Genomic DNA, 56081 nt, shown 5'->3' with positions numbered 1-56081 from the left:
AGGCAGAGTGTGCAGGGATACTTAAAAACCACAGGATAGGGCTTCCCTGGTGGCGCGGTGGTTGAGAGTCCGCCTGCCGATGCAGGGGACGCGGGTTCGTGCCCCAGGTCTGGGAAGGTCCCCCGTGCCGCGGAGCGGCTAAGCTCGTGAGCCATGGCCGCTGAGCCTGCGCGTCCGGAGCCTGGGCTCCGCAACGGGAGAGGCCACAACAGTGAGAGGCCCGCGTACCGAAAACAAACAAACAAAACAAAAACCACAGGATAAACACAGAGACACTTTTTTTCTAATAGTAACTTACAATGTCAATCATAAACCACAGAATTCACCTGAATATTTAAGGTAAAATAGGAGCCATCAAAGATAGTGTTCACTGCCTCTGCTATTAGAGGAGCGTCTGTGAGAGAATTGGAGCTTTGTCCAATACCATGTCACACCTATAGAAGTCGCACTACAACTCTTAAAATCCTAGTTTTGTCGTTCTGGGGACCATCTACTCCTAATTAGATTCTGGGAGCTTAGGGTGGCGTACGGAGGCAAAGGGAGGGAGTATCAAGAAAATATGCAAACAGCAGGTAGTGCCAGCAGATGGCCCAGCCAAGGAACCCAGAAACAAACAGACATGTGTCTTCTGTCTCATTTCAAGATAAAAAGTACAGTCACTTACGTAAACAAAAGGCTGCTTGCAAATGTCATCATACATACTAAGGCACTAACCACAGTATAACCTGGCTATGACAATAAAGTCATACAATGTTTTTTCTCCTCCCACCCTATTCCAAGTGCCCCAGCTTCCCTCCCCAGAGGCAACCAGTTTCTTGGTGTTCTTCCAGAGATCTGCTATAAAAAGCTATACTCTTGAGCACTTGATGTGACTCTTTACTCTCTCCTGCTTTCCATGTCATTGTAGTCCTATGGACAGGTCTAGACTGTTCCCAGGTTCAGACACAACTGTGCCCTAGCTCCACCCAAGTGCTCTCATCATTGGCTCACTGAGCCCGCTTCTGAAAATATTTATATTAGCCTTTGACAACATAAAAGGGGATGCTTTGTGAAATTTTAACCTGAGAGTTCGGAATTGAAACATATTTTTCATGCCTCCAGTGAAAGTTCTCTTAGTAAAACCCACACAAAGAAGATGCATGTGCCAACTAGTGAAGGCCCTGGGAAAATTGTAATAAAGGCAAAATTTGTTCTTCCCTTTCTTCTTCTCACGCTCAGCCCTTCCTTTTCCCTCCTGCAGGGTTGTCTTTGCCCTTTGCCCTCAGGGACTCAGTATTTTCAGGGGTAAAAACAATCCAGGAAATAATCTTTTATACTAGTTTGTAAAGAGAGGCTGATGAATTAATGTTACTTGGGTATTTTCAATTCGGGGAGACTCCCTAGGATAACGATCTCAAGGGGTGGGAGGGGGGTGTCTGTCCCTTAAGACAAGATGGTCAGAGTATTCAGAAAAGTGTTAGTTTTTCTTTATTAAAAACTTTTTCTTTGGAAAATTTCAAGTATATACAAAAGTAGACAAAACAGTATAATACACTCCCATGTTCCCATCCCTCGGCTTCAATGCAAGGTATGCCCACCCACTACCCCTAACTCCCGCCCCTGTATTATTTTTGAAGCAAATCCCAGACATTGTATTATTTTATCTGTAAATATTTATTTCTAAATATCTAAAAGATAAGGGTTCTTTCTTTAACATAGCTACAATGGCACTATTTCACCTAAAAAAAAAGATGATAACAATTATTTAATATCATCATGTAACCAGTCAGTATTCAGATTTCTGATTGTCTCATAAATGTCGTCTTTTTTTTTTTTTTTACACTGTCAGTTGAACATGTTCTGCTGTTCTCTGTGTCTCTCGCGAATACATTGTGGGATTTAGAACTTTGATCAGATTTCATTATAGCTGATATTTTAGACTTCCATCAGGAGGCGTATACCGTCTGGTTGTCTTTCATTTTGTGATGTTACCAGTCATTGGTAGTCAATGTCTAAATTCGTGAATTTATTAGAGGTCACATTCTAATTCTATCATGAGGTGATATTCTAATTCTATCATTTCTTCTTCACTTACTTGCTGGACTATTTCTATGAAAGCAAGCTTTTCCTTCCCCTAAATTTTGCTTACCCAGTGGTACTGTTTGTATAGGAAAAGCAGAAGAAATGCTTGATTCTCTCCCTTCATTTACTAATTTTCAACACAAGGAGTCAATTCACTGGATCTTCTCATGTTGACCAATCAAGTTTTTTTTTTTAATTTTTAGTATCATTATGAACTCATGGAATTATACAAATTGATGTGTTTTAATCCCTTGCAAGTATTATGGTGTACATGATTTGAAAGAGCATATTTGACATATAGTGATGTATTTGAAAAGACAAACTATGTCCTAATACAAACCACAGAAAGTAAACAGGAGTCTATCTGAGATTCTCAACAGAGCAGGGATGGGAAGGTGGGGAAGGAGCACAATTTGAGGATACAGATCAGATGCTGGGGAAGTTTGAGTTTTGAAATTTATGTGATAATATAAGTGGTAACAAGGGCACATGTGTTCAAGATATGTTGACAGGGAGCCATAAATAATCCAAAGGTATGACTCTCTAATTATGAAAGCTCCGACACCTCAGCTACTGATTTGGGAAGATTCTGGGGAAGGTGTGTGTGCACCCACACATCTGTCTCCTCCTAGATGCCTCAAATCAGACAGTCTCCTCCACCACATGTATGCATACATGACTGTATACACCCCAAAGCCATCCAGCCTCTTCCTGAGAGTGCTGGCAGAAATCAGTCTCTCGCTACCTGTATAATGAAATGAGCTTGTTTATTCATTAAAAAAAATGTACTAAACACCACGTGCCAGGTGCTGTGCTAGTAGCTGAGGCTGGGGGAAAGAATAAGATCCATTCCAGCCTCTTCAAGGAGCCCTCAGCCTCATCCAGGTATGGATAAGTATGCAGACTCTTACGATACACTGTGATAAATGCTAAACTGATAGATGCTGGGTGCTAAGGAAGCAGCTCAGTCAGAGTTTTGGTGCTGCTGGGGGTTGGGGGCCGGTGGGGGAGGGTCATCTGCTGCCTTTGAGCGTTTGTCAGCCTGTCACGCTCATTGAACATCGGTATTGAACTTGAGATTAATCTAGATTCTAGATTTTAGGCTGTATGAGTTGTTTCAGCTGACTTCATGAACAGCATGTGTGTGTGTTCAAGACAGGGTATGAGGGATATAGGGCAACAGGAAATTAGAGAGCTGGGTAGTCATCGGATTCCACAGCGTTTATTGTGTAAGGAGCAATGAGTTTTCTAGGTGGAGCATGTTTTAGATAACGAGATTATGTCTGAAAAGAGAAAAGCTTTGTAATGCATTTCAATGCACTCTACATAACTTGAAAATGCAAAACACTATTATATATAGTGCCTACACTTTCTATTCATCTGTACCCAGAAGAACTATCCATTGTCAAACCCAGAGCCTGGCATAGAGTGACCTGGAATAATTATGTTTCCTCAAGCTTATCAGAGGTTGTTTTATATTAGGCCTAGCCTAAAACTGAAATATTTTATCAGATTATATTCACCTGACTGAGAACAAGGCTAAAATGCTACACTAGAGGGGATAAAGTTTTACCTCCCTCTCTCTAGTGGAATGTTGGTGTAACTACATTCTGCTTTTCACATTTTTCTGGCAGAGGCTTAGCAGGCAAACCTTCATTCATTTATCAAACATTTTCTAAACAGTTACCATGTTCCTGTCATAATGTTAGGCATTAATGATTTAAAAAGCTCAGACCTCCGGCTTTCCCCTTGAAAGACCTCATAGTCTAGTTGGGGGAGACAAAGCAATTAACAAATAATTATGTTGTCATGGGCTAGATTAGAAGGGTGTCTACAAAGGGTTTTGGGAACCCAGAAGATAAAGAAGCTCCTCTTGCTGTGGAGGAGAGAGGAAAGGTCATGGGGAGTTGCAGAGAGGATGCACTGAGTCAGGGTTTCCTGGGAAAGAAGGTTCCAGGGAGAGGGAACAGCATGAGCAAGGTGGAAAGATGTGTTTGGAGAACTGTCTGTGGACCCTGTTGCTGAGGTGGGTGGGTGGGAGTAGAGAGGTTGGAGAGACGGACAGGTGAGGATTCAGCCCACTAAAGGCCTTGCATGCCTTGCTGGGGCATTGAGGCCCAATCCCATGGAAGGTGAGGAACCCTTAAAGGATTTCAAGCAAGGGGGTTATGTGAACCGATTTGGACTTCAGCGAAATCACAGTGATGTCTGTATGGGTGACAAGGACATTAAATCTTCCTTTCCGACGACTTCCTGGAGCAGCCGATTCGCTACTGATGCTGCCCACCTCCAAAAGACTTTGGAGACTTTTTCATGTTTTGTTTGTTTGTTTTCGGTACGCGGGCCTCTCACTGTTGTGGCCTCTCCCGTTGCGGAGCCCAGGCTCCGGACGCGCAGGCTCAGCGGCCATGGCTCACGGGCCCAGCCGCTTCGGAGCACGTGGGATCTTCCCGGACTGGGGCACGAACCCGCGTCCCCTGCATCGGCAGGCGGACTCTCAACCACCGCGCCACCAGGGAAGCCCTATCCTGTGGTTTTTAAGTATCCCTGCACACTCTGCCTGTCTCTAGAGTATTAAGTCCAGTTGCGCTGTTTTGACCTCTTTGTTTATTGAGATTATTATTTACTTGCATTAAAATGTACCAATTTCAAAGGTACAGTTTGATTAATTTTGGTAATTGTATACCAGGTGTAACCACCACCACGACCCAGATACAGAAAAGTTACTTACCCTTTAAAAGTTTTCCATCCCAATTTGCCCCAATTCAGTTTTGAGACACTTTATTGAGTTTGACTGCTTTCTCTAACATCGACTCTCCGGGTGATTTAGGAAAGTCACTTTACCTCTCTGGATGTGTTTTTGCTTTTATAACATGAAAAATGCCAGAACAGATGTGTTACCAAGGGCCCTTGCAATACTTTCAGAAAATGAGGGGGTAGGGTAAGGGCGGGAATCTCAGCCTTGCGTCCTCATTCTTCACATAGCACACGCATGTGGCAGATCCTAGTGGGAAAAGCCTGTGGTCGCATCAGAGAGAATTAGGTTTCCATCTCCTCTCTTGCTAGTGTGTGTGTAACCTTTTGTAAGCATCAGCTTTCTCATCTCCAATATCAGGCTTATTAACAAGGCCTATTTGTTTACTGTTGTGAGGATGAGTTGAGATGCACCGGCAGCCTTAAATGTTAGTTGGTATTTGTATTATGGCATAATAGAAAGGCACTGCATTCAACCATCTCAGTTACTACACGTTTATGCAGGCTGATTCTCACAGCCACGCCTGTCGTACAAGCGCGACGTAAAGCGGGTCTGCTTTATGGCACCCTGCTTCCGCCGTAAAGCGCCGTTGGCAATCCCGCGTGAGTGGGTTGACGAGACGACTTCCAGGTGAAAAACGCGATTCTTGGAGGTTGGCTGACTTGACGTCTTCCCCATGGTCAAACGCGGGAGCCGGAGCCGGAGCCGGAGCCAGAGCCAGCTGCTCAACTCCCTAACTAAAAAGCAGAAGAAGCATCTAAGGGATTTCGGCGAGGAGCATCCCTTCTATGACAGGTATGGAGAGGCGAGGCTGGGACCGGCGCTGCCGGCGTCCTTTCCCGGTGGGAGCCCGCGTGTCCCCGCGTTTGGTCCGCCGGTGCCCCGGGGGTAGTGACAGGGCAGCTCCCGCCGCGTGCCACGCTGCCCCGGCGCCGGCCTAGCTCGCCCGGGGATCCTGGCGGCTTCCCGCCTGAGATGGGGTTCTTCGCCGGTCTTCCTACCCTTTGTTGAGCCTGTAGTTTGATGCTAGACGGCACGCCTCCTGTGTGGCGACTGGGCAGAGATTTTATAAGCTTGTGTTCGTTTTCTATGTTTTTAAAGAATTGCTTGGGGGCTTCCCTGGTGGCGCAGTGGTTAAGAATCCGCCTGCCAACGGAGGGGACAGGGGTTCGAGCCCTGGTCCGGGAAGATCCCACATGCCGCGGTGCAAGTAAGCCCGTGCGCCACAACTATTGAGCTTGCACTCCAGAGCCCGCGAGCCACAACTACTGAGCCAGGGTGGTGCAACTACTGATGCCCGCGAGCCTAGAGCCCCTGCTCCGCAACAAGAGAAGCCACCTCTCGCCGCAACTAGAGAAAGCCCGGGCGCAGCAACGAAGACCCATAGCAGGCCAAAATAAATAAATTAAAGAAGTTAAAAAAAATAAAAAAAGAATTGCTTGGGGGCTTCCCTGGTGGCGCAGTGGTTGAGAGTCTACCTGCCAATGCAGGGGACACGGGTTCGTGCCCCGGTCTGGGAGGATCCCACATGCCGCGGAGCGGCTGGGCCCGTGGGCCATGGCCGCTGAGCCTGCGCGTCCGGAGCCTGTGCTCCGCAACGGGAGAGGCCACAACAAGAGGCCCGCGTAGCGCAAAAAAAAAAAAAAAAAAGAATTGCTTGGGACCCTCGACATCACCTATCTATTCAATGACCATGAGGAAAGTAATGTTTGGGTAGTTGTGGGTTCCTCTCTAAGTGTCCAGACTCTCAGTTATGATCTTAGTGCTCATCCCACCCCTTTGGGCTGCTTTATCAACAGTCAGAGGGATGGTCTACTTAAGAAACTTGCTAGAAAAGGTGAACCCCGAGGGCTTTTATTTGCCAAAATTTCCCATCTTTTGGATGAGAGCCTGTTACTGTGTGACTGTAGTATTTGTCATGTGGTCTTGTTAGACTTTTTCATTCGTCTCTTATTATCTATTTGGCATATCCTTCCAAAACCTGTCCAAATGCATATGGAGTTTTTACTTGACAATAGATATAATGTATTTATAACGGTATAGTCTGCCATGTTCATTTAAAGTTGTATCATTAGACTTTTCCTAATTGCTACATACTAGTAGTTAAAGTTTAACATTGCCTGTTTCTTCTCAGGGTTTCCAGAAAGGAAGCAAAACCACAGACTTGTCAACTGGTAATGCTTTATACCTTCTTTATGATAGTAGATTCTGGACTGTTACTTTTAAGATTATATATGGTACTAAAGTTTGGCTACATTTCCACTCTCTTTGATTTTAGATGTAAGCTATACTTTAGTAATATTGCTTAGTTTTAAGTGCAGATGTCTGTTAAAATGCCATTGTGATAACTAATATAGTATAGAGTATGAAACTGTCCTGAGAGATTAGCCTGTTAAGGAGGCTTACCAGAGGGCTCTTGGTGAATCCTAAGAGGGAATGTCGTGTTTGCTTAACATAAAATAGAGTGCAAAATCATCAAAGGTCTTATTTCATTACCACAGACTCAGAAATAAAGTACACTTTTTTGTTGTAAGTTTTCCTGTTGCTCCTTTAAAGGTGCCAAATGTCTGACACATAGGTTAGATCGCCTTATAACCTAAAGCTCCATGTGTTTAGTTTGCTGTCTTCCCATGTGGAACATGAGCAGTTCAAAGAAGAGGAAGCGCTTCTAGAATCATAGCTAGATTAGCTGTTTTAAACAAATTTGGTGCTAGGTTTGGTTGAATAGATAGGACTGCGTATTTGCAGAAAAGCTAGTTTTTATCTAGAGAAGTCTGAACTTGGTTCCACTGTGGACCTGATGATAGTCGTGGGGTAGCAACAAGAACAGTATAATTTTTGTTTTTAAAATCCCCATTTTCCTTTTAGTCAGAGAGTTTATAGATACTTCAAGTTCTGAAAGTGAAGCATAGAGTGAACCAGAACAAGTTTCTGGTTACAACAGACTACTTGCCACATTAAAGGATGTCTCCAAGGAAGATGAGGAGGAGGAAGAGGAAGAAGACAGTGTTCTAGATGAGACAGAAATGAATCTTGAAGATGGCGATAGTGACGTCATTGTGGAGGAAGAGATGGCAGTAGAGTCCACGGACATGCAGAAGAGTGAGTGTCTTTTTTTTTTTTTTTTTTTTTTGCTGTACGCGGGCCTCTCACTGTTGTGGCCTCTCCCGTTGCGGAGCACAGGCTCCGGACGCACAGGCCCAGCGGCCATGGCTCACGGGCCCAGCCGCTCCGCGGCACATGGGACCCTCCCAGACCGGGGCACGAACCCGCATCCCCTGCATCGGCAGGCGGACTCTCAACCACTGCGCCACCAGGGAGGCCCGAGTGAGTGTCTTTGATGTGGGTTTATCATCTTTGCAGGGACCACAGACAGATTGCCCCAGGGGCAGGGTGCCTTGTACCACAGAGCTGGGTGAAAGCACATGGATTCAAAGCAGAGATTCTTAACATTGTTGGGCTCTGTGATATCTTCCAGAATCTGATGAAAACACAGGACCCTCTGGCCATAAAAATGCAGAAATGACATTTTTGCTTATGATTTCCAGGATTTCATCAATCCTACTTCAAATTCCCCTGATTGGGAGGAAAGGGAACATAATTCTGTTTTTGTAATGGTCTCAATTTATGAAAGAGATTATTGTTCCTGCCTTAGAGGAACCAAGTTGAATGGAAGATAGACATAAAATATACAAAACTTTTCAAGCATCAAATCTGAATGGAACCGATAAATATAAGGTGTTAAAGAGATGCAAAGTGGTCACATGCTGCCAGGGTGAATGAGGGGAGGCTTCAGAGAAGAGCTGGGACTGAAAGCTTAAAGGGACTCTGTCTCGCTCAGACATCTAGGTGACTATTGTTTTTTAAATTATTATTAATTAATTTATTTTGGGCTGCATTGTGTCTTTGTTGCAGTGCGCCGGCTTCTCACTGTGGTGGCTTCTCTTGTTGTGGAGCATGGGCTCTAGGCACGTGGGCTTCGGTAGTTGTGGCACACGGGCTCAGTAGTTGTGGCTCACGGGCTCTAGAGCACAGGCTCTGTAGTTGTGGCGCACGGGCTTAGTTGCTCGGCGGCATGTGGGATCTCCCCAGACTAGGGCTTGAAACCACGTCCCCTGCATTAGCAGGCGAATTCTTAACCACTGTGCCACCAGGGAAGTCCCCATAGGTGACTTTTTTTTTTTTTTTTTAATGGTTTGCTGTTTTTTTGTTTAATTAATTTATTTTTTGTTTTATTTTATTTTTGGCTGTGTTGGGTCTTCATTGCTGCACGTGGCCTTTCTCTAGTTGCAGGGAGCGGGGGCTACTCTTCGTTGCGGTGCGCGGGCTTCTCATGGCGGTGGCTTCTCTTGTTGCAGAGCATGGGCTCTAGGCACGCAGGCTCAGTAGTTGTGGCACTCGGGCTTAGTTGCTCCGCAGCATGTGGGATCTTCCCGGACCAGGGCTCGAACCCGTGTCCCCTGCATTGGCAGGCGGATTCTTAACCACTGCGCCACCAGGGAAGCCCACCCATAGGTGACTTTTTAATTTAACATTAAAATCAACTTTATTGAAGTATGAATTACATTCAACAAGGTGTACCCGTTCTAAGCATGTAATTTGATAAGTCTTGACAAATGTGTATATCTATATTGTCATCGCCAAAGTCAAGATACAGAACACTTCCAATACCTGCAAAAAGTTCCTTCTTGTCCTTTTACAGTCAGTTTCCCAGGCCTGGCATCAGGCAACCACTGACATGCTTTCTTTCACTATGTATTAGTGTTTCCTATTCTAGAAATTCATATGAATGGAAGCATACAACAAGTACCCTTTTGCACGTGGCTTCTTTGGCTCCTCATGTTGTTGTGACTCATCCGTGTAGCTCATATTAGTAATTCATTTCTTTTTATTACTGGAATAGTAGTCCGTTGTCTGAATATATCTGGGTAACTTTTTATATTCTATTATCTTAATGCCTACTTGCCTTACTGTATTCTTTTCTATACTTTAAGGTGTCACACACCATTCTTACTTAGTATTTTCATTCATCACTTGTACTCGGATAAAAAAATCGTTGCCTCAGACTTAGGGATTGTTTTAATTTTGTTGGTTTTCCAGTTTTCTTTCATGTTTTAGGTTTTTAAAAATGAAAAGTTTGGCTTTTTAAATTATAAAAGTAATATACATTTACCGTAAAAATTTAAGAGGGTAATATAGTTAACGTATATCTCCTCCACCCTGGGATGAACACCTTTAACATTTTATAGAACCTTCCAGACTACTTTTTTATGGATATATGAGTGAATATATATTTGTGTGTATGTGCATAATGGCCTCATACATTTCTGTAAGTGACTTTTTTCTTTAATAATATAACGTGTGTAACTGTGGGTTACTGCCGCTAGAACCCTGGTGTCCAAGCTCCCAGGCCAAATCTCCTTCTACTACATTACACTACCATGGGGAGGTTTAAAAAAGAAAGGGAAAGTATGAAGGGTGATTTTTCCATAAATTAAATCCACTTGAAAAGGCGCATTTGGAGAGTCAGAGAGTACTGATATTGTTAGAAAGAAGAAAGGTTGAAAAGCTGGTTAAATCTCATTTAAAAAAATCCATATGTACCACATTGTAAAAAAGAGAAGGAAGACGGCATTCATGATTACTGGGCTGGCAGGGTCGGGGACAGTTGCATGCTGGGGGTGGCTCTCGTACTGGCTCTTCCACTCTTCACACTTGTGCTCGGCCAGGGCCAGGGACCGCTGAGGGAGATCAGAGGAGAGGGTGGTGCCTTGGGGGTTCCAGGGGGTTGTGCAGCTGGCTCCCTTGCCACCCAGACTGCCCCAGGGTTCCCAGCCCCAAGGATTATGGAGCATCCCCACACCTGTTTGCTCTGCAGTTGCTGTCCTGCACGCATTTTCTCCTCCAGCACTTTCTGCAGTGTCTCCTTGGCCTTCTGCTCATAGCTGTTTTTCTGGTCTTCCATGTGTAATAGCAACTTATTCATTCCCCAAGAAGTGTATTTCTGTAAATTTGAGGCAATTCAACAAATACACATTGACCTACTGTGTGCTAAAGCCTGAGCAGGGATACAGAAATGAAACGAAATTGGTCCTTGCCCACAGGGCAGAGATGTCAGTAATCTGGTGGACCTTCTTCCAGGCTGGAGGCAGGCAGGGAGAGTCCCTCAGGTGATGTGAGAGGTGAGTGGGGATAAAAAACTGCCCTGGGCATGCTGGGCATTCTCCCCTAGGCCTTCCACAGGCATTTGAAATCCGACATTTCCAAAGGGAAATCATCTTTCTAAACCTGCTCCTATCTCAGTGGCCAGCATCACCACCCACCCAGTCTCCCAAACCCTAAACCAGGGAATCATCCTTGATTTCTCTCTCACCTTCTTCAAGGACTCAGTTCCTCATCAAGCTCTGTCAAGTCAGCGTCTTTAACGGCTCGTTCGTTACCTGTATCCTCTATCCCTACTGCCACCTCCTTAGTTCAGGCCCTAGTGACACTATTATATGGATTATATAGAGACTATGTGTTATCTTCATGCCTTGCCTCCCTTCAAACCCTTTTCAGTCCTGCAGCTAGATGGTTCTTTCTAAAACTTAAATCTGATCCCATCACAACCTGCTTAAATCTCTCAGTGGTTCTCAGTGTTCTAAGAATCAGGTCCAAACTCCTTGGCATGGTTCCTACTTACAAGCCCAGACTTTGATCTCATGCTGCCTCCACGCAAGCTGAACTGCTTGTAGGTCCCCTAAGCACTGTGCTTTTCAGCCTCTGCCTTTGCCCATAAAGCTTCTTCTGCTTAGAGTATCGTGACCCACGCTTCTCACCTGGTTAACTTCTACCCATGTTCAAGATTCAGCCCTAGAATCATAAATTCTGATAAACTTGGCCAACCATACCTACCCCCCGACTCTTTACGGATTAGGCAGTTTTACTGGTGTTCACATAGTATCTGTATTTCTGATCTATTGACTCATCTGTCTCCTTTAAGGGATTGTAAACTCCTTTGGGGCAGGGAACATTTTTAAAAAAATAAAATTATTTTTGTAGGCTTGGGGATCTGAACAATAGTCAAGTCAAGTTTTAAAAATGAATACATTTGTATTTTTAGAATTTCTCCTGGCTTCAAGGTCCAAAAGAAAAAAGACACAAGAGCAGCTTTGCAAATTCACTGGGGGTCTTGCCTTTCCAGTGCTTTTCATTTTTATGCCCTGTGATTTTTGGGAAAGCAGGAGCCTTTTACTGTCGATTCTGGGTTACCCAACTGGGTAAGAGATAGTCTAGATAATGCAGATTTAGAGTTCAATATCAAATCATTTCCATTTAGCTTTGGAGTCATCTGAAAATTTGGATTTAAATGTTGAGTGGGTCTTATGTTCTTGGAATTGTCATTAGAAACCAGATACAGGAGTTACTGGTTGAGATCATACATGGTTACGTCCAGGTTATTGGACTTAACCATGCTGGTCACTGACCAGCTTTATCCCCCATTGAAAACGAGTAGACTGGCATTCTGGATTATATGTCAGTCTCTTATGAGCTTGGTTGGCATTACTGAAAAAATAAAAGTTGTGGATCCGCAAACCCATAGACTCTATAGGCTATGTTCCCCTGCAGAATTCTAACTACACGGCCACCTTATCTTCCTAACATCAAGTGGGAGCAGTCTGGCCGGTCCATCTCGTTCTCTTGATCTTGAGTCCTCTGCAAAAGACATCCCCCTTTTCTGCACCAGCACGTACGTCACAGCCCTGAAGAAAGTGTAGACATCTGAGATACGTTAACAGTGGGGGAGGGCTGATATCCCGTGAACAGACACATAAATGCCTGTTAGACCTGGAAATTGAAAACCAGAGAGGCGGGGCCCCACTGGTTTTGGCCCAGGCCACCAGCCCCTGGTGTTCCCAGCAAAATGTTCCCAATGTGGGAGTTTGAGGAAGCAGGGAAAGGCAGGTGGTGTGAGTTTATTAGGACTTGAGGCCCTCAGCCTCGCACTGAGGCCAGCTGAACCCCCAGAGCGTGCTTCCTGCCCTCCTATGGGCTGCTACTCCTAAAGGTACTTGGTTTCAACAGTTATTTGTGCATCAGATTAAAGACTGAAGGGAGAGGGAACAGCAAGCCTAAATTCTTCATATCATACGCCACCTCCCTTTCTCTTCTCACTATATAAGCAATTCATGTGAAAAACAAATAAGGCAAGCAAAACAAAATTACCTGAAGTCTTGCTATCCAAAAGTTACCATTAGTATTTTGGTGTATACTTGTTCCAGATTTTTCTTTATTTTCAACCCTTCATTAAGGCCATTGTAGTCTTGACAGGTGATGCTGGCACAAGCACTTGAGATGAGGCTCCTCTTTTTAAAATACTGTATTTGCATTTGGCTTAATTTGTCTCAGGCCCTGCCTTGCCTGGTCCCCAGCGTGGTGTTTTCTGCTGCAGTCTCTGTAAATTGGAGTTGGAGTGATGGGGCGGTCAGGCAGGGCTGTGTGTATCTGTGTCTGTATGAGGGAGGGCGGGCACACTTTCCAGTGTTTCTGGGCAACAAGCAGGCACGCACTGCGGTTTCCTATCCCTCAGGCCTGGGCTGTGGAGACAGGGGAAGTACCAGGAAGGGGTGGACGACCCCGACCCAGCTAAATGGAAGGCCCAGCTCCGCTGTGCGCTCAACAAGAGCAGGGAATTCAACCTGATGTACGACGGCACCAAGGAGGTGCCCATGAACCCAGTGAAGATATATCAAGTGTGTGACATCCCCCAGCCCCAGGGCTCTATCATTAACCCAGGTGAGGCCCCAGCTGCTGGGGAGAAGGTGGACAGTGTGCCAGGTTCCGGGCTGGACCCTTAAAGCGATAGTCGACTTGAAAGTCGCCTCGCTTACAATGTTGAAGACTGGTAAATAAAGCAAGAAATCCTGTCCCTAGAAAGAACCCAGAGAACAAAAGATATAAACTCAGCACAGTCTTCCTGCCCACCCAGTGGAACAGTAAAGCATTAGAAAGAAGAGAGGGTATTGAGTTCTATAAAAAATAACTTCTCTTGGGACTCAACACTGAGAAGAGAGGCCAGGTAGTTTAGAAGAAGGAGGGCTTAAAACTTAGAAGGTCTGAGTTATAAACCTCGGTCTTTCCATTTCACTACTTGTGGGACATTGAATCAAGTCGTTCAACGTTTTGAGCCTCAGCTTCTTCCACTATAAAATCTGGGTTCTCATCTTTCCTGCGTATTTCAAAGGCTGTTCTAAGAATCAATTGCCATGACATTATGAAGGCTGTTAAGTTCTCTTTATAAATGATGGGTAAGTGATCATTTAATTTGTATGGTATTTTTCCTAGGAAAATACCACCTGATCCCTATATTTACTCAATGTTTAGCAAGTTCCGACTAAGAGCCAGATAATTTAGACTTGACCTCCAGTGCATCTAGTGAGGCTCTGCCATGAGGGAAGGGTCTGTCTTCACAGTAAGCTTATAAAGGAGAGAAGCTGTGCTCCTTGGGCCCTTAGAAGGGATGCGAATGTGTGGAAAGGGGTTTAGAGTAGGAATTAAAAGATTTCTAGGAGAAGGGAGTAGGGTCTGCAGCTCCTGGATAGGGGAGGGGATGAGAGCTTGCACTGGGGCTCCGTAGGAGGAGCTGGGAGTGGGGTGAACACCCTTGGTTCCCACTCTTTGGCATTGAGGGTGCACACTGAACCCAAGGAACCTCTGTGCTGGCAGTGCCTAGCTTGAACAGTGGGTCAGCTGCAGGGATGACAGTGCAACGTGAGCGCCTCACTTTTGACCTTTGTGTGTGTGTGTGTGTGTTTCTCGGGTAGGATCCACTGGATCTGCTCCTTGGGATGAGAAAGATAATGATGTGGATGAAGAAGATGAGGAAGATGAGCTGGACCAGTCACAGCACCACGTTCCCATCCAGGACGCCTTCCCCTTCCTGAACGTCAATGGTGAGTGGGGTGGGGGGTGGGACCGAGGCATGGAGAGGATGTAAGGGGCTTTGATTTTGCAACCGTTGACACCATATCCACCATTGCACTGGGAGCAGCGACCAGGCCCTGGGGCCAGGCTGCCAGTCTGTTAGCAAGTCGGAGTCATAGGCAAAGGAACTCCGTAGGCATAGTTATCCCAGTGGGGTGGCTTCTAGGCAGAGAGAGCATCTTCTGAATCTTATGTGATAATTCAGAGAAATTAAAAAATGAAATTCATTCTCAATCCCGCATACAAATACACAAGCTGTTACAAATTTTGCTGATTTCCTTCAGGCCAAGTGCAGGGATCCTTTTCGTGAATTGTAGGCAAACTCTTCTGCTATTTCCCTCGGTACAAATTTTCTGTCACTGCCTTAACAGCCTCTGCTAAGGCTGTATCATGGGAAACTTGTGGCTCTACAGCTCTTAATACTAGGCTCTGATACAATTTCTCTACTAGAGACTTTTATCTTTTTTAAATTAATTAATTAATTAATTAATTTTTTGTGGTACGCGGGCCTCTCACTGTTGTGGCCTCTCCCATTGCGGAGCACAGGCTCTGGACGTGCAGGCTCAGCAGCCATGGCTCACGGGCCCAGCCGCTCCGCGGCATGTGGGATCTTCCCGGACCGGGGCACGAACCCGTGTCCCCTGCATCGGCAGGCGGACTCTCAACCACTGCGCCACCAGGGAAGCCCTATCTTGTTTTTAAATTGACTTTTTGAATTCAGCTTCCCAGGAAAGATGCGTTTAGAGGTTGGAGGGTCCCTGTGAGACAGAGCAGGTACTGCACCTCCCATTGCACGTTCTGAGGACGCTCAAGCACAAGGTGAACTGCTCTTCCACAGCATCTTCCCTTGAACTTTTCACTGACGTGCTCGTAGTCATATGACGTGCATTCAGTTGAGTAGCTTTTCACTACTTTTCTAAGTTCCATCTGGCTGCTAGGGTCAAATGAGATACTTTTGCCACCTAGAAAATTTAGTATATCCAGAGGATTCCTGTAGGATTTTGGAGTCCCCTTCCTTAGGTGATGCCCCTTCTTTTGAGAATGAGGAAATGACTCTTATCTGTCTACTTGCCCTCCTTCACTTACCCTGTCATTTATAACCTTGCAAGCAAGTGATGAGTCAAGACAACGATCATAGAGCTCTCTCAGGTTAATACTGCCACAGCTACATTCCCACTTGGTGCAATTTTAAGATTTGGACATTTGGAAATGTGAGATCCTTTCCCAAATCTTTGGCTCACTCATTCTGTTATTCTCACCCCTTAAAAGGATACAACCCATTTCCAGGATCATGATTTACCTTTTTTTTTTTTTTTCATGTTTTTTTAAAGCTAATATTGTGTGTCCTTACGTTATGGGGCACCTTGGATCCTTTATGGCAACATGTGAACATATATTAAAAATAAAAAAGTAAAATGTGGCCCTACAGCCACAGCGGGATTTCATTGCCCTGAGAGAGGAGTTGGGGCGCATCAGTGACTTCCACGAAGCCTATACTTTCAAACAGGCTCCGGGCCAGCCAGTTTCCGGCTTAAGCAAGGAGAATGTTCCAGCGGTAACCAACAAGGAGAACCTGGCGACGCCGGTCTCGACTCCATTCCTGGAGCCGACCCTGGGGAGCGACGGCTCTGCGGTCACTTTCGGGAAAACCCAAGAGGATCCCAAACCATTTTGCGTGGGCAGTGCCCCACCGAGTGTGGACGTCACCCCCACCTACACCAAAGACGGAGCTGACGAGGCAGGATCAACCGATGGCAAAGTTCTGAAACCAAAGCCATCTAAGCTGGCAAAGAGAATCGCAAACTCCGCTGGTTACGTGGGTGCCCGGTTCAAGTGTGTCGCTACCGGACTGTACGCAGACTCCAGTCAGCTCGGCCGGGAGCAGCGGGCATTGCAGGTGAGCCCCCCCCACCCGAATTTCAGGAGCCTGACCAGTTGTCAGGTTTTTTTAATGTGTGAAGAGGAGGGGGCCGGGGGTATGATAGGGCAGGACACCGGGCTGATTTGGTTAATGAAGCTTAGGATAATTTAAATGTTTGAAATGTGTCCAGTAAGGGGACGTAAGTGGATACTTGAAGTTATTCTGTAGATTTTAAGCGAACTCCACTCGAATGCTGATAACGGAAGTTTTAATTATTGAGAAGGATGTCTAAAAGACTGCGTGACGTTTACCTATCAGTCGCTTTGATTTCTCTGCCGTTACTGTACGTTAACAAATATACCTAAAAGCGCTGCTCAGAATGCCTCACGTGATACTTGGTGGAGGTGTGTAGCGGCCGCATGTCTGTGAGATTCGTGCAATTTTGTTTTTCCACCAAAAAAACAAACAAACAAAAAAAACCAAAAACACAAACCTTGCTTAAAGGGATAGAGTATGTATTTAACTTGCTAGTGAATGATAGATGTTGTATAGGAATTTCCTTAAGGTATTTTACTTTTAATTAAAAGACAAATAAAGCCAAATTGTTTTGCAATGTTAAGAAAAAAATTGGTTCATGCTTATAAAAATGGATGAAGTTATCTAAATGATCCATTGAGTGCCCATTTTAATTACATAGATGGAAGGATTACAAGAGGACAGTATTTTATGTCTACCCGCTGCTTACTGTGAGGTCAGTTCTTCAAATTTTTATTACTAGAATCTTCCATAAACCTTTTGAGTTAAATTTCATTTCCAAATATACAAAGGGAAGTTTGTGGGCCATGGTCGTCTTTATTCATTGTGCATTTGTTTTCTTTTCTGTTGTGTTTTTGTTTCGCTTTCTTTGCGTTGTATTTTTGTTTTGTTTTATTTACCTTCGAAAGAGAATGTCTGTCTGTATGCCACAGTGTATGTATGGCTATACATACACACCACATATATCTCTACATACATACGGCTTTACGAATAAAGAGTGTGTGACTAGTTACACATAGACACTCTTACGTTTTTATCGTTCAATTTTAAAATATCTCAGTTGTATCATAAATTGTGGTTGGTTTTGGGCAAACTTTTCTTTGCAGATACTTTCCTTTAAGGTAAGGGCAGTGAAATAGCTTTGGTGGTAAGGTGTGTCTTTTTTCCATCTCCGTTCTCTTTGTAGCGTGCAGTGATGCGCTTCTCAGAGTTGGAGATGAAAGAGCGAGAAGGTGGCCACCCGACGACCAAAGACTCCGAGGTGCGCAAATTCAGCCCCGCTGACTGGGAAAGGCTGAAAGGAAGTCAGGACAAAAAGCCAAAGTCGGTCGCCCTGGAGGAGGCCATTGCCGACCAGAACGACAGTGAGAGATGTAAGTGAACCCAGGCGGCTCGCGTGTGGTACCACGTCGGTGGGAACGGGGCGGTTCCTCCCCCAGTGCCGAGGGAGGTGAGAGGAAACAATACGCTTCCGACGGCCCAGCGTCTGGGTGCTGGCTGTTCGGAGAACGGACTGCTCTGGCCACCCTTCCCAGCTGTGGATTGCAAGGCTGGTTGTCCTTTTGAGCGTTGTGGCATCCAGGAGTGGAGCACCTATGAAATGTTGTTTCCTGGCACGCATCTCCTTTTTCCGGAGCAATGCTAGTCCTGTAGTTAGTAATAGTCTGATACAGTAGAGCAGAGGAATGGCGGTGCAAGACCTCCAGCGTAGCAGGTATGTGTTCTGTTTTGTAGCAGGTACGGATACGGGTTTTTGGTAGCAGTGGAATGACACTTGCAGCCAGAGCCAGACCCTCCAGAGTGACAGTCTCCTATGGGAGGGAGTGGAGAGTACTCGGATTCTCCCTCCAAAGGCAGAGGTTTCATTCAGATGAGATGAGGGCTGATGAAGGCACCAGAAAGATGAGCATAATTATTTTCTGTGGCAGGCTTGTTTGCAGTCATTAGGAGTTGACAGCACGCTCCAAGGGCGTGGGATCAACGAGGGCGTTCTTCCTACCAGACGGGGTGTATTATGTTTTGGAGGCCAAATTGGAGAGAAAGCTAGTGTTTGCCTCGAGTCACACTCTGCGGTCCCATCAGCTGCTCCCCCACTGGGGTTGACTTCGGGCTTTGCCCTCGAGACTTCCTGGGCTAATGAGATGTGTTGGCAGCAAGTGGAGGTCTTTCTCCCGCTTTCTTCAGTGTGCATGCTTGTGGCCTGTGGCCTGTGGCCTGCAGCCTGCTCCGGACCCCAGAAACCTCACCGGTGATGGTGAGTGAGGGCACCTAGGTGAACGTCGAGGACAGGGTGGGCGTGAAATCCTCCTGAGACGGGACAGTTGGGGGTGGTGGGCACGTTTGGGAGGCCCAGGCCCTTGGACCCAGTCGTAGGGTCGGCGTTCGCCCGCATGCTTAGGTCGTGGGTGCCTGATGCAGTTCGGGAAAATTGTGGTCAGCAGCAGCGTGTGCTTCTCTGTGCTGCTTGGAGCACTGCCCTGCCCCAGCTCATCTTTGGGGTCAGACAAAGGCCTGTGGCCAGGGTTCTGGGTAAGCCACACCGGGACCGGTTTGTCCTACGTGGCTCCCGTAGAAGGGGATTTCTGGGGCTAGTCAGTGGCGGCCTTACCCGAGGGATGGGGCTCTTGATGTGCCTGGAGTAGACGATTCCGAGCTCCTCCCCCTCGGGATTGGAATGAAAAACGGAGGGTCCAGGCCACCCTGGAGTGAAGCAGCAAGAAGGCCTCCCTCCTTGCCTGTGCTCACAGCTGACACGCAGCCCTTACTCTCCTGAGTGGCCTCATGACTCAGCTCTTGGGGAAGTTTCTCAGAGAGACGTGGTAAAAGTGGGCAAGGCCAAGTTCACGGGGATGCACTTTTCTGAGGAGGGGACCTGCCTGTTCTGGGTGGACGGTGAGGGAGGCTGGAGGAAGGGAGCGGGCAGTTAACCGGCCTCGAGTCTTCTCGCCCTTTTCTCCAGCAACGTGGCCAAACCCAGGGTGGCCGCTGCCCTTCATGTCTCAGTGGCCTCACCCGCCCTTCTTCCCAGAGACGTTTGTGTGCGTCCTTCCCAGTCTTTCCTGCTGAGCTTGGAGACGAGAACTCGGTGTGGCTGATGGGGAGCAGGGCCTGAGCCCCAGATGATTCCGAAAGCCCCCTCCCCCCACCGCCTGCCTCCAATCTCAGACCGACCGACGGGTCTCTTCCTGGAGCACCCGGGACATGGCCCAGTGAGCCATGAATGGCCACCATGGGAGGGCAGGAGAAGGGTTGGGGAAGGTGAGGGGCTCCGTTTGAAAGATTGGGGCAATGGAGGTGGGTTCCCCACCCACCCTCTGTCTTGTAGAGACGTGGGGTTTGTAACTAGCTGGTCAGGAAAGGTCACCTGAAGGGGCCACTGTTCTTACCACGGCCTCCACATCCAAGGCACAGCAGGTGTTCATTCCATTCAGCTGGATATGAACGGGCCTTCTTGTTCTTGGGCCATCATGTCTTGAGCTGATACGGGCTCAGGTCCTTCTCATGGGTGTCGGTGTGGCCGAGAGCCGAGCTGTGAGCACATGGGAGCTGGGGCGGGGATTTGGGGCGGGCAGGGGTCCCAGAGAGGGTCCAGGATGCCTTCAAGATGCCTTCCCCCTTCTGAGGCAGCCCCTACCCATGGAGGGACCAGGAGCTTCCAAGGTGGTGGGTGCTGTTTGCGTGGCCCTGGTTGTCCTGGTGCGGGTGCATCTTGTTGCTAGGGGCTTGTTTAAAAAAGAAATTAACTTGAAAACACAGTGGCCGAGACACTCATTTATTCTTTATGATCACATGGGTGGCTGAGTGAAATTTTTATTTTGGAAGTTCACCAAATGAGTTTGGAGGTTCCTCAGACTTGGAAGTTCATCACTAGGAACCCTCAGTGGCATTTGAAGATGGGGCGGGGCAAGGAGGCATTGGTCCCTTCCTTCTCAAACTTGGAGTAACCATCTCCCTTGCCAACCACTTGGCTGGGACAGGCCTAGGACCTGCTCAGTGGCAGTGCCTGGCCAGGAGCTGGAGGAAGCCTCAGTCGAGGGGCTTCATGAAACTTCTTTGCTCAGGGAACTCTTCCAGCTGAGCACCTGCACGTTTGTAAACTACTTTGGAACAGAGATCCCCTGCACCCCTTGTGTAGCGGGTGTAACTTTGATCAAGGTTAGCCCTGACTGGAGGTGCTACTATAGTTAAGCTACAGAGAAGGGGATTTTAATCCTGGGGAGCCTTCCAGCGACTCAGAACCCTCTCACCTCGTTTAGGCCTCACTGGGCATGGCTCAACAGTGGTGAGGGTGCTTTGCTGCCACAGTGACTTGTAAATGTTGCTGTGGTGATGCTTCTGTGAGGTGATGCTGTGGTACAACCATAATGCATTTGGGATATAGGTGCTGTGAGTCATAGGACCATGCTGCAGGGACCACGTTCACATCTTGCTTAGACTGGGTGACCAAGGGCACATGGCTTCCCACTTTTAGAAGGGCCAAAAGTAGCAATGATGGCAAAGCCTGATGGTTAGGATCCCCGTGTATCTATTTATCTCCCCATCTCCTTTGCCCTCAAGGGTCATCCTCCTGTGGGTCGTGGTTAGAACAGTCTTTGAGAAGCTCCAAGTGACACGGAGCCTCTACCCCATAGCTGGTGGCCATGGGCATCTTGGGCAGTCGGGGTGGGTGTCCTTCAGGGTTATTAGTGGCCTGGGTAAGGTCACACTAGCGTAAGGTCTTGGGGGGCCTTAGCTGAGGGGAATTGAGATCTTTGCCCTAAAAGGCTCCGGGGTTGGGGGAAGGGTGGATGGACCTAGTTTGGAAAAAGAAACTTTCAAATTGGACATGGGGGTTCTTAAGGTAGCCCTTCCATTCCTCCATGGATGCCCTCCCACGGAGCTTTTAGGGAAGGCTGATTGGACCAGATTGGACCCGAGAAGTCCAATGGTGTAACCAGCAGGGCTCACCTCTTAAAATTTCCTACATTTCAGGCCTGAGATTCAGGCTGGTCTGAAAGTCTTGGCATCTTTTGGTTAAAGGGATTTTTCCAGCCTTTCTCTGTGCTGAGCCCGGCCCGTGATTATGAAGCCCACCCCTGGAGGGAGGCTAGCAGTAACATTCCCACTTTACAAGTGAGGGGGGCCGAGTTGTAAAGTGGCGCCATTCCTGCCCGAGTGTTTAAGAGGGTCACAGAGCAGCCGGAGTGAGAGTTGCAGCACGCCGTCTTCACCGGGCCTGCGGTAGCCTGGGCTGCATCACCCGTAAGCACAGGCCAGGAGTTTGGGGCAGGAGACCCTCGCGGTTGGGGTGATTCCACCATTCCGGCAAGAGTAGATGGGGATCTGCCCCACCTTGGGATACCCTTGGAGAAAAGCTAAGTGTGTTCCACCATTGAGAACACAGGTCAGGCTAGCCCAGGCCAGGGTGAGGTTCATCCCCACAACTGGCTGCCATTAAATGCTGGGAATGCCCCCAAGAGAGGCTGATCAGGGGACCAGCCGGCTGGGCAGAAGTGGGAGTGATACTTGAAGTGGTCTAGGGAGAGGAGGAGAAATGCGAGCAGCATGTGAGGGGTGTGTCCATGATTTCATCTAGAAAAACGGGCTGTGGGAGCTTAGCTCAGGTGTTAACGAAATACCAAACTCATACACCCACCCCCACCCCCGGCCGGTGATGGACACAGGGTCATCTTCGGGGAACTCTTTAACAGCACAGTGATCATTATGGAATTCTTTGTGTGTTAGAAACAATGTGACTAGCAAAGCAGTTGAACTGTTTCTTTGGCTAGAGCAAAAGTGAGGAGTGATGTTAGGCTGGGCTGATTGGAGGAAAAGCCCCAAGTGGATGCTAGATTGAGCAGAGGGGGCAGGAGCAAGCAGTTCAGCCCTGCCCGCCGCACCCCCCCCTCCACCCCATCCCCATGAAGGGGGTTGGAGTCTTGTCTTTGAAATGTCCTTAGATGCTTGTTGCCTGGGAAGGAAGGCGTGGAGACGTGCCAGGTGGGTGACTGGTGTCACTGAGGGCCTTCTTCCTAGACAGGAAATAGGAGCAGCCCCTCGATGGCAGTGAAATGCTTTTCCCCCCACGGGTGTGGAAAGAGGACAGACGGACTTGTAGCAATCTGGTTGAGTTCTTTGAAATTGCCCTTGACCCTTGTGTGTGCACCAGGAAGCCTTTCCTTTCCCTTTGCCAGGCTCCTCTTGCCTTGGTCTCCCCAGCTTCCCAGCCTCCCAGCATTCTTTCCCTACCCTTTTTCTTCACCCTCGCCCCTGCTGACCCAAGTGAACATTGGTGCTATGTCTGTGTAGATGGCAGTTGGGGGCTATTTGGTCTCTTGATGACATCAGCCTTTTTTGTTGACTAGCAGCTGTTTCCATAGTCATTTGTAGCTCTGCCCTGATTGGTTGGATCTTACTGTGAGGTCACTCACCCCCCTTTAAAAGTAAGCCACCTTGGAGAGTTAAGCAGTTAGGGAGTGATCTCACATGCCTATAGACGTATGGTGTAGATGCCTCACATTGACCCTTGAAGGATGGATTGTGAGTGGACTACGCGCCTCATTTTCTGCTTTCTTTGCTGGTTGTGTTCAGCTGTCCTTCCTTCGGGACGTCTTTCTGAGGGTTTTGTGCTTCCGGCGTGTGAGGCCCCTGGTCTCCAAAGGGGGGCGGTCTGTTGGTAGCAGATTGCCTTGGGCATGGGGGTCCTGCCTGCTCCTGGTGACCTTTGTTCCCTCCTTTCCGGGTTGTCTCCCCTCCCCTAGGGGAGTGTTATGATGGAAGCAAACCTGACCGCTTTGAAGCCCCAGAAGACAGTGATCTTCCTGAGGACATGGACACGGGGCCCCCCAGAGAGTCCCCCGCCGACCAGGCGGCCCCGGACGCGTCACGCAGCCCCACCCTCCGGCTGAACAGAAAGCGCAAGGTGTCTGGCGATAGGAACCACACTGAGACCACTGGGCTCCCAGAGGACTCTCTGCTGAAAGCCAAGCGGAGACGGGTCTCCAAAGGTGAGCTTGGTTTGGCTTCGGGCCCGCAGGGCACCCTACGGAAGTCCTGGAGCGGAGCAGTGGAAAGTTCCAGTCCCACCCTGGAGCCCTGGGGGGAGCCACTCACACCTTCCCCACCCCCCACCCCCATCCCACCCCCCACCCCCCCAAAGCCAGGTGCAGGGGCTGGAGCCCAAAGGTGGCCAAAGGCAAATAGGCCCCCTCCCGAGACTTGGTGACAAGTTCCAGCCAACACAGTGACCACACCCGTCCCCTCCCCCACCCCTGTTAGTGATGTGTAAGACAGTTTGTTCCCCACCCCCACCCCTGCCCCGGGGGGCTTCTTCATTAATTTGTAGTTACTTCTCCATTAGCTGACTGGCCTGAGAGGGAAATGACAAACAGTTCCTCTAACCACTTAGAAGAGCCACATTATAGTGAGCTGACCAACCTGAGGTGTGCATTGAATTAACAGGGCTCCATCCCAGAAAGCAGCCCCGCTTGCTGCACCTTAGAGAACGGGGGGAGCAGAGAGCAAACCTGGCCGGCAGGGCAGGAAGGAAGTGACCCAGGCGGTTCAGCCTGCGGTCACCCCCCAGGGCAATAGCATCTCCGAAGAGAAACCTGGCAGGAAAAGGGCAGAGGCCAAAAGCAACAGCAGCTGGTTGGAGGAGTCCCTTAAATGCAGTGACAATGAACAAGGTACGCACGGGGCGGGGGGCGCTCCTGGAGGGTGGATCACTCGCCCTCTGTGGGAAACGGCCCTGGAGGGGACCTGAGCGCCATCCAAGTTGACAAGAGTAGCGTGTGGCGAGCGGGGAGTTTTCTTCATGAGGTCCTTTCAGCCTGCACACTTCCTTATGGAATGGACAGTGAGGCGGGAGCTCGACTTCCTGGGCTGCTCCTCATCACCCAGCCCGCGGCTGGGCAGGAAGGGAAGTCTTGGGTGACCCCGGGCGCTTGTCAGTGCCCTCATTCCAGCCTCAGGCTGTCCCCAGTCGCCCTGTCCCGAGCACCCAGGCCCCCCACGGGTGGGGACGGGAGCGCAAGAAGGGCTGGCTTCTGCCCTCTCTTGCGGCCCTTTGAAGCGACTTGCCATTTGGCGTTTCGTGGGTTAGCCTATTTGCCGGTTGAATGTGGGATGATTAAAATATTAGTGCTTTGAAAACATAATTGGTATATCTTTAAAAACTGAAGCTGCTCCAACGATCAGTGCTAACAATGGGCTTTTCTTTCCTCACCGGCTACAACTGTGTAACGCCCGCTGCTTCTCCCCCTGACAGATGTGCTGTGCACGGACGGAGAAATGGATCGGCAGCCTTCGCCCCTGCCGCAGAAATACACCGACAACAGCGAGAAACCATCCGGGAAGCGACCGTGCAAAACCAAGCATTTGATCCCTCAGGAGCCCAGGCGGGGCTTGCCGCTGCCAGGGGACTCCTACGTGGACAATGCGGATGGCAAGGTACCTCTTGCCCCTGGCTCTCCCCCGCTCCCCGGGCCTGTGCAGGCACATCCCGCCTGCTTACTTCTCTGCTTCTGGGGACAAAGCTTTCCTTTTCCTGAAGCTCTCCCCACAAAACGTCCCTGCCCCTTCCTAGGGGACCTGTCTCCTGGGTGGTGGTGAAGTTTCCAGCTAGTAAAAATGCAACCCCTTCCTCGCGCCCCGCCTCCCCCAGACAGAGAGGAGGAAAAGTGCTTTCCTCCACTCAGGTTTGTAACTCAGGGAGGAGGCGAACCAGGCGGGTGTTGGAAGGACAGCCTGAAATGTGTGCGCTGCCTGGTTTCGTGATAGGTGACCGTCCGGAGATTTTGAAAGCGGCCTGAGCCCAGTTCCGACTATGATCTTTCGCCAGCCAAGCAGGACCAGAAGCCCTTGGACCGTTTGCAGCAATTGTTATCAGCTTCCCAGGCCTCGCAGCTGACATGCTCAAGCTCCCCTCCAGAGACCACCCAGTCCCGCCCGATGCCACCGGAAGCGCGGAGACTTATTGTCAGTAAGAACGCGGGCGAGACCCTCCTACAGCAGGCCTCCCGGCTTGGCTACGAGGTGAGCATCCTTGTGGGTGCCCCGGATCAGGATCCGCCGGCTGCTGCTCCTTGGGTGGGGGACACACTGGCTGGGGATGGGGGGCGGGTCTCAGAGCCCAGCCCCCTCCACGTGGCGGGCTGGGCTGGGTGTTCCAGCAGGGTGTTTGCGTTGGCCCCGCTCACACTGCGGGCTCTTTGGTGGCTTGTTCAGTCGTGGTGTGAAAAGAAAGGCAGGCCTCTCTGATGTTCCGTTCCCGTTCAGGCAGGTAGGCTGCTTCGGCCAGTCTGGCTCACTTATCTCTGATATAAAATCTGACCTAACCCAGGGCTTGGCGACCAGGGGAATTTTAATGAGCCTTTTGGATTCTGAATAGCAAGAAGGAGAGTAGTTATTAGCTCTACTAACTTGTGCTGTTTGGGGCAGAGTGATGCCCCTGTGGGGTAGCGGGTGGGACGTGTCTGTGCAGAGTAGGGGTGGGAGTGGGGCAGACCTGAGCAGTCTCTTTCTGAGAGGGCACGGGAGCCGAGGGCTGATGGGCGGGGAGCAGGGGTTGAGCCTTGCACAAAACTCCCTGTCCACCCTGCTGTATCCCAACCCAGCACGGCTGATGACAGTGACAGCCTCTATTGCTAGAGCAACATAGAAAGAGAGCTGATACCTGCCTAAGCCCGTGTGATCTGTAGTAACTCCTTTCACCCTGTTAACATCTTCACTTGGGAGTAACGAGTACTAGCCCACTCTCGGATGAGGAAACTGAGCCTCAGAGGGGTTAGCTGATCCCCGTACAGGTAGCAATCCAGCAGTGCTCCACAGCCCACCACGCTCCTCAGCAAGACTGGCTCACACTGGAATTGCCCTTTTTACAGTTCAAAACCTCTGTGAGACAGATGCCTCTCCATGCCCTGTGCAGTTCCCCCACCATACTTGTCAGTAGCAATTGTGATGCAATAGCCCACAGGGCAAAGGCATTTTTCTGTGCTGGCATCAGCCCTCTGGGAGTTGAATGGTGACAGTAAAACGCGGTTCAGCAGGCTGAGCGTGGAGGTGTGGCTGAGCACTGGGGTGGCAGGACCCAGGCTGGCCCGGAGCCCTGGCGCCCACACCCTCAGCCAGCTCTGTGCCCCTGTCCCCCGTCTCCCGTCGTGTCCCCCCACCCCGGTCCATAGTGCCGTGAGCCCTTGGAAGTGTGCCTGCCTTGGCCCTAAGGCCTGACTGTGGGTGGGAAGTTGGAAGCACTAGGGCTATGCTTAGTTTGGGGGTGTTTTGTTGTTGTGGGTTGAATGTGCTCTTGTGTATATCTACACGTCTCTTGGAGACCTCTCCATTAGCTAGAGAGCACTTTCTGGTAGTTAGCGCAGTTACTTGCATGTGAAGTCCAAGGAGCACCCAGTTGGTTTCCCAAGAGCTGAGAGCGGGCGCCTAGGAGGACAGAGCAGATGTTGCACATAGTGTTGAGCTAGACCCCCCGTGGTTGAGAAAATAGTCTCCTTGCTTCCAGCAAACGCTGGAGGTGGGGGGGAGACCCCTAACCCCAACTTTTGGGTTAGGGTTGAGAAAGTAGACTCCCGCTTCCGGCAAATGCTGGAGATGGGGGTGGCGGGGTGCTGCTGCACCCGCCGTGGAGGGCGGGGCTCCGAGCCCCACCTGTGAACTTGGCATCATTTCCAGCAGCCTCCCTTTGGGACCAGAGACGTCAAAAGACCCTCGTTGGTCCTCTAAGACAGTTTCCATTTTGGTTTGGTGGCTCTGAGGCCTGGACCAAGGGGCACTTGATCCATACTTTTTTAGGCTACCTGGCCTTTGATTGCACAGGAAGCCTTGGGAATGTTTACGGTCGGATTTGTTTTTTTCTTCAAATGTAAATTTCAATATGTAGATTCCACAGATCACCAGTGTTGATGCTGAACATTGTGACAAGTAGATGAACGCTTTCAACTTTGAATCCAACTTTCTGGGATTTCTCTGGGCAGAATTTTAAATGTTGGGATGATGGCCCAGTTGGGAGATGTGGCAGCTTCAACCTTTTAAAATTGAAGGAAAGTTTGCTTAAGCAGATAAGGGTGTGGTTTGGGAGGGTTTTCCTGAAGTTTTGTCTTCAGCATTCTTGGTTATTTTCTTCTGCTTAGCCAAAGATACCATGTGCAGTATAAAGGCTGTCTGAGCTTTATGTCATGGTAATGTGGTTCTGGAAGTTTAGAAACACACTCTGGCTTCAGATCCGCGTTAAATAGATCACTTGCGTGGCCAAAGACCTCAAACCATTCCCTCCTGGGAAAAAGGCTTCTATTTCTTAGGCTAAAACGCCCGTGTGCAACCACATGCTTGTGCCTTTAGCGGTGATGATTAAATTTTCTATGAATTGAATAAGTCATGTTTTTTTAAAAAGTTAATGAGGCATTTAATTAACTAACAACGTCGGGCTTATGGCCTTTATGGTTACATTTTGCAGGTAATGGCATTCGGCTTATAGCCGCTGAACAGAGAGCTGTCCGACAAAAGCAGTTTGACTTTGCTTGGGAATGGCTGGGCTGCCCTTCGGACACTCCCGTTTATTTCTAGCGGAGAAAATAAAACCAAGGAATGTGTTGCGTCGACAGACTCGCCCCGCCTCTTCACCTTTCAGTTAGAGAAAGTGTCGGTGGCGATGGTCGCCATCCATTTAGAGGCCATCACCCTCCTAGCTAGGAGAGTGTAGTTAGCCCACTTGACCCCCAACAGAGAAGGCCTGTGGGATGCTCGTCACAGCTGGATTGCATCCCTCTAACTGGGGCCCTCTTGGGCCTTTTGAATCTTCCCAGCTGACCAGGTACCAAAGACCTGAGTTATAGGTCTAGTACTTCATGTTAATTGAACTTGGGGTTTAATATCTCTGGGCCTCAGTTTCCAAGTGTTGAATGAGGATAGTACTACCTTCCTTTCCTGCTATCTCCTGGGTTCCTGTGGGTGACAGAAGACGTCCTCATCTGGGGGAATGGGAACCACTGTGTAAACAGTGGGATCAACGTGGTTGAGTTAGGACAGCCCGTGGCCAAAAGTCTGACCTGGCCGTGGGGCTACTGCTGCCTTTGCTGCCATCTTCCAGGAGAAGAGAGTTGACTTACCCACCAGCTTGGACGGCCTTTCATTTCTAGGTACCCTTGAATCTGCCCTAGTAGTGATGAAGGTTTCCAGGCGAAGGCCATGATTGTCACAGCAAATAAACCCTGGGTTGAGTAAATTGATGTGTGCACAGCAGTTGGTGGCGTTCAGACCTGATCCCAGAGCCACGTGACAGGGCCTCTCCCTGGCTGGGGCACACAACTCATTAGCTTGCAGCCGTCCACTCAAGTCTGGCTAGTGAGGGCCTGCTAAAAGCGCAGCAGCTTCATGCGGTATCCTGGATACCAGGGCTCGGGGCAGGTGGCCTGGGAGCCCAGAGGATTGTGGGCTTTCTGGCAGGTTGGGATGTAAACGGAGAAACGCATTCGTGGGCGTGCCTTTTCTCTTCCTCCTCTTGTTTTGGAAGGGAGCTGCTGCAGTGACCCGAAGTAACAGGGCACCGATGGCCAGGTTTACCAGCATGCCCCATTGGGTTCACGTGGTAAGCAAATGGAACATTCTAGTTCGCTCCCAAGTGAGTGGTCACCTTTGATTGGCGTGTCCTCCAAAGGGCATAAAAGGTTTTACAGAACCCATCTCGCACTTATGGGCGGCTAGGATGACGCCCTTTTTGGGTTTAACAGATGAGTTACCTGAGAGATGTCACAAGGAGGCCTGTTCTGACCCCATCGCATCCCCCCTTACCCTGCAGACCATGTGTTGGGCCACATGCACGTTCTGCCTACTCCCAGCTCTCAGAACCTGCCGGCTCTCTGCTGGGCACGACTTACCCAGTATAAACAGTATAACGTGTTTTCTGGTGGCAAATGCTTTCGATGTGTCTGAAAACTTTCTTAAGGTAATAAAACATTGAATAAGTTCCTGCTCTGCTTACTGGGAGTGGTTCATATTAATATTTTAACAAGCCAAAGAAAGAAGGTTAATAACAGTGATTCTAATGCACAGTGTTGACACAGAACATCTCCGGGGTGGGGGGTGGGGCGGTGAACGTTTTATTTGATTCTTGAAATGTGGAGGTTGCATCCTGTGGTGTATCAGGTTCCTGTCATTAACTTGGGGCAGAATCAGTCTAAAATTTTCATATTTACTCGAGAGGGTGGAGTGAGGCAAAATAGAGGGTGGGGTTATTGGAGGCATTTTGTGTCATTCCTCGAGGATGGAGGGAGAGAGCTTCTCTTTAACTCTACTTAACGTACAGACAAGAGCATCTGAGGCCCAGGTTCTGATTTGGGGTCTTAACAAGGGGCGCGAGGATGTAGCTGACCTGGGTGTCCCTGCTTCTCTAAGCTGGGGAATGTTCTCCGGCTGATTTAAGCTCTCTTTAAGTGTTGGTCATCCATACTTTGATCTAAACTTGTGTTATCGTCCACTGCCACTGACCGAACAGACCCATCAAGTGAGAATGGTCTGTGCTTGGCAATGTGTCATCTAAGATGTTAGCAGCCGTGACACCTCTGTACTGGTCACGTCGGCCCCTGGGCTGAGGGCTTTCATCGCTATCCGAATGCGTCCTCTCAGTAGCCCTGTGGAAGCTTGGAGAAGTTCAAGGGTAACTTGCCCATGGCCAGGCCACTGGTGCAGCAGAGCCTTAGACAACACTGTCTGCATCTCCAAGCCCTTCTCACGCACTCTCGCCCCCCACCAGGATGCCTGCCGCCTGCCCGCGCCATGGTGGGCTTTTGGCCCCGAGGATGTATGCCTTTGAAAGTGGGCACCGCCAAGCTATGGGGAGGTCACGCTTACAAGGTTCACTGTATCGTGGTCTGATGGTATCTCCTCTCCTCTCCTCTCCTCTCCCCGTAGGAAGTGGTCTTGTACTGCCTGGAGAACAAGATTTGTGATGTGAACCACCGCGACAACGCGGGTTACTGTGCCCTGCACGAGGCTTGTGCAAGAGGTTGGCTCAACATCGTACGACACCTCCTTGAATATGGCGCCGATGTCAACTGCAGTGCCCAGGATGGAACCGGGTCAGTGGCGGTCTTGCTCTTGGCCTGGCCCTGTTGGGGCATAGGCAGTGGTTCTTAGGGTGTGCAGGGAACCCCAGAAGGAAAGATAGAGAGTGAGTGCCATGTAAGCACACTGGTGGCGGAGTCCTCTAGAATGGAATCGGACAGATCTTTCTGGCAAATTTACATAGAACTTTAAAACTCTGTGACGCTCTTATGGACAGAAGTCCCTGAAAATGTTGAGCCTGCATGAATAATCAGGGGTGTTCTCTTTTAAGACCCTGGACTCTCCACCAGCGTCTGTTGAATCTCAATCTTGAACATATATGTGAGTTGAAAGTTGCAGGAGTACAGACAGGTCCAGTGGCAACTGGCTTGATAGGACCTGCCGTGTCCACCCACATCCCCGGGCCTGGCCCCCACTCTGTCCTTGACCTCGGTTTATTGGCCAGAGGCCCAGGTCTGAGTCAGCCCAAGCATCTTCTGGTTGTACCTGGGATGCCACCACGAGGCAGGGCACTGGGGCTTTCCTGACGGTCATAAAATGAGCAAAACCGTAAGGTATTTGGTGGTTCATGGTTTCCAAATAGCATCCTTTCTGGATGGGACTGTGGACAGTGTTCCTGACCCCAGCGGACACGAGCAGGAGGACTCTGTATCCTCCTGAGAACTCGCCCTGCCTGTCGACTGCTTCTGGGCGAGAGGGTTGATCACTCATCTCCAAATTGGTTTCAGGAGAGGTTCCACTTTGCCCCTAGTTTCTTTTACAAACTGCACTTTTTGGGTTTTGTTTGTAATGGTGTAACAATGGCTTGTCGTATCTGCTTCCGTGGTGCTGGGGTTCTTCCCCCCAGCCCGCCGTATGTTACCTTCTTACAGTCTGTCACTATTTAAGTTCATTGGAAACGTTTTCATCGTGGCCTGAGTTCCTCCTTGGGCCATGCATTAAGAGAGATTTGCATTGAAGAATTAGGCCTGAGATGGTCCCTTCACCTGTCCCGTAAAGGGTTATGTGTTGAAATAACAGAGTAATTTGTCGCAGCGACCGTACACTCACCTCCTCGGTGAAATAGCGCGCCTACGAGGCTTGGCCACACACGCTCGATTTTGCCCCGTGTCCTTAGAAGCAAGCGTCGCGTGCACAGGTGTAATCCCCCGCACCTCTCCTAGGCCTCTCCACGATGCTGTCAAGAATGATCATCTCTAAATTGTCCGCTTGCTTCTCTCCTACGGTGCTGATCCTACCCTGGCTACGTACTCAGGTAGAACCATCAAGAAAGTGAACCACAGCGAACTTCTGGAGAAGTTCTTAACAGGTACGGCAGAGGTCAAGACACGGTCTTGTTCAAGCATCTAGACGGTGACTTCACAGCCTTTCACCTGGGTTCCCCCTACCCCCACCCCCCGTTTACTCTAAGTGACCCTTTACTGGGAAAAGCGGCCCAACGTTAGTCTGTCAAAGAAGAGATACATACTTTGAGTTTTGCGAGGTGGGGGGCTGGAAAACTCTTAGCTAGCCAGGCTAGCTTTTGTTTGGCAGGCTGGGGCGGTGAGGCGGGCAGTCCCTCAGGAAGGCGGGTGGACGCGTGGGGAGGTTTCAGTCAGATACCTGGAGGCGTGTGCAGTGGGACTTATCAGGAGGTGACACCAGCCCCAGCGTGAGATGTTCCCGAACTCCAGCAGCATCTGCCTCTTACCAGCAGGCGTTATCTTGTTTCTCTCTCTCTCTCTCTCTCCCCCTCTCTCTGCAGACTGTTTAAATAACCTGCAGGCTCCTGACGACGGTAGCCCCGGTTGCTCTTCGGAGTTCTCTGGCAGCTGTGTGTGTGGTGAGCAGGCTTGTTCGTTTCAGTTGGGCTTGTGGGGGTGGGGGTGGGGGTGGTGCTGTGAGCAGGGCTTGCTTGGGAAAGAATTTTTCCAGAGTCCTTTTTGGCGAACAGCTGGAATCTTGCTCCAGCTTACTGACCTCTCTCTTGTTTGCCCCCCCGTTTAGAACCAGATGATGAAAGTGGTTACGATGTTTTAGCAAATCCCCCACGACCAGAGGACCAGGATGACAGCAACGAGGCCTATGGTGACCTATTGGAATCTGAATTTTCCCAAGACCCCCTTTTGCCGTGTTATAACGTCCAGGTGTCCGTCGCTCAGGGGTGAGCGTGGCCAGCGTGTGGTCGAGAGCCAGCCCAGCTGCTCTGCGGGGTGGCAGGAGTTAGAAATCCCCTTCAGCAGATGAGGGTGGCTGGGTTGGGGGGTGAGTGAATTCCTCACCAAGTGTCCACCGACCTCACATAATGCAGTGGAACTTTTCCAGAAAAGTTTGGGGGGTGGGAGGGCTCCCCAGCCAACTGCCCTCATTGGAACACACCCCTAGAGCCCAAAGGACACGGGAGTCAGCGACTGCAATTGCAGTTTCAGTCAGTAAACTCTTGGGGAAGGGATCCTCCCCAAACGGCTACCATAGGGGCCTTCCAAGGCGCGTGAGGTCCACGGGACGATACTGATGTGTACCCTCTTCTCGTATAAGATTAGAGAAAGCCGTATGTGGCACCTGGGATCTTATGTGTCTTCAGATTTGCTTAGATCGAGTCTTGTCCCCACGGTCAGGCCACTGTGCCCCATGACCAACCCTTCGGAGTGAACACATCAGGAGACCTTGCTCTGCTGTGTGTTGACCCCGGTGCTTAAGGAGTAGCATCCTCCTTGGACTCTGAGGCTGGGAACGTGTCTGCCTTTGTGGTGACATTCTATTCGGGATAGAGATGATAAAGCGTGGCAGGGTATCAGGAAGGATTGTACCACCTCCCTTCTCGAAAAATCCTCACTCCCGGCAGCATTGAGGGGCGGGTTGGAGGTGTGGGAAAGGAAAGGAAAGCCAGGTGACCTCGAGTGTTTCTCATGCTCTCTCCGTGAGGGCCGGAGGAGAGGAGAGGTCAAAGAGGTGTTTGCCATCTCCCTTGGGTTGGCATACAGACTGGTTTTCCCTAGTGACTAGAACGGGGTGCACTTACTTGGAGAGGGGTGACCTGAGTTGTGACCAGAGCCAAGGCAGCACTGGGGTGGCCTGCAACGAGGCTGGTTCAGGGGCGCTGCTCCTGCTTTTGTCTAAGTTGGCTGATCCGCCCTAGGTGGCCTCTTTTTTTTTTTTTTTTTTTTTTTTTGCTTTATAACAAATTTAATCAGTTATACATATACATATGTTTCCATATCCCCTCCCTTTTGCGTCTCCCTCCCACCCTCCCTATCCCACCCCTCCAGGCGGTCACAAAGCACCGAGCTGATCTCCCTGTGCTATGCGGCTGCTACCCACTAGCTATCTACCTTACGTTTGGTAGTGTATATATGTCCATGCCGCTCTTTCACTTTGTCACAGCTTACCCTTCCCCCTCCCCATATCCTCAAGTCCATTCTCAAGTAGGTCTGTGTCTTTATTCCTGTTTTACCCCTATGTTCTTCATGACATTTTTTTTTCTTAAATTCCATATATATGTGTTAGCATACGGTATTTGTCTTTCTCTTTCTGACTTACTTCACTCTGTATGACAGACTCTAGGTCTATCCACCTCATTACAAATAGCTCAATTTCATTTCTTTTTATGGCTGAGTAATATTCCATTGTATATATGTGCCACATCTTCTTTATCCATTCATCCGATGATGGACACTTAGGTTGTTTCCATCTCCAGGCTATTGTAAATAGGGCTGCTATGAACATTTTGGTACATGTCTCTTTTTGAATTATGGTTTTCTCAGGGTATATGCCTAGTAGTGGGATTGCTGGGTCATATGGTAGTTCTATTTGTAGTTTTTTAAGGAACCTCCATACCGTTCTCCATAGTGGCTGTACCAATTCACATTCCCACCAGCAGTGCAAGAGTGTTCCCTTTTCTCCACACCCTCTCCAGCATTTATTGTTTCTAGATTTTTTGATGATGGCCATTCTGACTGGTGTGAGATGATATCTCATTGTAGTTTTGATTTGCATTTCTCTAATGAGTAAAGATGTTGAGCATCCTTTCATGTGTTTGTTGGCAGTCTGTATATCTTCTGTGGAGAAATGTCTATTTAGGTCTTCTGCCCATTTTTGGATTGGGTTGTTTGTTTTTTTGCTATTGAGCTGCATGAGCTCCTTATAAATTTTGGAGATTAATCCCTTGTCCGTTGCTTCATTTGCAAATATTTTCTCCCATTCTGAGGGTTGTCTTTTGGTCTTGTTTATGGTTTCCTTTGCTGTGCAAAAGCTTTTAAGTTTCATTAGGTCCCATGTGTTTATTTTTGTCTTTATTTCCATTTCTCTAGGAGGTGGGTCAAAAAGGATCTTGCTGTGATTTATGTCATAGAGTGTTCTGCCTATGTTTTCCTCTAAGAGTTTGATAGTGTCTGGCCTTACATTTAGGTCTTTAATCCATTTTGAGCTTATTTTTGTGTATGGTGTTAGGGAGTGATCTAATCTCATACTTTTACGTGTCCCTATCCAGTTTTCCCAGCACCACTTATTGAAGAGACTGTCCTTTCTCCACTGTACATTCCTGCCTCCTTTATCAAAGATAAGGTGACTATATGTCCGTGGGTTTATCTCTGGGCTTTCTATCCTGTTCCATTGATCTATCTTTCTGTTTTTGTGCCAGTACCATACTGTCTTGATTACTGTAGCTTTGTAGTATAGTCTGAAGTCAGGGAGCCTGATTCCTCCAGCTCCATTTTTCGTTCTCAAGATTGCTTTGGCTATTCGGGGTCTTTTGTGTTTCCATACAAATTGTGAAATTTTTTGTTCTAGTTCTGTGAAAAATGCCAGTGGTAGTTTGATAGGGATTGCATTGAATCTGTAGATTGCTTTGGGTAGTAGAGTCATTTTCACAATGTTGATTCTTCCAATCCAAGAACATGGTACATCTCTCCATCTATTTGTATCATCTTTAATTTCTTTCATCAGTGTCTTATAATTTTCTGCATACAGGTCTTTTGTCTCCTTAGGTAGGTTTATTCCTAGATATTTTATTCTTTTTGTTGCAATGGTAAATGGGAGTGTTTCCTTGATTTCACTTTCAGATTTTTCATCATTAGTATATAGGAATGCCAGAGATTTCTGTGCATTAATTTTGTATCCTGCAACTTTACCAAATTCATTGATTAGCTCTAGTAGTTTTCTGGTAGCATCTTTAGGATTCTCTATGTATAGTATCATGTCATCTGCAAACAGTGACAGCTTTACTTCTTCTTTTCCAATTTGGATTCCTTTTATTTCCTTTTCTTCTCTGATTGCTGTGGCTAAAACTTGCAAAACTAGGTTGAATAAGAGTGGTGAGAGTGAGCAACCTTGTCTTGTTCCTGATCTTAGTGGAAATGGTTTCAGTTTTTCACCATTGAGGACGATGCTGGCTGTGGGTTTGTCATATATGGCCTTTATTATGTTGAGGAAAGTTCCCTCTATGCCTACTTTCTGCAGGGTTTTTATCATAAATGGGTGTTGAATTTTGTCGAAAGCTTTCTCTGCATCTATTGAGATGATCATATGGTTTTTCTCCTTCAATTTGTTAATATGGTGTATCACGTTGATTGATTTGCGTATATTGAAGAATCCTTGCATTCCTGGAATAAACCCCACTTGATCATGGTGTATGATCCTTTTAATGTGCTGTTGGATTCTGTTTGCTAGTATTTTGTTGAGGATTTTTGCATCTATGTTCATCAGTGATATTGGCCTGTAGTTTTCTTTCTTTGTGACATCCTTGTCTGGTTTTGGTATCAAGGTGATGGTGGCCTCGTAGAATGAGTTTGGGAGTGTTCCTCCCTCTGCTATATTTTGGAAGAGTTTCAGAAGGATAGGTGTTAGCTCTTCTCTAAATGCTTGATAGAATTCGCCTGTGAAGCCATCTGGTCCTGGGCTTTTGTTTGTTGGAAGATTTTTTATCACAGTTTCAATTTCAGTGCTTGTGATTGGTCTGTTCATATTTTCTATTTCTTCCTGGTTCAGTCTTGGCAGGTTGTGCATTTCTAAGAATTTGTCCATTTCTTCCAGGTTGTCCATTTTATTGGCATAGAGTTGCTTATAGTAATCTCTCATGATCTTTTGTATTTCTGCAGTGTCAGTTGTTACTTCTCCTTTTTCATTTCTAATTCTATTGATTTGAGTCTTCTCCCTTTTTTTCTTGATGAGTCTGGCTAATGGTTTATCAATTTTGTTTATCTTCTCAAAGAACCAGCTTTTAGTTTTATTGATCTTTGCTATTGTTTCCTTCATTTCTTTTTCATTTATTTCTGATCTGATTTTTATGATTTCTTTCCTTCTGCTAACTTTGGGATGTTTTTGTTCTTCTTTCTCTAATTGCTTTAGGTGCAAGGTTAGGTTGTTTATTCGAGATGTTTCCTGTTTCTTAAGGTGGGATCGTATTGCTATAAACTTCCCTCTTAGAACTGCTTTTGCTGCATCCCATAGGTTTTGGGTCGTCGTATCTCCATTGTCATTTGTTTCTAGGTATTTTTTAATTTCCTCTTTGATTTCTTCAGTGATCACTTCATTATTCAGTAGTGTATTGTTTAGCCTCCATGTGTTTGTATTTTTTACAGCTCTTTTCCTGTAATTGATATCTAGTCTCATAGCATTGTGGTCGGAAAAGATACTTGATACAATTTCAATTTTCTTAAATTTACCAAGGCTTGATTTGTGACCCAAGATATGATCTATCCTGGAGAATGTTCCATGAGCACTTGAGAAAAATGTGTATTCTGTTGTTTTTGGATGGAATGTCCTATAAATATCAATTAAGTCCATCTTGTTTAATGTATCATTTAAAGCTTGTGTTTCCTTATTTATTTTCATTTTGGATGATCTGTCCATTGGTGAAAGTGGAGTGTTAAAGTCCCCTAGTATGATTGTGTTACTGTCGATTTCTCCTTTTATGGCTGTTAGTATTTGCCTTATGTATTGAGGTGCTCCTATGTTGGGTGCATAAATATTTACAATTGTTATATCTTTTTCTTGGATTGATCCCTTGATCATTAGGTAGTGTCCTTCTTTGTCTCTTCTAGTAGTCTTTATTTTAAAGTCTATTTTGTCTGATATGAGAATTGCTACTCCAGCTTTCTTTTGATTTCCATTTGCATGGAATATCTTTTTCCATCCCCTTACTTTCAGTCTGTATGTGTCTCTAGGTCTGAAGTGGGTCTCTTGTAGATAGATGGGTCTTGTTTTTGTATCCATTCAGCCAATCTGTGTCTTTTGGTGGGAGCACTTAGTCCATTTACATTTAAGGTAATTATCGATATGTATGTTCCCATTCCCATTTTCTTAATTGTTTTGGGTTCGTTATTGTAGGTCTTTTACTTCTGTTGTGTTTCTTGCCTAGAGAAGTTCCTTTAGCATTTGTTGTAAAGCTGGTTTGGTGGTGCTGAACTCTCTCAGCTTTTGCTTGTCTGTAAACGTTTTAATTTCTCCATCAAATCTGAATGAGATCCTTGCTGGGTAGAGTAATCTTGGTTGAAGGTTTTTCTCCTTCATCACTTTAATTATGTCCTGCCACTCCCTTCTGGCTTGTAGAGTTTCTGCCGAGAGATCAGCTGTTATCCTGATGGGGATTCCCTTGTGTGTTATTTGTTGTTTTTGCCTTGCTGCTTTTAATATGATTTCTTTGTGTTTAATTTTTGACAGTTTGATTAATATGTGTCTTGGCGTATTTCTCCTTGGATTTATTCTGTATGGGACTCTCTGTGCCTCCTGGACTTGATTAACTATTTCCTTTCCCATATTAGGGAAGTTTTCAACTATAATCTCTTCAAATATTTTCTCAGTCCCTTTCTTTTTCTCTTCTTCTTCTGGAACCCCTATAATTCGAATGTTGGTGCGTTTAATGTTGTCCCAGAGGTCTCTGAGACTGTCCTCTGTTCTTTTCATTCTTTTTTCTTTATTTTGCTCTGCAGCAGTTATTTCCACTATTTTATCTTCCACCTCACTTATCCGTTCTTCTGCCTCAGTTATTCTGCTATTGATCCCGTCTAGAGTATTTTTTATTTCATGTATTGTGTTTTTAATCGATGCTTGATTCATCTTTAGTTCTTCTAGGTCCTTGTTAACTGTTTCTTGCATTTTGTCTATTCTATTTCCAAGATTTTGGATCTGGGAAATAGAATCTTGGATCATCTTTACCATCATTATTCTGAATTCTTTTTCAGGTAGACTGCCTATTACCTCTTCATTTGTTAGATCTGGTGGGTTTTTATCTTGCTCCTTCTCCTGCTGTGTGTTTTTCTGTCTTCTCATTTTGCTTATGTTACTGTGTTTGGGGTCTCCTTTTTGCAGGCTGCAGGTTCGTAGTTCCCGTTGTTTTTGGTGTCTGTCCCCAGTGGCTAAGGTTGGTTTAGTGGGTTGTGTAGGCTTCCTGGTGGAGGGGACTAGTGCCTGTGTTCTGGTGGATGAGGCTGGATCTTGTCTTTCTGGTGGGCAGGTCCACGTCTGGTGGTGTGTTTTGGGGTGTCTGCGGACTTTTTATGATTTTAGGCCACCTGTCTGCTAATGGGTGGCGTTGTGTTCCTGTCTTGCTAGTTGTTTGGCATAGGGTGTCCAGCACTGTAGCTTGCTGGTCGTTGAGTGAAGCTGGGTGCTGGTGTTGAGATGGAGATCTCTGGAAGATTTTTGCCGTTTGATATTATGTGGAGCTGGGAGGTCTCTTGTGGACCAGTGTCCTGAAGTTGGCTCTCCCACCTCAGAGGCACAGCACTGACTCCGGGCTCCTCAATTTGGGATGATGTGTTGTCTATTCATGTATTCCACAGATGCAGAGTACATCAAGTTGATTGTGGAGCTTTAATCCGCTGCTTCTGAGGCTGCTGGGAGAGGTTTCCCTTTCTCTTCTTTGTTCTCACAGCTCCTGGGTCTCAGCTTTGGATTTGGCCCCGCCTCTGCGTGTAGGTCGCCGGAGGGCGTCTGTTCTTCGCTCAGGCAGGACAGGGTTAAAGGAGCAGCCGCTTCGGGGACTCTTGCTCACTCAGGCCGGGCGGGAGGGAGGGGCACGGAGTGCGGGGCGAGCCTGCAGCGGCAAAGGTCGGCGTGACGTTGCACCAGCCCGAGGCGCGCCGTGCGTTCTCCCAGGGAAGCCGCCCCTGGATCCCGGGACCCCGGCAGTGGCGGGCTGCACAGGCTCCCGGAAGGGCGGTGTGGGCAGTGACCTGCGCTCGCACACAGGCTTCTTGGTGGCAGCAGCAGCAGCCCCAGCGTCCCACGCCCGTCACTGGACTCCGCGCTTTCAGTCGCGACTCGCGCCCGTCTGTGGAGCCCCTTTAAGCAGCGCTCTTAATCCCCTCTCCTCGCGCACCAGGAAACCAAGAGGGAAGGAAAAGTCTCTTGCCTCTTCGGCAGCTCCAGAGTTTTCCCGGACTCCCTGCCGGCTAGCTGTGGCACATTAGCCCCCTTCACGCTGAGTTCTCGCCGCCAGCCCCAGTCCTCTCTCTGCGCTCTGACCGAAGCCCGAGCCTCAGCTTCCAGCGCTGCGCGCCCCGGCGGGCAAGCAGACAAGCCTCTCGGGCTGGTGAGTGCCGCTCGGCACCGATCCTCTGTGTGGGGATCTCTCCGCTTTGCCCTACCCAGGTATGTGGGGAGTTTCTTGCCTTTTGGGAGGTCTGGGGTCTTCTGCCAGCGTTCAGTAGGTGTTCTGTAGGAGTTGTTCCACGTGTAGCTGTATTTCTGGTGTATCCGTGGGGAGGAAGGTGATCTCCGCGTCTTACTCTTCCGCCATCTTACCCGGAAGTCCTAGGTGGCCTCTTAACACATGCACATGAGTCCAGAGTTCCCCCGCTAGAAGTAGATCTTCCGGGCTTCCCTGGTGGCACAGTGGTTAAGAATCCGCCTGCCAGTGCAGGGGACACAGGTTCGAGCCCTGGTCTTGGAAGATCCCACATGCCACGGAGCAACTAAGCCCATGCGCCACAGCTACTGAGCCTGCGCTCTAGAGCCCGCGAGCCACAACTAGAGAAAGCCCGTGCTCAGCAACAGGCCCAACGCAGCCAAAAATAAATAAATAAATAAAATTAAAAAAGAAAAAGAAGAAGAAGTAGACCTTCTAAGGACAGTGAGAAGTGGGGTGGGGGTGGGGTAATCAAAGTGGAAGTAGCAGGCCAGGAGACGGGTAGTTCATAGTTGGGAGCGCCTCTAATTTTGCCGGAAACTCAAACCACTGTCCTTTCTCTTGTGTAGGCCTCGTAACTGGCTGTTGCTCTCAGACCTGCTCAAGAAACTGCAAATGTCCTCCTGCATATTCCGCTGCAATTTCCCAAATGTGAAAATCGTCACCATCGCGGAGGCCGAGTTCTGCCGGCAAGTGTCAGCAAGTCTCTTATTCTCTTGCCCCAAAGACCTGGAGTCCTGTAATCCAGAAAGTAAGGAGCTCTTAGATCTGGTGGAGTTCACGAACGAGCTTCAGACTCTGCTGGGCTCATCCGTGGAGTGGATCCTCCCCAGAGACCTGGACTCAGACGACGACTGGTGAGCTCGCCGGGGCCCGCCGTGTACAGTGTGTCATGGTGTTAATCCTTGTGCATATGTGTCCTAATACGACTATTTCTGTAAAGAAAGGACACTATGAGACACGACTCCAGTCGGAAGGACTTCAAAACATGTTTTTTTCTTTTTAAAATTTTAAGTCAGTTTTTATGAAGTTGTTAATAAAGTTTCTTTACTTTTCAATGTACACATGCTTCGGAATATGTTTGTTTTTACTCGGAACAATTGTTTCTTTTCTTTTTTAAGGAGAAAAAAAAAAGGCAAAGGAGCTCCACACTTTGACTTAATTTCATACAAAGCTCCGACGACAGAGGCCATAACTGTTGAGAGTTGCTTTTGGGGCAAATTAAACCAGTAAAATTTTAAACTCTTCCTCCATATTAAAGGGATTGAATAAATTGGCCACTTTGGTGCACCTGTGTCCTGCGAATTGTCCAGTTGGAGATGGAGGTTTAGAAAGTGAGTTTCAGTCTTGTTTAAGTCTCTTCCCATCAGACTGGTCTCGTGATTTCCTACACACCATGTTACTTCCTGTCTACCTTGCCTTGGTGTTGTTCATGCCTGGATTGTCTCCTGTACCTGCTCAAACCTTGGTCCATTCTCGTTTGTACCATGGAAGTTTGTCATGCTGGATACTGTCAGAACTAATTTTACTTAAGTTTGCGTTAAGGTGCAAAGCACACGTTTTGTATATTTTCTGTTTTTTGTGTTTGTCTATATTTTATGGTTTCGCTTCAAGAAATATTATGGGACGGGAAATAGCAAGATGTAAAGAGCAAAAAAGTCATCATTCTCTTTCAATTGTTAGAACATCTATCTGCAATCATAATTATGATGCACTGTGGTATGTGTTAAAATAGTAAATACATGTAACGTCCCGTAGGAGAAGCAAACTCAGTGGTGTTGGTGAGGGTGTGTCATGGAAGTAATCACAAAGCAGGTGACTGTTGGTTGGGGTCCTGCAACATTAGTGTGCCTTCCCTGTGTCCAGTAGTGGTCTGGAGGGGTCAGGAAGCCTGCCTTTGAATTTGAGGGAACAGAGGGTTTGAGGTCCTCTCTCTTCTATTGCTCTAGTACACTGCACAGCAGCAGTATACTGGGTTTACAGTTGACGTTTAAATCGCTGATTGATCATTAAGATTGGGATGTATCTTTGGAAATGAAAATAGGAAGAATCGTATGCTTTTTCTTTTTTTCCCCTATATCTGAAAAGGTATGTAGTACCTTGCTGAGTGGTTGGGAATAATGTTTGCAGTATTCAGTGTATTCAGTTTTAGTATCTAAGTAGAATTAAACTGTTGCTGTAAACTGGAATAGCGCTTTGTTACGGACAAGTTTTAGAATGCATCTGTTCGTCAATTACCTGTTTGGGAAGAGTGTAGTTAATGATTTTGAGAATGTGGCTATAAACCTCCAACTGACTCAAGAAAAGCAAATAAGTCAAGATTGACAAATGTATAGGCTCTTCATCTTATTGTGTGTGGGGGTTTTTTTTTTTTTTTTCCTTTTAGTTATTTGTCAAGGTATAAAGAATTCTATCACACGTAAGACAAGTTAAGTAAACTTAACAGGGTGTGTTCTGACATGGCATGGAGCAGATCCCATGGCCTAGATCTTAAAGGTGATTTTATGTTTAAACTTTCATGAAAACATATGTGATTGAAACACATTAATATATTGATACAGAGGGCAGTTAATTTTTGTCTTTTGTGTGTGTGTGTGTGGTACTGTTGTGGCCTCTCCCGTTGCGGAGCACAGGCTCTGGACGCGCAGGCTCAGCGGCCATGGCTCACGGGCCTAGCCGCTCCGCGGCATGTGGGATCTTCCCGGACCGGGGCACGAACCCATGTCCCCTGCATTGGCAGGCGGACTCTCAACCACTGTGCCACCAGGGAAGCCCTAATTTTTGTCTTTTGATACATGTGAGCGTAGCTTTCATTTTGCCGAAAGAATATGACCAGTTTTCAGTTTGGGATTCTACCATTTAGTAAAGATAGTCCACTTAATTTTAGAAATAAGAGATTTAATATATAATACCTAATAATACTTTTATGTATGTTTTTTTACTGAAAACTTTTATTGTAATACTGTGAAGAAACTATGCCATTCTAGTCTTCAAGACTTAAACGAATCAAGTGTTTATTAGCTGTTGTAGTTTTTAAACTAATAAAAGTCAGTACATCAGCAATTTGTAAATACAGTTTTTAAAATAATGCCTTAACAACTTTACAGTGGTTATAATGACTGTATTTAGGCCTAAAGTTAGTTAATAATTTGACATGAAGGCTTTTTAATAGTTTGATGGTGCAGATCAGGGATAGGTAAACTCTGGCTGGTGGGCCAGATCCAGCCCGTCGCCTGGCTTTGTAAAGGAAGTTTTTCTGGAACAGAGTCGCACCCATTGTTTACATGGTAGTTGTGGCTCCTTTCACCCTACACCAGTGGGGCAGAGTAGTTGCAACAGAAACTGTATAGCCCACAAATCTGGAAATGTTTAAATTTAGATTTTAAAAATTGAAAAATTCTTTGAGCCTATACAGGGCAAGTCCATTGACCCCTGAGGTAGAAAACAGTCAGGAACTTGGGTGCGGAAGCCAAATGGCCTAGGTTCAAAGTCCCTTTCTCCCATTTCATAGCTAGTGACCATGGGCAAATCACTTAACCTCTATGCCTCATTATGAGGTTTAAATGCACTTATTTGTATAAATAGTGCCTGGCACATACTAAGCACTGTGTAAGTGATTGCTGTTGTTTCTGCTTGGAGCTTTAATAAGTTATTGTTAATAGAAAAATGACACTAATGATTTTCCTTTTAGAGTAACAAAGGCACTTTGAGTCTTTTACTTTTTCAGGAATGTAATAAGACTTTTTTCATTGACAGTCAGTGTTCCCTGTTACCAAAATTTACTTTATGAATATAAAGAATTGAATGTCTTCAAGACAGTACTTTTGCTTAAATGTCAAACCATTATTTCCCCAAGGCACATCAAACTGGCTCTGCATAGTCCAGGCCTCTAAAGCTTGTGTGCACACCCTAGGTAGCATGTGAGCTACATTTTGTAAATATAGTTTTTTAAATAATGCTTGAGACTTCCCTGGCGGTCCAGCAGTTAACACTATGTGCTCCCAATGTAGGGGGCTTGGGTTCGATCCCTGCTCAAGGAACTAGATCCCACGTGCCTGCCATAACTAAGAGCCCACATGCCACAACTAAAAGATCCGGCATGCTGCAACTAAAGACCCGGCACAGCCAAACAAACAAACAAGCAAATAAATAAATAAATCTTTATAAAAAATAAGTAAAACAAAATAATGCCTTAGGAGTTAGGAAAAGAAAATATGAGAACATTTTTACCTTTGTATTATTTTTAAAAATCTGTGTAGTTTATCATGTACATAAATTATATGTATGGAACTTTGTGTATATAATTTGTTAATAAATAAGATGCATATTAAAAAGTTTTCTTATGGTTTGCCCAGTGAGGTGTTTGGAGGCCATTGGAGGACAGGATGATGAAATATAGGGCCTCAGCAAAGATAGAATTTAGAACCAATTCCCTGACTTAGAAGATAAGGAAAATAATTCATAGACTGTAATTGAGTTGTCCAACTTTACGTAAGTGTTCAGAAACAGGAAATGCAGTGGCTAGAATCTAATCACTGACCGAGCAGAATCTGGGTCACTGGACTCGTAAACCAGAAGTGACTGTTGAATTTCTCAGGTTGATGCTCCTGGCATATATGCTTGATCTGTGTGTGTGTGTAACTCTCTGACATAATAAGCCATACTCAGGCACACCCTGTTTCCTTATTCAAGCATCTTAATTTCATCCCATTAAATCTTTGAAGTATCAGACTACCAGAAGGCATGAAGAAACCTGGGCTGAGAGTCTTCATTCCAGGAGACGTGATCTTGACTGCATGGCTGGTTTGAGGCGCATCACTCTGAACTGCAACCCGCTCATTGGTGACCTGGGTGCAAGTGCTTTGGCAGAATCTCTTAGTGAGGATTTATGGCTTAGAGGGAAATTCTAAAATTGAAAATATTGAATTTTTAATATGCTTAGCTTTGGGCATGATACTATTGTGATAGGTTTTTTTAAGCCTCATTTTACTGATAGCTTTTATTTTGCTTTTACACTTTCTCTAAGAGTTGCATATATCCTTTATAGAAAATACAGAGTAACAAGAGAACAATTACCTATCATTTTAATACCCAGATATAATCACTGTTCATTTTGGTGTATATACTTTCAGTCTTTTTTTTTTCTACAAATATATATGTACACTTAGGGATTACAAAAATAGAATTGTAGTATACTTGCTATTTCATATTCCTGCTTTTTTCACTTAATGATGTATCATGTAGTATTGCGTCGTATTGATGTCCCATAGTTTAATCAATTCTTTGCAATTCTATTTAGACAGTTTGCTTTTCCCTGTCAGAAACAATGTGAATACGTTGTATATACATCTCTGTGTCCATCGGGATTACTTCTGTAGAATAAGGTACTACAAGTGGAATGACTAAGTGTGACCTATTTTTAAGACATTTGATACACATGGCCAAATTACCACCCAGAAAGGCTATGCCAATTTGTAGTCCACCCCAACAGTAGATGTGAAGCCTGCCTCTCACAAACACTGGCCTGTAGCACTTGTAAAAAAATGTAAAACTACAAAAATGAGTACCTCTCCATTTTCTATGCAAGTGGGATTACTCCCAATTTTATAACTTTTTTCAATTAATTTAGTATGAGCATTTTAGCAAGTCAGTAAATTTGCATCTCCTACATCATTTTTTGTGATTGTTCAGTATTCCATTATATGAATATGCCACAGTGCACATAGCTTATCCATTCTTGTATATAAGCTTTGTCCAGTTTTTCAGTTACAAATAGTACTCTGATATATATCCTTACCTATATCTCTGACTGTTTCTTTTTTTTTTTTTTTTTGCTGTACGCGGGCCTCTCACTGCTGTGGCCTCTCCCCCTGCGGAGCACAGGCTCCGGACGCACAGGCCCAGCGGCCACGGCTCACGGGCCCAGCCGCTCCGCGGCATATGGGATCCTCCCAGACCGGGGCACGAACCCGTATCCCCTGCATCGGCAGGCGGACTCTCAACCACTGCGCCACCAGGGAGGCCCTGACTGTTTCTTTTGGTTAAATTCTTAGAAGAGAGTTGTTGGATCCAAAGGGTATAGACATTATTTAAAGGCTTTTCTTACAGAATCTTGGCTTCATCTGATAGGAGAATAACCACACTTTGTTTTATTTTGTATTCATTTGATTGGCTGGTGAGGTTTACTGGCTGTTTGTATTAATTTGGCTATTTGGTTAATTATACCCTGTGTCCATTCTTCTGTAGTGAGAGTTTGTAAGGGTTGTATCATATCCTGTCAGATCCGTATGTCTGACTTGCTATTTCTGTGTGTCATGGGGGTGTTGAAAGACTCCAGTTATTTTAATGTGATGGTCCACACAACACTTAAACAAAAGACTCCTGATAGTTTCCTTTCATGTAATATTTTTTAATCCCTGTGCTTTAGTGATGATCCCTTTGGTTTAAATGAGTAGGTTGTTCAGCCCCAGAACTACTAGAATTCATGATCAGTTTTTCTGGCTTTTGTCTGACCTTTTACTGCGAGGGTTCTTGACCATCATACTTTCATGATAGGTTTTTAGTATGTATTCTCTATTCACACATTGTTGAAAGTTTTATTATTTGTATCCTCTTAGACTTGTCTTTTTTTCCTCTAAAACTAACAGTTATTACATTTCTTCTATTTTGTTTTCCCCTTTGAACTAGTTTCAAGTGTGATTTGGAGCTGAAGATCATGATCAAAAGAATGCAGTGCATTTCTGAGCTCCACCAGGTTTTGCTTGTGAGGTTTACATGCCCCTGCCGCCCTTGCTAATTATGAACTGAGATTCATTTTGTGATGCTTTTTGCTCATAGGTTATATACAGTTATTCTTCAGTTCTGTAATTGTAAAATCTGTTGTCTGATTTATTGGTACTAAAGCCAGGGTTATTGCACATCCAAGAAGAGGTTTTTAAATTGGATTATGCATTATGTGTGTGCGTATATGTCTCTGTTTTTTTCCATAGCCAAAATTACAAACCTGCCATGACTTGTCTTGTGCAGGACTCTTCCACACGTGAGAAAACGAGAGTTGTCTATATGTTAAATCTGTAGAGTTAGCAAGTGACCTTTTGTCTTTCATCGAAAGCACTTGACCTGCAGCAGTGCGGCCTCACCAGTGAAGGAGCAAAGGCTTTCCTAAAGGCCCTTGAAACCAACAGAACTCTGCTCGTTCTGGATATAAGAAAAAATCTGCTTGTTGGTATGTGGTCACTTTTTTTAAATTGATAAACACATAGCAAAACAAAAAGAATTTGTTCAGGTATTGACAGTTTTTTAAAACTTAATGTGTTTAACTTTCCTCATCATATACAGTTGGCCCTTGAACAACGTGGGGTTAGGGGTGTCGACCCCTATGCAGTTGAAGATCTGGGTATAAGTTTATAGTCAGTGGTTCCACATCTGTGGATTCAACCAACCTTGGATCATGTAGGACGATAGTACATATGTATTGAAAACTATGCGTGTGTCACTGGACCCGCGAGGTTCAAACCCATGTTGTTCAAGCTTCAACTGTACTTTTCTAGTGTTGCACTTCCCTTAAGATTTTAGCAGCTACTGTACTAATTAAAGTGAATTATACTTGTAAATTTTTCTTATCTCTACTCTGAATAGAGGTGAACCTAGATACTAAGCCTGCTTCCACCAAGAGCATTCTTTCTTTCCTGTGCAACCTCTGAATTCTTGCCAGGAGTACTTTATTCATTTGTCAGATTCACAAGTAATTTTGTAATCATCTTCTGTGTGCCAGAGACGGGTTTAGGGACTAGGGATAAAGCAGTGAACCAGACAGACAAAAGTCTTGCCCTCATGGAGCTTACATTCTAGTGAAGGAGATCAGATAGAAATGAGTAAACAGATAAGTCATATAATTTTAGAGAGTAGGAAGTGCAAAACTATCTTAATGTAAGGAGAGTGAGGGAGAGCAGGTAGGACTCCATTGGATAGGTTTGTTAGGGGACAGCTTCACTGGAGAAGTGGCATTTGAACGGAGACCTGAATGAAGAGAGGAGCAAGCCATGGAAGATGTGGAGTAAGCACATTCCAGGACAAGGAGGCAATGAGTATGTAGGCATGTAGGTGGGTGGAGTATTTAAGGAAAAGCAAGGAGGCCAATCTGGGCAGAGTACCGGGTGAAGAAGAGTGTGGTATGACATGAGGTCAAGGAGCTAGGCAGGGGTCTGCTCTTGTAAAGTCTTGAAGGCCAGAGTAAAGATACGGATTATTCTAAATGAGTAGAGGGGTTTGAACTGGAAAAAGGCATGATCCAAATCGTATCTGAATAAGGTGACCTGGTATAGAGAAGGGACTTGGGAGGATAAAGAAGAGGAACAGGGGGCTTCCCTGGTGGCGCAGCGGTTGAGAATCCGCCTGCCGATGCAGGGGACGCGGGTTCGTGCCCCGGTCCGGGAAGATCCCACATGCCGCGGAGCGACTGGGCCCGTGAGCCATGGCCGCTGAGCCTGCGCGTCCGGAGCCTGTGCTCCGCAACGGGAGAGGCCACAACAGTGAGAGGCCCGCGTACCGCAAAAAAAAAAAAAAAAAAAAAAAAAAAAGAGGAACAGGGAGACCAGTTAGGAGACTATCACAGTGCTCCAAATAAGAGATGTTTATGGCCTAGGTTAGGTTGGAAGTTTGCAGCAAGTGAAAACTGGTTGAATTCAGGTTGTGTTTTGAGGGTGTAGCTATCAAGACCTGCAGATAGATGTGAGGTATGAAGGAAATAGTACCAAGGAGACAAGTCGTTGATGATTATGTGTGCAACTGGATAGTATCCCTTAGAAGAAGGGGGCTGATGGGAGGAGCAGCTTTTGAGGGAATATCAGGACTTGGTTTGTTATCTTGGATGCCCTGGTTTGATATCTTAGATGCTCTTTAGGTATCTAAGCGTCTGGACGGTGCTCAGACTGTACTTTGTATCCAAAGGTATCCAAAGCCGCTTTAGATGCAAAATGTTTCAAGTTGACCTTTGCTGCTGCCAAAATAGTAGCCACTGTGGGCAGTCTGCAAGATGGCATCTTAGGTTTCTGAGGAAGAAATTAGAATACACAAAGGGGGAAATAAGTGTATAATTATATAATGTAGATTTCATATTTAAATGTATGGGAAAAGCAATAATTAGTTGGCTTTTGGTTTTAAATGGAAATAGCCACTCATTGGAAAATAATTACTCTAATTTCAATTCATTTTACTTTAGATCATTCTGTGATGAAAACAGTTACCAAAAAAGTTCTCCAGATGGAAGGAGTGCCAAGTCAGAGGTATATAACATGTTTCAGTTCTTTCGGAAGAATTTCTCTTTAATGGCTTGGTTTTCTTTCTTTCTTAAAAGAAAATTATCAAGGTACTTTCTGCCATCTTAAAACTAAGATTTGAGTCAAATCAAATGGCTTTTCTGTTTTTGAAAATGTTGTGTGATGCTTTAATTTAGGTTCCCAGATATGCAGATTGAAAACCTTTTAACTTTTTATTTTCTGTAACATATTATCGTTAGTCACAAATAGTCTTTTTTTTTTGGTGATAAGAATGAATAGCAGGAGCAGCATTTGTGAAACCAAATCTAATATGAAACTGACTCTTTCTTGTGAGTAAATTTGAATTTTGAAACAGCAAAACAATAAGGTTTAATAAAAAGCAAAATAAATTTTTTATGTTTATGATCTGCCAATTTCCCAGAAAGAGTTTTGTGGTGACTTTAGTTATATACCAGATACATTAAAATCACCAGTGGACAACACATTTTTTATTCAGGTGCCCTCTGAAAGTTTTAAAACTTTGTTGACTTCATATCACTGAACGGTCCACTTTAAAATGGTTAAAATTATAAATTTTCTGTTTTGTGTAGTTTACCACAATTTTTAAAAAATGTGTTGTTTGAAGATTTTGGGGTTTTATAACGGTATTGTATTAGCATAAAAATGAAAAATTTAAAAGACCACCTCTAATCCCATTATCCTATCAAGCAATATTTACATTTTTATTTTCTCTTCCTGCTGTCTATAAACATAATTCCACATAGCTTCAATATAATTTGCCATTCTTATGTTTTCATACTAAATTTAAATTCTGTGATTCATAGTTATACTTTTTACCATTGCATTCACAAGGTTTCATTGAGTAGGTCAATTTTTTAAATTGGTGAAAAATTGGAAATAACCTCAAATAAACTATTGTAAACACCTTCATAAATACAGCTTTTTTTTTTCTACTTAAAGTTGTATGTTTTTGATTCTCTATTCATCAACTTGCTTGGACAATAGTGTATTAAATAAGTTGTTAAGAGTGTTTATGAAGTCAAAAAAAAGCTTATGATCGTCTGCCCATTGTTATTTCAAGAGAGTGATATTTTAATAATCAAATAGTACATTCAAAGAAGTTAAGATTTGTGATATCACACTAATTAGATATTATTATTAAAAATTTATATCATATGTAAAGCATTCTTAAAATAGCTACATTGACTTTTGCTATGATATTAGAAATGGAAAGATATATAAATAAAACATGTATATGTAAAACATATTAGGAATTCTGTAAAATTAGTACAGAATAATAGGGCATCATGGAATGAGAACAGTTAAACATTTTTTTTTAGTTAGCATGATTAAACAAAGTGGAAATGTAACTGAAGTATACAAGCTCATTGAGCTCTTTTAAGAGTAATTTTATTTCTTGGGCTTTTTTTTGTATTTGCCTCAGTTATTTGGAGACATAGAGGTAAGCCAAATCAGTATCTGGGTATATACCTAGATCCAGGTGAGTATAGGAGTGAAATAATGGTGTGAATTGTGTCACATTTATATTGTACTTATGTATGCCTAATAAAAGATGGGAACTTTTATTAGAAATTTTTTAATCTCCTAACAAGAAAAGTGTAATTTAAAAAAATTTTAATACAAATATATTTGCATTAGTTTCTGAAAGTAAAGGAAGGGTATACACATACAAACCATATGCATACAAACATTTTTTTTGATGGCAATGAAGTTAAAAAACACAACAACATAGCACAAAATGAACTGAGCTCCTATATATTTTTAAGAGGCATGTAAATCACACAGGATCGTGTGGTGATTATCAATAAGCTACACTCTATGAAATATTTGTCCTATATTACCACATACACTCCATTTTACCCTGCATCCTAATGCTGCTAAAATATAGTAGAAAGCAGCAGCATAGCACAGGGAGATCAGCTTGGTGCTTTGCGATGACCTAGAGGGGTGGGATAGGGAGGGTGGGAGGGAGGCTCAAGAGGGTGGGATATGGGGACATGTATATGCATATGGCTGATTCGCTTTGTTGTGTAACAGAAACTAACACAGAATTGTGAAGCAATTATACTCCAATCAAGATCTATTAAAATAAATAAATAAAATAACATAAAATACAGTAGCTGTGAAGGATAAATATAACCATTTTAACCTATGATGTTTGTTTTCAGTAAATTCAAATTAAATATTTAAATGTGAATTTTAATATATGGCTTGTTCTAAGTAAAATATTAACACGTAGGTCTAGTTTCTGCAACCAAATGTTTCATATAAAGATACTTGCCTCTTTACTACTGAAATATAGGGTAAGTCTCCACATTTCACTCTTTCATCCAGTGGGTTTCATTTGTTTTTTTTTCTGTTTTCTATATGAAATCAAAGGAGCAGTGAAGGTTGACAGGCTTATAGGAGGGTAAAATTGACTCACCTACCCCCCAGCAACTTGCAGCCTTATAACTTGTATTGTTTTTACATAGAAAAATTCGTCTTAAATTTAACTTTTGGTCTACTTCTGAAGATTCTGTTTGGCAGAAGTCATGGGTATATCTGTGTTTCTGTGTCCTTGAGATTCAGAAATGCCAAAGGTGTTCTACGATTCAGGAAACTTGAGTGTTTCTGCATGATACATAAAATGTATCATACTTTGGGATCTTTTTTTAAACTTTATTTTTGCATTTCTGCACATCTCAATACTTTTGTTTTAGTTAAAATAACTTGTTACTGTAGAGAACTTATATTTTAAAAAATGCTGGCTTATGTAAAACCTTTGTACAAAACCGATCCTCTTTTTAATGGGCTTGGCATCATTGTCAAGTGCCTTTTTGATTCCTTTCGACGTGTGCACGTGTGACAGTTGCTCTGTAGACCTTTGGTGCATCTTGATTCCTTCTTTTCATGCTTTGTCAAACGTAGTCTTGGCCGCAAAGAAGCCTGTAAGTAATGGAAGGAAACACTCTGCTGGTAAAGAATGCTACCCTCCTGAAGCGCTACCACCTGGAGTGTCTGGTTTCCGGCCATTGTGTCCTGCAGAAAGTGCAAAAAGCAACAGGTAACCTGTTTGCATTCCCTGTCTTTTTCAGTCATTTAGAGTTCTTTATTTTGGAACTTGTATTATGTGGGTGGTCTCTGGTGCTTTGTGTAGAGGAAAAAAGGTAACTCACACATGGCTTGGTTTCTGCCTAATGAGCCCTCTAAGGAAGAAAAATTTAAAGTAATTGGGAGTTTCAAGTTGTTTCTCAAGTGTCACAACAGAGGTAACTCCGTGGGAGTCTTGAGGAGACTAAAATGATCACCAATTGTGCATGTGAGAAAAGTTTGATTAAAGGCAGGTGTAGTTGAGCGAAGCCCTACAGCACAGAAGTAGGAATTTGGATACGTACGAATGGGAAAAAAGACATTTTAGGCATGGGAAATAGTTTAATGCAGAATGGATGAAAAATATGCATTAGAGCTATTCTAAATGAACTGGCTTATTAACTCAGTAAATCAGATTTAGTGAGTCAAACTAGCATTACCTGATTTCTTATCCAGGGGATAGCTGTTCATAGTAATTTTTGTCACAGAACAGTAAATAAAATGGTTGAATTATAGCTTTAGGCTTGCTAAGTGAAATAGATGGCTCTAGATGATCTTCAGGTGACTTACTTGGTAGTAATCAGGAAATTGGGGATTAACAATTGCTTAAGAAAACAAAGAGAATTGATTTTAAATAGTACTTGAAGTAGTTACTGTGTAAAATATCTGTTCAGTTGCTCATGTTAAATGGATGTTTCTACTCCCCACTGGACAACCGACTACTTTTTTGCAAATGGTAATGTGAATTGCTGTTGCATAAACTATAGTGCTGAATCCCCAGTGTTTGCACTTGAGTTTCACAGCTCTGTGGTTTCCTGTCTTCTTCCTGAGACACTTAATCGCAGGTCCATCCTCGTCACACAGGGTGGTAAATTAGAGAACGATTAATATCACCATTTAAAGAAGAGAGACAAATCTCAACCATCCTGAACATAGGAGCTGAAGGGGCCTCTCAGCAGTTCAGAGAGTTATTACCAAGCCAGTAGGCTGAATTCTGTTCTGTTTTCTCCGTAGCAGAGCCCTCCAGGTCCTTGTTTTGAGCTTATTTATTTTTATACACAATTCTGTATGGATACTGTTCATACTACTAAATAGTTGTATTAACTGGGTTTAACTGGTCATGTATTTACATGGAGATCTAACTTTGTCTTGTTGATATCTTTTTAGGGGCTTTCCATTCATCAAAGCTCGTGATATATGTAATCAGTTGCTGGTGTGTAGCTATCACATTTATGATATATAGGGCTTGAATTGGGAAAGGTGGATGGTCATTCTTCTTGCTTTTTAAATTGACAGAGCCTTACATGAAGCATTTCCCTCTCTGAAATAAATCCATGTAAAACATGTTTGGTCGCTCTCCCAAGGCAACTGTGTAGTTGTGTGGATTTGGCGCACAACTGGCAGCCTTGTGGTTATGTCTGTAAACAAGGAAGCCTGTTTTCCAGTCCGCAAATCCGCTGTTACCCAGTGAAACGAACTTGACTGCCATTTCTGACCCCTCACATGGAGCTGTCATACTCAAGAATATTCGCATGTTTTCAAGAAACGTTGTTTGCGGGCTATATGTACAAATTCCTGATCTGAAAGCCAATATAAAGCAACACCTCCCAAACCTCTGCTCTCTCACCAAGGCCACACACATTCCCTCGCTTATGGCCTCGTGGCAAGTGAATACTGTCAGTATCAGATTCTCCTTCCCAGTGGTCTTGGGAGACTGCCTAGTTGCTCTGTGAAAGGCACCACTGCTGAGGTTGAGAGAAGAGCATCTTGGGTGTCAGTCCTGGCCTTGCGTTCCCGGAGAGAGGGGTGTGCACCTCGTTCTCCTTTAGGGTTTTCCTATGCTGCAGGGTTTGCTGCTTGTTGTCAACATGATGTCCTAGTGACTTGTCTTCTGCGTGGTTATATAATCCCAGCACAGTTCTTTATGATCTGTAGACTTTTATGGGGTTGTGGCCAGGTCAGTTTTAAATGTTTGGAAATGTCCTATTGAACAACACTGCAGTGGCAGTGAGCTTGCTGGGAGAATTGTTGCCCTAGTTTTGGCTTAAGGGTGGTGAGAAGATGAAATTTTTGATGGGTCAGTTTTAGTTGTGTGTGTGTATGTGATTTATCTTTTAAAATTCTAATGTCTATTATTCACAGCTTAGATATGTTGACTTTCTGATTATTCATCAGTCCCTTTACTGATGTATTTTCCTCTGAAAAACTACATTTTCTTCCAGACTGTTTTTGTCTGATGGTGAAGAATAAATTTTTCATTTGCAGTATAAAGTTGATCTGAGAAGAAATGTTTACCTTGGATCTTCACTTGGCTTCTGTGAAAGAAACTTAATAAAATAATATGGGCAATTCCCATTACTAATCCTAACCAGGTACAACAGAGGTCTGTACAGTAACATAGCAAAAATAAGTTACTGTACTTTTACTTAGTCATTGCCTGTTTTACACTAAAGAGCAGTGAGAGACATTTATAAATAATGATACCTCAGATCACTTTGTTAAATGTCCTCTAATATTTGGATATTTGGTATCTGGCTTGTGTTGTCTTTTATACAATCTTGTCTTCTTTCTTTGCACTTTAGTGTAACAACTCTGTGGTTTCCTATCTTCTTCTTGTGACACTCAGGTCCATCAGAATTTCCTGTGACTGTGGCAGTAGAGAGTCCTTCCTCCTCAGAAATCGAAGAGGTCGATGATTCCTCAGAACGTGTTCAGGAGGAGCCAGAGAAAATCCGTTTGAAACAAGAAGCATTGCAGGTACAAAGTTATCACTTTAAAGCTATAGAGAAGATTATTTTTCAATCGGAAGGCTGATCGCAACACAGCACAGCTTGTGTGAGGGTTCTGTTTTCTCCTCCCACCTGCATTGTATCCCCTTGAATGGTTCCTTAAGCTTAGACCAAGGTGAATGGTGGACATTTGAACTCTAAGAAACGGAAATCAAAACATGTCGTTAGTAATATATTTTCCTTTCCTTAGAACCTTAGTATATTAGATTTAGGGAGAAGCTTAGTGATCATAAGATAAGGAAATTGAGTTCTGAATGACTACAGTCAGCTGATTCAGTGCTCTTGTTTTACAGATGAGAAAATTGACAGTTCTAGTTGAACTCTCTTTTTATAAGAGGAAAATATGGCCTCATTTTAAATAAAAGTAAAGTTGAAAAACGTTTTGATGTTGATATTCGCCTTTCCTAAAATCAAAAATATCAAGAAGCTACATTCTATTACCAAATAAACCTGACCTCTAATGTCATTCCATACTTTTGTTTGTATGGGCAGAAAAGAAAAATTGATTTTTATAAGAAATTTTTGCACCTCAAAATTAATATATTTATTTTATTTCAACTTTAATGCAGAGCTGAACATTTCTAGT

The 56081-nt window shown here is 45.4% G+C and overlaps 1 protein-coding gene and 1 pseudogene across 3 annotated transcripts; both read left to right on the top strand.

The window, feature by feature from the left end:
* Positions 1–5407: 5407 nt before the first annotated feature.
* Positions 5408–14876, top strand: LOC309807237 (interferon regulatory factor 6-like). Of its 2 annotated transcripts, none has more exons than XM_082626585.1 (3): positions 5408–5611; positions 13386–13591; positions 14620–14876. In XM_082626585.1, exons 1-3 carry the CDS (start codon positions 5493–5495, stop codon positions 14790–14792), a joined length of 498 nt encoding a protein of 165 aa, XP_082482711.1. In that variant the 5' UTR covers positions 5408–5492; the 3' UTR covers positions 14793–14876. The 2 variants fall into 2 exon arrangements, with proteins under 2 accessions (XP_082482711.1, XP_082482710.1); XM_082626584.1 differs by lacking the exon at positions 5408–5611 and adding an exon at positions 11758–12075.
* Positions 14877–16193: 1317 nt separating this feature from the next.
* Positions 16194–52772, top strand: LOC309808909 (BCL-6 corepressor-like; annotated as a pseudogene). The gene is made up of 15 exons: positions 16194–16676; positions 17338–17391; positions 17863–18049; positions 23417–23662; positions 24016–24343; positions 24925–25106; positions 25437–25691; positions 30576–30742; positions 31892–32037; positions 32473–32550; positions 32715–32871; positions 40905–41669; positions 47362–47560; positions 49556–49619; positions 52545–52772. The product of its transcript is annotated as a BCL-6 corepressor-like (transcript).
* The last annotated feature ends 3309 nt before the right edge of the window (positions 52773–56081 follow it).

The sequence above is a fragment of the Mesoplodon mirus genome (genome assembly GCF_964341445.2).
Source record: "Mesoplodon mirus genome assembly, chromosome: 7".
Classification (NCBI taxonomy): domain Eukaryota; kingdom Metazoa; phylum Chordata; class Mammalia; order Artiodactyla; family Ziphiidae; genus Mesoplodon; species Mesoplodon mirus.
This window is presented reverse-complemented; position numbering and strand designations above follow the sequence as displayed.

Bases quoted from the DNA above. Each gene is read 5' to 3' on its own strand.
- LOC309807237 (XM_082626584.1), top strand. From the start codon at position 11,897: ATGAATACATTTGTATTTTTAGAATTTCTCCTGGCTTCAAGGTCCAAA. The intron at 12,076-13,385 runs GTAAGAGATAGT...CCTATCCCTCAG, and splicing joins ATTCTGGGTTACCCAACTGG to GCCTGGGCTGTGGAGACAGG. The intron at 13,592-14,619 runs GTGAGGCCCCAG...TTTCTCGGGTAG, and splicing joins GGGCTCTATCATTAACCCAG to GATCCACTGGATCTGCTCCT.